The sequence below is a fragment of the Lycium ferocissimum genome, chromosome 9, assembly GCF_029784015.1.
Source record: "Lycium ferocissimum isolate CSIRO_LF1 chromosome 9, AGI_CSIRO_Lferr_CH_V1, whole genome shotgun sequence".
Classification (NCBI taxonomy): domain Eukaryota; kingdom Viridiplantae; phylum Streptophyta; class Magnoliopsida; order Solanales; family Solanaceae; genus Lycium; species Lycium ferocissimum.
This window is the reverse complement of record NC_081350.1, coordinates 37761368-37833456: the sequence shown is the minus strand read 5'-3', so window position 1 is coordinate 37833456 and position 72089 is coordinate 37761368. Positions and strand designations below refer to the sequence as shown.

The window sequence follows — 72089 nt, the reverse complement described above, 5'->3', positions numbered from 1 at the left end:
CAAATTGTGACATCTTAAATATGGATAGTAAGTAATTACTCAAGAGCATTTAGTTGGAGTTTTGATCAATAAATCACTTTAGAGACTGTACTCCCTCGGCCTCAATTTATGTAGTACATTTTTTTTAGTTTGTTCCAAAAGAATACTTGGCCCTTTTAAGTGGTGTGGTAAAGATGTCATGCAAAAACCATACGAAATAAAGGTACTCCAGAATAGTACATAATTTATCATAAATAGTGACTGTGGGTTTCATTCACGAGCATACCCCACAATATTGTCAGCACTAATGCGACAAAAGTTCCTCAGTTTCAACTTTATGGGATCAAACTTCCCAAACTTGAGAGCTAAATATCAGCAAAATTTGTAACTGAAGGTCAAAAACTTTATCTGCAAGTGAGTAACTTACTCGTCATGTTGGAAATGCCAGTGGTAAAAATGTGTACCAAATGAAATAATGAAAGTGAGTTACTAGTAAAACAGTAGGAAAAGGCCCCCCAGCTGGTAATGCCGTGCATGTCTGCCATGTGACTTTTCTTACCCAAAATTATGCCAAGAAAAGAACAGTCTACGGACGTTGCAGTAAGTCCCCTAGCCCACCCCATTATCATTCACCGTGGCAGCCCTAGCTATATTGTGTTCCCTTCACTCTCATTTACCTATTCCCTTTGCATACCTACACTAGCATACAACAACAGCAATAAATTCAGTAAAATATTATAGGTGAAGTTTGGGGAGTGCAGAGTTTACAAAAACTTTATTCATATCTTTGAAAAGGGGATCCCTTTGAAAAAGTAGGAAATCATTTTCGAAAGACCTTTGACTCAAAAATGATGAAAAAGAGGTAGTAGGAACAAGCGGAAATTATAACAAGTAATAAGATAATCGAGAATAAAAAAATAACAGATAGTAATAGAAATCTTAAATTAAGGAAAACAAGATTAATACTGACACTCTGAGAAATTTAAGGAAACGAAATATGTCCGACTATCTACTAATTACTCTCTAACTAAATTCTCTACCTCCATACTCTCCTATTAATGGTCACTAGCATAGATGAATTAAAAGGGCATACATCTCACCACGAGGCTTTTATATGAAAATCAAGCGTGTTTTGTTCAAAACAGATAACATTACACCATGTTAAGAATATCATTGAGTTGTAACTTTGCAACTAATATTAAAGCCAATGAATTCACCAAGACGAGTATAAGGATGATGGAGGGATGTAGTAACGTATGACTTAGTACCTTTGCCGGATGAAGTAACGTATGACTTAGTACCTTTGCCTATCTATGAGACGATTTACTACATTTACTTGTAGCTATGGTTAAGCGCGTCACCGAGGTTCACGGTTAATAGGTTCAAACCCCAGAACTTCGGATCGGTAAAATCGGAATCGGAACGAGAACCGGTGGGCCGGTTTACGGTTCGATCAACCGTTTAATATATCCGGTCCGGTTTCGATTTTTTTGGGATCGAACAGGACCGGATTAAACCGAAATTAAATTTTTTTTTAAAAAAAATGTAGCCGTTGACGTGGGTGGACCTGGCCAACGGTCCATTTGCAAAATGGCCATTGCCAAACGGTTCCAAACCCCCATTTTGGCCCCCAACCCCCCAAACTTTTTTTTTAACACTTTAACCATCCCCCACCCCTATATAAACCCCTCTCCATTTCCATTTTAATCCACACCAATTCACTCTTCTCTTTCTCCCAATCTCTCAATTATAGTTACTTTGCAACAATTAGCCACTTTAAATTTCTCTCAATTAAATATTATAAAGTCTTATTATAGTTTCAATTATTAATTTTGCAATTATAATATTGTTGGTGGAGTTGGTGATTTTGCAACAATCTAAGTAGCTTTGGTGGATTTGCAATTCTAGCCGCCTTCACTTTGTTGGAAATTAGTCGGCAATTTGGTACCTTCGTTCCAACTCTATCTTTATTTTTCGCAATTTAATTCTAGCAATTTAATTTGTTGCAATTTATTTTCTTGTGATTTATTTGAGTGTGATTTAAATTAATTCTATTTAATAATAATAGAGAGATTTAGACGTGGTGCGGTAGTAGTGGTATTGTTAGGGTGGGTTTAATGAGGAAACATTTGTGGAAGAAACACCTAATTTAGGTATTGATGTTGGTGGAAATAATTCACTTTTAGATCATGAGGGAATGCAACATTATTATACCGACACTTTTAATGAAATTGATGATGATGATGATGAAACACAAGCCCCCGAAAATCCCATAGGAGATACAAGTCGTGCACAATCACATACACAAGACAAACCGCCTAGAACTCGTAAGCCAACCGCTAAAATTTAGAAATTTATGACTAAGGATAAGGAAAATCAAACAGCTAAATGTAACATATGCGGACAAGTATTTGCTTTTAGGCAAGGAAATAGTAAGGATGGTGGAACGGGTACACTAAATGGTCATATGAGAAAGAAACATATGGATGTTTGGGGAGAGCAAACGGGTTTAAATGTGGGGGGCATTCAAATGACGATAGACTCACGAACCGGTAAAATTTTTAAGTATGACAGGAAAAAAGAGCGTGTAGAAATAGCTAAAATGGTAGCTTATAATTGTTTACCATTTTCCTTTCCTTCGAGTTTGGGGTTTGTTACTTACATTCAACGTTGTTATAATCCGTTATTTGAGGGTATTCCTAGAAGTACTTGTAGAGCGGATGTTATAGATTTGTATAAAAAATATAGATTTTATTTGCACCATGTATTTAATTCTTTAAATTGTAATGTTTCTCTTACCGCTAATTTGGGTCTTAGTCTTAACAAGTTAGATTTTTTTGCTATTAGGGAAAAGTGTTCAAAACACACTTAAACTATGGCCAAAGTTGCCATAACACACCTAAACTTTGTGGGGGTCCTATGACCCCCCCTGGACTTATTTTTTGTGTATTATCTATGCTTTCAAATGGACAAAGTCACCCAAACTCATTTGAGTGTATGCACGCGCTCCACTACAGGAAATTTGATATTTAGCGACCACTTTTTAACGAAGGGAGATAAATCCGGTCGTTATAAGTGCACTTATAGTGACCAATTTTTTTTTCAAGTTATTAGAGCTAATTTTTCTTTCAATTATCGTGCCTTTTGCTTCGTGCCTTTTGTGTTGAGTTTGTGGTGTTCAAGAAGTTGTGCCTTTTTGCTTTCCTTTGTGTTGAGTTTAAAAGATTTAATTATTCTTCAATTGGGTATTTTTTCCAAAATTTCAAACCCAAAAAAACTCCATTGTAACGACCAAATCAAACGGGTCTTTTTCGATATTATATAGGATTTGTGACATTGTCGACATTGAAAACATGATTAATCATAGTGGATTAAGATAGTAGAACCGATAAACAAAAACTCCATTAGGGACGTCGAGTTTCGACTTGAAGCTTTCGGATACGGGTCTTCAAATTTGATTTGATGAATAAAATTCTTGGTTTGATTGTTTGAATTCGAACTCGAAGCTTAGAAGACGTGCGGAACGTGAAGAAGGCGAACGACTCCATGACTGCCATGAACAAAGCTTGAAGCTTCGAACTCAAATTTTCGGGTTGCCGCAAATGAGCTTCATTTCGAGTGGGTGATATATCAAAAGAACCGAAACGTCGAGAGGAATTCGAATCTGAAATTTGGTGATGTTTGGTTGAGATTTAAAGTGCATTAGGATCAAATTTCAGTTCAGTTCTCTATGAAGAAGATGAATAGTAATTTCTTTGACCAGATTTTGCCAAAGTTTCCATAACACACCTGAACTTTGCGGGGGTCCTATGACCCCCCTGGACTTATTTTTTTATGTATTATTTACACTTTTTTATGGAATCTTACGCGCTCAAAGAGAGTAGATACAATCGCTTGTACACGTCACCATATAAAAGCGTACAAAATACACAAAAAATAAGTAAAATATAGACCTCCGCAAAGTTCAGGTGTGTTATGGCAACTTTGGCCATAGTTTGAGTGTGTTTTGAACCCTTTTCCCTTGCTATTACATGTCATTGGGTTGATGATAATTGGGTTATGCAAAAAAGAATTATAGCTTTTTTATATGATGAAGGGAAAGGTCGTCACGATGGAAATTTTTTAGCGGATTCAATGTCTACTATTATGAGATTTTTTAACATTTATAGAAAAACACTTTGTATTGCTTTAGATAATGCTTCTAATAATACAAAGGCGGTTGGTCTTTTAAAAAGGGAATTAAACCCTCAGCTAAAAAATATTTTTCATGTGAGATGTAATTGTCACATTTTAAATTTAATTGTTAAATATAGTCTTGTGTGTTTTGAAGATTCTATTCAAAAAGTTAGAAATGCGGTTGCGTTTCTTTTTTGTAATGCTAATAGGGGAGGACTGAGAGATTTTAAGAATTCTTGTGTGGAAAATAGCCTTAGACCTAGGAAAATTCAAGTAGAAATTGAGACTAGGTGGAACTATACTTACATTATGCTACAACAAGCATATGAGTATAGGATTCCCATACAACAAGTTCACAACAAATATAGTATTAATAAAGATGATTGGTTAAATATTACGGATTGGGAAGATGTTAAGGAATGTGTTGAACTCTTACAAAATTTTTATAATGCAACTCTTGCTTTTTTTAGACAATTATATCCCACGATAATCGAAATTTTAGCCTACTTAGCGGAAATAGCTAGAGTTTTACAAGAGTATAAAAATAAATCCGGTTATCAAGCGGCTATTTTTAATATGAAAATAAAATTTAAGAAGTATTTTTTTTCCATCCCAACTTTATTTATATTGGGTTCTCTTTTAAATCCTTGTTTGAAAATGTCTTATATTAGAGCAGTGGTTGGTCAAATTTATACCTTTATAGAAATTGAAGAGGAAGTTGAACCATCTTTAGCTGACACCGAGCTCGCGATTGATGCCGAGTTTGAAAAAGTTTTTAGTCATTATTCTAATTTGGAAGAAAATGCTACACCTGTTGCTCCACGCCCTACTACTTCTCAAAGTAGCAAAAAGGGCTTGTCGGGTTTGTCGCATTTAAAAGTTTTACATTCACATCCAACTCCTTCTCATAATGCAAAGTTTGATGAATATCGCTTTTATTTGATGCAACCAAATGTGGATATCAAGGAACTAGATGATTTGGATGTCTTAGCATGGTGGAAGAAATACAAGGTAAGTTATCCGATACTTTCAAGAATGGCTCGAGATATCCTTACGGTTCAAATATCAACCGTGGCTTTAGAGAGTGCATTTAGCCAAGGAAGACAACAAATTGGAGACCAAAGACACTCATTATCTGGAATTAGCTTGCAAGTACTAGTGTGCATTCGCGATTGGATTAGATCGGAGCGACGCAACCAAAACTTACAAGCGGTGGAAGGCGAAGAGGAAGAGATTGAAGATTTGATAGCAAGTGGAGCGGACCAAATGGAAGACTTTGAAGATATCTCCATGACCGAATATGATATGGGGGAAATTAACCAAATGATTGACAATTAGTGATTTTATTATTCTACTATTTCTTTGCAACTCTTATATTATTTGCAAGTTAAAAAATATATATAAGTTATAAGTACATATAGTATACATATAACTTATATATATACCTAAAATATACTAAGAATATACTTATATATATCAATATACTTAGGTTATATATATATACATATGTATATATATATATATACACACGTATATGATGTATTGCTGTTAGTCAGTAAATATATAAACTTTACTTATAAACTTATATAACATATGTAAATATACCTACAATATACTAATAAATATTATAATATATATATATATACTATACAAAAAAAAAGAAAAAGGTTTTGGACAGTTTCGAACGGGACCAGTCCGGTTTCCATTTTAAAACCGGTAAATCGGAACCGGTGGCCGGTTCCGATTTTTAAATCAAAAATCGGCCGGTTTATTAATCGATTACCGGTCCAGTCCGGTTCAAACCGATTGACGGTCTTAGCTATGGTGACATATACACATAAAGAAGTTAGCGATCCGCTTTGGTTGTCAAAAATACTCGAATGATATAGGGGCACACAATTAATCTCCAGACATAATCATATGAAGTGATAAATGATGTGGAATTTAATTCGACGGAAGATAGTTGTACGAACAAGTCTCACATGAATAGCTTGAAAGAGAAGAAAACTACATAGCAAAGTGTAGGAATAAATTAATGGCTTGAAGCCTTTTGAACAAAATCGTGCATATTAGACCAAAACGAAAAACATCACAATCTGCTAAAAAAATATCTTTAGATCGTTTTAGCCCAACAATAATAAATACATAATAATAATAACAATATAGCCAGTGAAATCCCACAAATGTGGGTACGGGAAGGAGTAAAATGTACTGAGACACCTTACCCCCATCTCGGAAGATAAGATACTGCATTTCGGAAGACCCTCGGCTCGAAGAGAAAATATAATGAGAAAAGGTCGGATAAGCGAGAAATAGTTCAAAGCAACGCGAAAATGAAACTAACGAAAGCGAAAAAGCCATGATAAAGCGAGTATGAGAAAAAAACGTAGCTACCACGGATAAATACGATAATTGTGGTACAAGAACCAACATAGAGTTGCACGAATCAAAGGGCAAGAAAATGAAGATCAAAACTGCGACTACTAGTACGACAGGATATGTGGGACTACCTACTAGCCTTCTACTCTAATCCGAGTCCTCCATAGCCTCCTATCTAGGGTCATGTCCTTGATAAGCTGGAATCGCGCTACGTCCTGTCGCAAGACTCTCCCCAATACTTCTTCGGCCTACAATAATGAATACATATGTTACGTAAGTACATATGTTTCTTAATTTTAAAATTCTTTGTGGCTTATAATTAGCATCTGTCAATGTACATCTACACAGAAAGAATTTAGATAAAGTCTGTACGTGTGAAATTTTTAGTAATGTTCCGAAAAAGTTTATAGAAAGCATGTTTGTTTGATGCAATGGGGCTGACACAAAGAATGGGACTCCTTCACACGACTATTCTGCAACCACAAATATATAATATAGTAAAAGCCTAATACCAAGGACACAACTATAGACTATAAAGTAGCGTATTTTTCTTGGTTTCACCTTGTTCCCCTCTTTGTTTAATATTGCAAAGAATATTTATATTGTCAAATTATCTATATATAATATAAAACTAGGTATAAACAAAGTAATGTGGCACCTCTCTATGACCATCACCACCACCAACAACATACTCAGTGAAATCCCACAATGTAGGATCTGAGAAGGATGAAATGTACGCAGACCTTACCTTTATCTCAAAAGATACGAAGACTGTTTCCGAAAGACCCTCGGCTCTCTATGACCACTATTTTTATTTATCTTTTTTCTCCATTTTTTGCCATTTTATCGTAACAAAATACACTAATAAATTAGATTAATACAACCTCATAAAGTAAATGGTCAAGTGAATATTGTGTAGCAAGAAACAGCCCACGTAAACTTTGCAATAAAGCTAAATTAACTCTCTCATTTAACCCATTTAAAAGCAACAGGTTAGTCATACATTGAATCTGTTTTCGTTGAAGTCTAAAACTGTTTTAATTTTGTTTCTATAATAATTATATCTAATTATACTTGTAACTGTTTTCCACCTCTTCCTCCATGATTAGTTATCAATCTATATATATAATAAATGTAGGTATAGACAAGGTGATGTGACACCTCTCTATGGCCAAAAATCCTATTTATCTTTTTCCTCCTTTTTTTGACTTTTCCCTGCATTTTCTTCATTTAATTTTTTTAACAATTGGAAATTAATTGTTTTTATCATATTTAATATATCTCATTATTATATCTTAATGAGTATTTAGTTATATCATCAGTTATAGAAAACCTCTCATCAATTGGTGTCCCCCACTAAAATAAACGTTTCCTTTGCTCTCCTATGCTTAAATTCCCACAGATTCATCATTCCTATTTAACATTTTTGCAATGGTGCGGTTGTGGCCAAGACTATGAGGAAAAGGAACATGTAGGTGGCAATAGCTTTGGGCAAATATATCGTTGTGGTCAAATGCCTTTTGAAGCTGCCAAAATATGACACTATAGTTTTTTGCTACAACTTGAAAAGTATTTGCTTCAACCAAATTGTGAGCTTGATCTGTCTCAATTCAAAAATTCAGATTTGAATCGATGTCTTTTCATTAGTTCCTTTTAAATTGCATTGATTCATCCTAAAATTGTCATTGTAATTGAAATTTGGTTATTCACCACGTGCGAGAATTTTAGTAGTATTTATTTTGTCTTTTTGACACTTAAATGGCTGAATGTCACAGGTACAAAGAAGTTTTGTCATGACCTGTTATGTTTCGATAAGAGCTTTTTTCTGCGGGAAATTTTTATTAGAACGCATTAATAACGGAGTGGAATTAATTGGTTACAAATTTACAATATCTGAACATCAATGAAAAGGTTCACAATATACTCTATGGCTGAAAAAGTATTATTTTTGTGTATATTGATATGATACTACATATGTTTTTGGTATGTATACAAGTATACAACCAAGACCACCTGCGATTGAGTTTCACAATTTTAGGTCCCCTATTTGAGATATTAGAGCAGCCTGCGGGTAGTTGGGCGGGTATATTTACTAAAGCAATAGACGTTACAGCACTATAGCAGTCTCATAAGGCCATTGCATCTTTAAGAATTTAAGGACAAAAACTTGGCATCACTATATTTGTCTTTTTCAAGTTCAAAACGCTGCATTTTGCCCATATTATAATGCGTTGATTTCTATGAATACCTCAATTGAGGAAGGGAAAAATTCTTTTAGAAAAGGAAAAAAATTGAGTTTCGATCAGTATTATGAAAGTTTTGTGGTGGTTCTAATAAAAATGTATGAATAGCTTGGCTCAATTGTGGTCCGGGGTTCGAGGAAGTTGTTCTTGCAACAACATATTTCTCTTTTAACAAGACTTTTACAATTAATTTCTAATTTTAAGATGACTAATTTATTGAATGAGATATTTTACCTATAAGGAGCATGAAATAAAATGATGTTTCTATTCCTAATTTTTTGTCAATGGCTCAAAGCTTGATAGAAGAATATCACATGAATTCATATTTTTTCTATAGAAAATATAAATAAACACTACTTATTCTCCCCTAAAAAACTAATCAATAATTTATTTCTAAGTCTATAAGCCAGTTTAACCAAAATGTACCAATGATGATAGTGAAATAATGCTTCTCTAACACACAAGATATTTAGACAATTTTGATTTAGGTCTTATTGTTGTCTCATTATAGCTATTTATTTTTATTTTAACTTCTTTGTTTAATATAAAATGCAGGTGAAGTTTTGTTAATTTTTTTCTTTTTTCTTTTGCAAAATAAGTATGGATTGAAATTACAAACTTTATGTTTAAGCTAACCTTTTGAAAGAACAATTAAAGAAAACTTTAGTTTATGAAAACAATAATTTTGATTATTTTTTAATATTTAAATATTAGATTAAATTATATATTTAATAATGTAATTTACGACCGTGCGAAGCGCCACAGATAATAAATCCTCACTCTCTGGATTAAACATGAATATATTATTGTTGGAACAGATAATAAATAATGAACTACAGCTAGTTAAACAGTCTAAAAACTCTCGCATGGTAACTTTTCTACTTTCAAATACTTGAGCTCTTTTCTTATTTCACTGACGGTTTTTTTAATATAAAAAAAATTTGAAAAAGAGTAATTAAAAAAAAAAAAAAAAAAAGAGAGTAATTTGACTTTTGATAAGCAGCATGCAATAACTTTTTAAAAATCGAAAGAATAAAAATAACGTTTTAGAAAGGGAAGAGAAAGGAGTACAGTTTTCAATTTTCAAACATTTTAGGTAAAACATTAAATTTTCAAAACCTTGGGGAGGAAGAGGTTGCCTCTGCAACTGCAAACAATTGGACCCATTTTCAATCTTAGGCCCCTAACAACCAACTCTTTCCCATCACTAATAACTCTTTGTGACACATTTCCATTCTTTTGACAAAAGTATAGCCATGTCATATCTCAGGGGGTCAAATGGGCAAACTTGACTAATTTGAGCGGGTTAAAATATATTAAATTAATAATAAGCGGATCATTTTTTGGTTAATATGTAAAAAAATTCATTTAACCAAGTGAGATATATAAAACTGCCAGTTCTGCTTGGACTCTAGAACTGGACTTTAATTTTTTTTTTTTTTTTTAAAACAAGTAACTTCTACCTATCTATCTATCATCATTTACAAACAAGAAACTAGACAGGATATGACTTTGCATAACATATTAAATAGTTTTATTAAAAAATTATTTTGACAAGATTTCTCATATATTAATTGGGCTACATATTAACTCAGGTTTTAGTTATATTGAATGGGACAAATCAAATCAACTGAATTAATAAATGAGCGTTGATTGACCCATCCAAATTTAAGCAGATTAAGCAAGTCATTTTTCATTGACTAATTTTGTCACCCGTAATCCCATTGTTATCTTGCTTTTGCAGTTGACCTTTTAATATGTTGGAAATGAGAATTTGGTTCGCTATTAATGTTAATCCTTCACAAAAAGTAAAAAAACCATTCGATCTTCACATCCTTGGCACTTGGAGAAAATTCGCGCTCAAATTAGATGAGTCAAGATTACAGAGATTTTAGTCTTGACTAATTCTATTCAGAATTATAAATAGATCAAAATATATTGAGTCAAATTAAGAGTTCATAGAACCATATTAATAATTATGTTACAATCTCAAATAAATCATGGTTACATAAAATATGTAACACTCCGTATCTCATACTGTCTAAGAGTAATCAAAAGAGTCTATGAAGGTACTTTTATCTCAATTTTCCACATTTTAACGTTTGGTATGTTTGACCAACAAAATTGGAAATTGGCTATATAGTAAACGGAACCATTTCTTCACGGCAATGGGCGGCAATGGTATTGTGAGAATGACACGCACGTCAAGTGATGCACAATGATGTAAATGTTAGATTTAAGAATTTAACTATATCTATTGAGAAAAATTTGAATGCACCAAGATTTTGATATTCATCAAAATAAGATTAATTTTGAGTTATATAATAATATTGGGGCGGTAAAATTATTTATATGACAGGTTTAACCCATTTGATTATTAAATTAATCCATATATAGATTGGCTTAATTTGAGCTAAATATATTGTCCAAACTAACCTAAGAAAAATCTTATTAAAATACTCCGTATTAAAATAATTAGTAATTTCATTTCTATATAGTTGAAGTTACACATTAACGATTAAGATTATAACATATATATAGTGTAAATGACTTAATTATTTAAGAGTTTATCTTATATGCACCTAAACTTTTGAATTTTTTTAGGGAATGTTTACCTGTTGTAGGAAAAAAACATGTCTTATTTTTTAAAATTTGAAATATAGTTTGCATAAGCAGATATGTTTTGAGTTAACTTATAGTTTAGTTTTTTTTCTATTGTCATATACATGATTTAAACTCATTATTTAAATGCACGTAATATAAGAAGCATAAGTTTTATTAAAATAAGAAAGAGAATAAAATTATACCATTCTTTTTACAGTGTCAATACAGGTAAGTTAAATCATATTATAAGTAAGTGGTACTGTTAAGATAAGGTATAGTCAAAGAGTGTTGGGAAAAGATAAGAAGATAGTGAAATGTAAAAAGTAAACCAAAAAAAAAAAAAGGAAACTGTATATGAAATACTCCTTTCGTCTCATATTCCTTAATCATTTTTTTTTCACCCCTCTTAACAAATTTTATTATCTTACCTCTATTTTTCTTTAATAAATACATTTTAATTAATATTAATTATTTTTAAAAATATTTAATAATAAAAATAGCAGAAAAAAATTTAATTAATTTACCTTAATTTTATAAATAAATAAATAATTTGAGATATATATTTTTAATAATGTAATTAAATAATATGGGAGGTAAAAAAGAAAAAGAACTTTTACCTAACCAAGTTTTGCTGCTGTTCTTCCTCTGCCACCTTTCAGTACTGCAGACTACAGTAATTAGCTAAGCTTCTCCATTATACTCACTCCACAACACAACAAATACAAGTACTGTCTATCAGTCTATCTTCTTCCCTCATAAACACACTCACCTTTCTCCATTTCTCTCCACTTTATTTATATTACCTCCTTTTTCCCTTTTCTAATCTAGTAAAAATAATATTAAAACCTGTTGTTTGTTTACTATACTGGCTTTACCAACAATGGAAGCTTTCAGTTTACTCAAATACTGGCGAGGTGGTGGTGGTGGCCCCACCGGAGTTTTATCCCCCGACGCCGCCGCCGTTACTAATCCACGCGCCGCCGTCCTCACCGCCGTTAACTCGTCGGACTCTGACGATGACGATAACGGAGACGATGGACCCTTTTTTGACTTGGAGTTCACCGCACTTCCTCAAGACATAGAAGAAGAAGAAGTGAATGTTGAAGCAAACCAAAGGTGTAAAATTAGTTCTAAGAAGGTGAAGTAAAAAAATATTTTATTCATAAATGCTCTCTGCAATCTCTATTCTGTGAAAATATCCAGCAGAATAGAAGCTTTGGTTTATTCATAAGTGCTTCCGTTTGGCCAATATTTTGAAGTTAGAAGCTTGAAAATTTGAGTTTTTTGAAGTTGTGTTTGAACTTACATTTTACTTTATGAAAATTTTGTGAGTGGAACTGTGGAAGTGAAATTTTTTTCCTCAAAAACTAGTTTTGAAGATATATTTTCAAAATCAGATCAAATTTCATGGCCATATTTATTTTCAAAATTTAATCTAAAATTTATGGCCAAGCGCTAGCTAAGAAATATATAGTATTTAACTCAAAACATGAAAATCTACTCGTATATAATTTTTTACTCCTATGTATCTTAGTATTTAGATAAATATCAAATTGTAACAAATTTGATTTTCTATTTTTGTTTCAACAGAAGGAAGAAGAAAAGGAGGAAGAAGGAGATGAAAGTGAGTTGGATGAGTTTGAGAATGAAGGAGAGCTTAAATTCACGCTTTCGTCATCGGGTTCTAGCATTGACGGTACGGATCTACCAGACGTATCAATCTCACCGTCCGATGATTTATTCTTCAAAGGCAGTTTGGTTCCAATCGAGCCTTCATCGCTTTTGCTATCGGAAGCAAATTCAAAGTTTTCTAACTCACTGTTGAAATCCGCTACTAAGTTTAGAGTGTTAATGCTCAAACTTAAGAAGCCTAAATCAAACGCAACAACAAAAATTGAAAAAACTCACGGTGACGGTGATGGCGATGCTACTCCTAAGCCACAACGGAACAAGGTAACGGAGAATGCAAAAGAGGAGACTCAAAATAGGACGCAGAGTAAGTTTTTAATTAAAAAAAAAATTGAAATTAGCTACAAATTTCGTTGTTATATTGCTCGTAGCTAAAAGATTTTTTTGATAATTTATCGGTAATCCGTGCTAAATAGAATTGCAGACAGATTTTGTTATTTTGCTACGTAATTTATGTTTTTTTAAGGTGGAAGAAGTTCCTATTAACTCCTTGTTTACTAGAGATAACAGCTTTAATTGCTGGTAACAGATTTAATTTTTGATAATTTGTTGCTAATCGGTCCCTAAATGTAATTAGCAACGGATTTTGTCGCTAATTTCTGTTTTTTCTCAGCAGTGACAGTGAAGTTTAAGGTTGAAGAAGTTCCTATTAAGTCATTGTTTACCAGAGATAACAGCTCTAAAGCCAACAACAACAACAACACTAAAACACAGAAGCGGAATCCTGAGGAAGCATGTTCAACAAATGCAGTTTCCGATGAGAAGAAATTTTCTAAAGATGTAATGCAAAAGTACTTAAAAAAGGTGAAACCTCTATACATTCGCGTCTCAAAACGTTACGGCGAGAAGCTTAAGTTGTCAGGACAGTTAAGTTTAACAGGAAAAACGGGTCCTTCACCACCTCCGTCTTCTAAGACGGAAGTGGTGACGGACACTTCACAGAAGCAAGGGAATATTCCAACCGGGCTTCGAATAGTTCGTAAACATTTGGGGAAAAGCAGATCGGCTTCATCATCGGCTGTTGTTGCAGCGGCGCCTGTTGCATCATCTAACCGTCGAGACGATTCATTGTTACAGCAACAAGATGCAATTCAAGGCGCTATATTACATTGCAAGAGATCTTTCAATTCATCTAGAGGTAAATTCAATTTACATTCCTAATAATTAGTAGGGATAATAGCATTTTTGGTCCCTAAATTATAGTTATGATGTTATTTTAGTCCTTGTGAAACGCATTTAACCTTCGATGTAAAAAAAACATTTGTTTTTAGTCCTTTTGTGTAGGAAGCATGTTGTTTTTGAACTACTTTTAGAACTATAGTACCGTCATATATGGAGTCAGGGGCGGAGCCACATTGGCTAACTATTTTCAAAGTTAAAATTATTTTATTATGTATATATAGTAGAACTTCTTCGCGTATTTACTTTTAGAATTTTTGAAAATAAGAAAAATTTCAAACATGTGAATGTTTCTATACATGGTTAACATAAAAAATAAATTTGTGAATGTTTCACAAGCAAAGTGATCAAAAATGCACATTTTTATTAATTGAAAGTTAAATGTGCAGAGTTAAATATGATAAGAATCAAAATTAGAATTTATATAATTGAGGGACCAAAAGTGCTATTAACCCAAAAATTTAAACCATATTTTCTTACACATTTCTATTTTTGTTTTTCCCCGTTTTAAATTTAATTTTAGATTCAGAGTCCTCCATTTTATCACGTTCAGCAAGTGATGCATCACATGAAAAATCAACGAGCTTGACGACAGATTCATCTACATTAGAGGAGGCCACAGCGGTGAGAAATTAGGAATTCATTAAAATTAAGATTTTCTGCTTAGACTCGTTAATTACTATTAGTAGTAAGTGTAGGTTATGGCTTTTTTACTCTTAGGTTTTTCCTCGATTATAGAGATTTCAACGGTCATGGCAAAGTAATGACTGAGAAATGAGTGGTCAGTTATCCAATTTCTCTCGTGCTTTGCTCTTTGTAAATTATTAATTAGCACTTTAATATATTATAGAATTATACTACTAGTTGTACTTATTGCTGTATAGCTTTATCCTATTCACTTATTTTAATTTGCTAGTATCTTCTGCTTGCATTAGGTGCATTTGTTGTTTAGGACTTGTTTCCCTTATTATAGGTGTTGTGAAAAATACTTCTACTTCATGTACTCTGTTTCAGCTATTGCTTTTCGTGTATTTTCTACTCATTTCGCCAGTACTATGAAGACTTTTTGGTTTGAAGTACAAAGAGAAAGTATACAAAATATATAGCATGATGAACATTATAAGGTTATTATTTAGCGGTCAATGTGGGTGAATTTTTTTAGTTATCATGATTTTTTATAGTGGGGACAAAAAATTTGGATTATTTGTTCACATAGCCTAAGTTACTGTAGAAAGTAGTTGGTGTCTGGTGAAATAGTCTAGGTGCCCTAAGTTGACATGGACACCACCCTTATGAATAAATACTATATGAACCATTGTTTTTACAATTCAAAGTATTTAAATGTATTTGGAACAATTGTAGTGTGACTGGTTAGTTTATAGTATAGTGTAATTTGTAAGGGATGGAGGAAGAAATAGGCTCTCAAAGTTTAATGGATATTTGACTAAATTTGGTGGATAAAGTTATCCGATATTTGTATTGGTGGGATTCAGTGAGAGATAGTAGGCGTCCACAAAATTAATCAAACTGACCCGAATAATGAGATTGTTTGAAAAAAAATATGGAGGAAATTAATTATTTACATTAGAGTTGGATAAGATTTAGCTACTTCTCAAGGCAGTATGTATGTACCAATAAGTGGTGTTGGATAAAACTTTTCAGTAGCTGGGGAAGTCACAAAAATGTAGTATTACATGTAGGGAGTTTGCCAATAATTTCGATTCGAGTGGCAACTTTTGAACTTATAAAGTCTCTTTAGCGGTCAACAAAATGGGTAAAGTGGAGGCAATGATATCCTAGAAAATTTTCTTTTCTATTCTTTTCATCTCTCCTTGCCCTTTTTCTTTTTCTTTTTTGCCCTTTTTTGGGGGTTCTCTTTTAATAAGTATCAATCTTCAAAGTTAAAAAAATAGAAGAGAAGACAGGCGGGTCATTCTGCTTCTTTCTTAACAAGCATAGGATTATATCCATTAATAGGTGGTAAGTGACTTGTGTGGGGTCTATTCATATGTCAATATCGATAGTCGTGAAGTTTCATCTACGTTGATTTTGATGCTTACTAAATTGATAGGATACTTGTGTGATTCAATTTGTCTCCTATTGGCAAACTTTGGGCTACTAAAGTGCTGCCACAATGCCACGCTCTTTTATTTTCTCGCACTAAGGAAAGCTTTTTTGTTTGACCCCTTCTGTTTGGTTCTTTTTCTAAGCACTACTTAGACCCACAAATTTATATGGAATTTAATTCCTCGTATAAATTTTTAATCTGAGAAACTTATCCTTTCTTGGGTAGGGTGCTTAACAAGTTAATAGTAACAGATTAGAAAAGGAAACGCATATGTTTGTTCATGGTTAATAAACAGTGTGTTGACATATACATCATTTCGTACCTACATCCAAGTCCGCCAGTTTACATGATTTACTGATAATCCATCATTATATATGTTTAGTGACAGATCTTTTTCTGCTTAGTGATAAAAGTTAGGTTGTCCATAGCTAATTTATGCTTTTATAATTATTTCTCTACTTTGACTATTAGTTAAATGTATAATTACCTTTAGTTTTAGTAACTTGAGTGTAAAATTTCTTTATGATTAAAGATTAAATTAGAAACCGTCCCTAGAACTTTAGTCTAGTGGGAAGAGTGACAAGTGATTTGTGAGTTAGATTCACAATTTCACATCACCGAGCCGAGTTAAAATTCCGATAGAGTTATTATTTAAATAGAGAAAGATAGAGAGACGAACCCAACAATTAAAATAAGGGACTGAAAGAGTATTTTTGAATGGAAATCTATATTATATGTAACATGTGGAAGCTTAATGTTTAATTATTTAGTATCTTTCTTATAAATAAAATCTGATGCATGCCGTTGGTAGGGAGAAAGTGGTGTACATAATGTAGTTGCCCTTGATATTGAAGTTTCAACTTCACCTTACACTCAAAATCAGCCACGTCAAATATCATCATAAAAAATACTTCCTCTTACTTAACTTTCTATTTTATTGATAAAATTCCCTTTTTTTTTTTGGATCCTGATTACACAAATCACTGGATTTCCAATAGTAATCACAAAATGAAATCACAGTCTCGAATATTTTGACAGACAGAACATGCAATGAAGAAAGACGAAGTACCAGGTGTCCAGGTCTGGAGTGGTCTTTCAGGTGTCCAGGTCTGGAGTGGTCTTTCAGGTGTCCAGGTCTGGAGTGGTCTTTCAAAGAGTTAAATAATAGAAAGTGACATAAGTCACAAAGTTTTAGGTAGTGGTGAAGCAAGTTGTTACAGTGAATTTGGAGAATATATCCAAAAGATGGTGGGTCATGGTTATCACAAACTAAATCTGATTTCTGTTTTTTCTTGAAATCGTTAATTGTCTATTTGTCTTTGTTAAATGAAAATATGAACAAAACAAGCACAAGCATCCATATGCATAGTAGCCGCAGCACATTACTGGGACAATGTTGCATCTTTTGAAGGTTCATGTACAGTAAAAAAGTGAATAGATTTACCAATATTGAAGATCCTGATTGGAGAATCCAAAGTATTACTATAAGTCATGCATGACATGTCTGCTTCATAAGTAGTTACTTTTTTTCTTGTAATATGTCCTCCTCTTCGTCTTTCTTTTTTCATTTTATGTGGTGAACTCATCGCTGTCATAAATAGCGAGAGAGGAAAGATAAAAACAAGGAGAGTGTACGTATGATTATGATCCATCTTTTTGGTGACTGATAGTGTGAAAATTATCTTATATTCTCAATATAGAAATTAAACTACCATATAAAACTAATTATTAATATAATTGGTCAAATACGTTAATCAAGGGTATTCCACACGTTGTTTTTAGCTTACAAGTCAATGTTCCATACTGCAAAGTCGTTCAACTTTGAGTATGAACTTAATTTGGAATTCCCCATAGAGTTCGAAACAAAGAACTTGACTTGGTCACTATTTGTATAGAGTTGCATGTGGCCAAAATGTCAACTAGTGTGTTAATGTTTGCATGTGAATGTGATATGATTCCAATTTCCAACTCTGCATAAGCAATATTTTGACCTGAGATTAGCATGTAGGGATATTAATTATTATTTATTGAGGTTTTCCTAAGCATAGTTTCATTTTTAATTGTTTTCTAAAACATTTTTTTCCCCCCTGAAAGTGCACATTGTGTTAAGTGTTATGAGACGACGTAAGAATACATTGTGTTAAGTACAAACTATCCTCCCTAAACCCGCTTGTGAGTTTACACTGGGTATGTTGTTGTTGTGTATAATAACAACTTTTTCACACATAATTTTATATTTCGCATCATGATAACCTACAAATTATGCCTCGCGCCCTTAAAGAATTTCTGCCCCGCTTGTAAATAATATTATAAAAAATATTTGATATATTTCTCAAATTAATAATATTTTAACTGAATTAATTATAAAAATTAAAAGCATACATTTTGTAAGAATATCACGGACGACGTGTTTAAGAACAAAATTAATATTTATAAATATAATGTCAAACGTTATTCAAATATTTGACAAAAATATAATTTATCAATTCTTGTTGAAAAAAGAACAACATGCAATGTGAGATAACAAGTCAATACTACTAAAGCAAATAAATTGGAACAAAAAAATATAACATAAATCCATAATTCATTTTTTAACATAATACTCTTAGGTCAAATTCCCTACATAACATAAAATAAGTTGCAACATAACTTAAGTAAATCTTCATAAGAAAAGGAAAACATAAGTCTATAACCTCATTTCAACAACGAAATTCTACTTTAATGTCATCACTCTTATATGCCAAGTTTTTTCATGACTCATTTTTTCTAATATTAGGAGGTGTAATTTTAAAAAACTAGAACAATAACGTTGTTGCGCTAAATGAAGAGAATAAAGAAAAACAAATAAGAAATAAAAAACATGAGCAATCATGGAATCACTAGAAATAATTAAAGGTTGGAAAATGAGAAGAAGAAAATGAAAGATAAATAATGCAAAAATATTTTTTTTAAAATAAAAACAATTTAAAAAGTAATAATAAATATAAAAAACAAATTAAATTAATAGAAATAAAAAACAAATTAAAAATAAAAGAAATTAAAATAAAAACCAAAAAAGAAAAAAGATTAAGAAGCAACCTTTTCATCCAATTCTCAATTCCTCCTTGAGAATTGAAGAGTGTAATTACTACCTCCCAATTACATCCAATTACATACTGATCATGTAATTACTTGGCCTGACAAACATACCAAATTGTGCAATTACACCCAATTTCAATTACATGGGGTGGCTTTCCAAACAGGCCCTTAGTTACTAATACTAGTGTCCTATTGTTTGGGCTAGAACAGCACTGCTCTACTTTGAAAGTGGGCTAATAAAAGATTGGAAGGCCTATAGTTTCAGCTTTACTTTAGCCCCATTGGTAAATCACAAGCAAGACAAGAAAGGAGTTCAGTGAAAATCAAATCTTATACTTTATAATACAAAATGTAGAATGACATATATATACACATAAGAATAGGGTATATTTACAAAATATGACGATACTTTTCAGTTTACAAAACATAACAATAGATTTCTTATAAAACATATACGAAAAATTTCGCTCAAATTTTAAGTATGAAAATTGTATGAAATTCGTATATCTTGCTCAAGACTTAAAATTTTCGCTTAAAATTTTGTGTATGAAAACTATATGAAATTGATTTGAAATATGTATATCTCTCTCAAGGCTTAGATTTTGCTTATATTTTCGTGTACAAAGTTCATATTAAGTTTCTGGAAATTTAATATTACAACAACATTGTATACAACTTTTATACAATATTCATACAAATTTAATATAATTACAGCAACAATGAAAACTTAAAATAAAATTTTCTACAACATAAGTCACATTCTACCATCATTCATACAATTTGATGCTTTACATAAGTCACGATTCTACCATTATTCATACATTTCATTAGCCAATCTCCTAATTCAACACCTAGAGATTTAAAGTTCATTACACATTGAAGGCTACCTCTTCAATTTACAAGGTCCACAATCTATTGAAGGTGAGGCTTGAGATCTGAGGTTAGCACAAAATCTTCTCCCTGTTCTCTGTTTACATTGGTAATATGAGGAATATTAAAACGAGTCGTATATTCTCTCTGATACTTTAACTTCCAATCAGGATCACTAAAATCAACGTCGGCCGTTCGTAGAACTTTGGAAACTCCGTTTCCGGCTTGCACTCAAATTCTCAATTTTCGGCAAGCTCTGTTCAATTTCGTATTGTTCTCAACAGAGAACGGGGAGAAAGGGAAAGGAAAATCAATGTTGGCGCCGGCGGCATGACTTTTGGATACTCCGTTTCGAGCTTGCACTCGAATTCTCAATTTCTGGCAAGCTCTGTTCAAATTCCGTACAATTCTCAACAGAGAACGGGGAGAAAAGGGGAGGGGAAGGGTGGACATTTAATTTTTTCAGATATTATATGTTTCGTAATTAAGTTGGTATGTTATGTAAATAAGGAAAAGCATCCTCATGTTTTGTTAAGTAGAATCTTAAGTAGCGTTATTAGTTCATTTCCCTTCTAAAAATAAAAATACCATTCATTTATCATTGAGTAACAAATAGCACCAAATAAATATCGACATGGAACCTATATATATATATGCATGCTAACATCAGAAAAAGCTCTTACCTTTTTTCCACAATATGAGCCTAATAATCAATCTTTATACACATCCAAAACACAAAAAACTTTAAATAGTATAACCTAGAGAGACACTTTCTTCTTACAATCAATGCCTCGAACATCCTGGCTTCTCAAATCAACCATCATAATACAATTCATTTTAATTTCAGCATTCTTCTTAATAATATTCAAAATATTAATCCTTCCATTAATTCTCGTATATGTACTAACCAGCAATTCACCCGACCTCAAGTCATTCACTAGCCGTGGAATACCCAACATTTTCTCCACCATAATTTCCACCGTTACATTCATCTGTAACGTTCGTCGTGCCTTGGCAGTACCCGGTGGCGTTAGGGCTTCTCCGATGACCACGTCATCATAAAACAAACTAGTCGTTGCTTCATTAAACTTGAATGAGGCTGAATTTCGATTTTTAACAGACACATCAGCAGAGACCGTTAAGTTAACGTTTGGTTGGGGAGTAATGGAACTACTTGTCATAAGATAACTTAATCCGTCAATCTTGATGGAGTTCATCCTTATAGATGGTTTGTGGACATGGAAAAGTGTGAATCCAAGAACCAACATGATCACGACGAGAACTAACATGGTGGCTGTACAACAACCACAACATTTGATACATATTCTACGACGTTGTTTTTTCTTGTGTAGCTCCATGGTAATATTAATATCGTCATTATTCATGTAAATTCGATGAGACCCTTGTGTCAAAAATCGATCTTGATCGTTTGTAGAAGCCATGGATGAATTTGGAGATTGTGGTGGGGACATTTTGGGGAACTATGAAAGATTTAATCTTTTTGGACGTTAATAAAGCTTAGTGCAACAAGTGCCTATATATAACCAAAAATAAACATATATATATATATATATATATATATATATATATATATATATATATATATATATATATATATATATTAACTTATGGGAGATATACTTGATTTAATATTTGATATGTTCGATGTACTAACTGGTTTTTCACGGCTTTGAACGTTGACTTGGCGAGGACTAGTGTTTTGTTTGATAAAGCGGTCATTGATAGGTGTTTAAATTCTCGAATCTTGGAAGGTTATGTTCATTAACGACGATAAAACGAATTATATTTTGTAACATGACAAGAACAAACCCAAAAGTGGTGGTAACTTCATATATGTCGTGTAGATTTTGTTTACCCCGAATTTCGGTAACAATTAAATTTGTAAGTGAGGTATAGGATATATGGATGAACTTTAATCTATTTGGTTAGTGTGAAGTGTCAATGATTTATTTGTAGATATATCTATATGTATAGGTGCTCGCGTTATATGTATGTGTACGATAATTGATTATTTATGCCAAAGATAATAAGTAATATTGAAAGGATAAGCAAGCTAAGGAAGAACACCACAAAATCTGGACCAATATCTTTGAGAGAGAGCTTTTATATGTTTGATGATTACAATGTTGAGATATGAAAAAGAAGTTAACCTAAAAAAGGGGAGGAATGTCCTCTATTTATAGGTATGTTTTTTGGGCCCTCCATACAATACAAAAGCCTTTATGAATAAAAAACCCTAAAAAAGATAAGGAATTACCGTACGGTCTGACACCCGTACGGTCGTCAGTGCAAATAGCAGAACGGTTTCATGACGCGTGGCAACCTCACGACCGTTATGGGACCAACGGACACGTTGATTTAGGCTCGGTCTATCTCGAACCAACGGACACGTTTATCTTGTCTCGGGTCAATTACATCCCAGACGACACCTTGTGTGTGAAGAAAGATCGAACATGCTCGTGCTCATTTAGACTTATCCTCGGCGTCTCGGTCTCACGGTCACACACTGCCCCGATTTTTAACTGTATACAGATTTAAGTCATATTGACACTGTCATGAAGTATTAAGTTTTATCGGTGAAATTCCAGAAAATTGTCATTAAGTTTCACCCATACGTAAAATTTGAAACTTCATAACAATGCTTATTTTTCAAAAACAGGGCAGATCGCTATTTCTACATTTCTTAGTCAGATGCAGCGATTTTGGCCCAAAGACATGATCCACGGAGTATCCAAGCCTTTAAAAGGGAAGTTACGCATTAGGCCCCGCGGTAATAATATTTACAGGTTTAGATATATTATACACTAATTATATATGCATTACATTTTTGTCAGCTATTTTTTAAGTGGGCGACTATTTAAATTAATTTAGGTCGTAACTTTTCTTTCGCCCAATATGACAATAAGACAATGAGAAACATCATGCCACTAACAAGTACAGGTATTTTTGTTTCCTTATTGCTTAGTTTTGGGTGCTAAATCTACCATCTAATTGGGCCACAGGCTAGACTTTGTACATGTGGGATTAATGGACAAGCCCAAAGAGAAGGACTAAGCTAAGCTGGATTTGCAGGTGAGATTATGTAGTTTTCTTATGTAGCTTACTTTACTTGAACAATCTCTTTATAGATTTACATGCATTAATATAGTATGATATTTAGGGCTAGATAGCTTTTATTCTTCTTTTGAAAAATGGAACTAAAGGGAAATTGTGAGAAAAGCTCTGTATGATAAAACACAATATAACAAGCTTGATGAAAAAAATTTCCTAACAATAAGTTGTTAGTTACGTTTTCATAGGACCACTAAAATTCGTTCAGTTTTTTTCTTATACCATTTTTAAATAAAAAAAAGTCTATTCACGCTGAGTGCGAAAAATATTATTGACGAGTGATGACACCTCCTTCCACTGAAAAAGATTGAATAAAGGTACCTCCTCCTATGCAAACGCAAAAGAAAAAAAAGGAGGAGGAAAAAGACACTCATATTTGATTAATTAGGTTTCGCACTAAAGACGGATTTAAAATTTGAAGTTTATGAGTTCTTGTAACAACTTTGAGTTATAATATACAATAAACACCGAATTCACAATTAAAAATTTATAGATATTTAATAGATTTCTTGATACAAGTACCAAATTTGATTAAAAGTTACTACGTTCACGTGAATCTATTGTTTTAGTGCAAGATGAAATATGAAGTAGAGAAAAAATATGTTAAAAGAATAACAGTGATTTTTTTTTTTTATGAAAAAGCCCAGTTTGCTCTCTATATTATAAACATGAGATTCTGGATGTAATTAAAGAGTAAAAAAAAAAAATTAAAAAATAAAAATAATATATATATATATATATATATATATATATATATATATATATATATATATATATATATATATATATATCAAGCTGAGATATACACAAAAGAAAGCAAATAAATCAACTGCAGAGAAGATCTTGGATTGCTTGGCTTGTCAATTTAGATTCATGGTACAATTCATCACTGAAGTTTTATGCCTACTAATAATCTTCATAGCCGTAACTTTTCCCCTAAACTCGCCAAAACTTGTCAATTTCACCATTCTTGAATTTATATCACTGCTTAAATTCCCATTACTATGATTCAATTGATCATTAGCTCTGACTTGTAATGAAATTCCAATTCTCTTGGACTTTCTAGATTCCACACATTATTATCGTATAGAAAAACACTCATGCTACTATCTTGAAAATTAATTCGACCAAAGTTATCGTTGTCTACGATGATTTCAGCTCCCATGGTCATGCTAAACGAAGACGAGTTAGTAGAATTTGTAAACACACTTTATCGTTATCGTGTAGAAAAACACTCATGGTCATTATTTCCCTGGATTCAATAGTATAAGACGTAGTATATGATTCGATCAGTTTTCTCTCTCATATATATACCATTTTTTACATAAATGAAAAAAGACTATCCACGTCGAGTGCGAGAAATATCATTGATGACTCCTCCTTCCACTGCAAAAGATTGAATAAAGGTACCCATTCCTATGCAAACTCAAAAGGCAAAAAAGAAAAAAAGAAGTAAAAAGACACTCATGTTTGATTACTTAGGTTTAGCACTAAAGACAAATCTAGAATTTGAAATTTATGGGTTACGCATAATAACTTTGAGTTAATATACAATATGCACCGAGTTCATAATTAAAAATTTATAGATTTGTTAATACAAGTACAAAATTTGACTAAAAGTTACTAGGTTCACGTGAATCTATTGTTTTAGTGCAGGATGGAATATGAAGTTGAGGAAAAATTATTAAAAGAATTTCAATGAAAATAATTATGAAAAAGCCTTCAGTGTGCTCTCTATATTATAAACATGAAATCTTGTAATTAAAGAGTCAGAAAAAGAAAATATAAATCAAGCTGAAATATACACAAAAGAAAGCAAATAAATCAACTGCAGAGGAGATCTTGGATTGCTTGGCTTGTCAAATTTAGATTCATGGTACAATTCATCAATGAAATTTTATGCCTACTAATAATCTTCATAGCCTTCACTTTTCCCCTAAACTCACCAAAACTTGTCAATTTCACCATTCTTGAATTTATATCAGTGCTCAAATTCCAATTACTATGATTCAATTGATCATTAGCTCTCACTTGGAATGATATTCCCATTCTCTTGGACTTCCTAGCATCGACCCGACCAACGTTAATGTTCGCAAAACCAATCGTAATATTATCGTACAAAAAAACACTCAAGCTACTATCTTGAAAATTAATTCGACCAAGGTTTTCATTGTCTACGATGATTTCAGCTCCCATGATCATGCTAAACGAAGACGAATTGGTAGAATTTGTAAATCGAAGATTTTGCACGTTGATGAGGTCGAGCTCGAAAGATGGAGATTTGAAACGCAAAAATATCATCGAGAAAATTAGCATGACTATGCTTATTAAGACGATAGTAGATAGGAAGTGCACGAAACACTTGCTGCTTCTTTGATTCTTGTTGTTGTTGTAAAAATTGATAGGTTTACTGAGATTCATCTCTTGATCACTGTTGAGATATTTTCTTGGTGGTGCAAGAGGGATGATTTTGCTATTTTGCGCCATGAATTGGCTTTGAAAAAGGCTAAGAAGAACCAAATTTAATTGTGTTTCTTTTGCTCTTGTTTAATGTGTTATGGACATATATATATAAGGGAGTCTAGAGATGGAAGGTGAACAGGCGGCTGCGGCCTTTGGACAATTGGATTATTTTGGATACGGGACATGAAATTATATTTAGTGCTAAAAGCCTTTAAAAATTAAATCCATCAATTTTAAATCTTAGAATCTTCTTTAATTTATTTATGGGTTAATAGTATTTTTGGTCCCTCAATTATTGGTAAATTTTAATTTTAGTTCTTGTGATATTTGACTGAGCACGTTTAATCTTTAATTACTTAAACTTTCAACTTTTGATCCCTTCACTTGTGAATATTCATAATTTTCTATAATTATTAATCGTTCCACTATTTAATTACTCATGTGTAGTGTTATACTTGGACTACTACTACTCCATATATTTGAGGGTAATAAACTACTAAAAATAATCCGAATATAATATTTTCTATTTAAAGGGAAAACAATTACATATTTTAATTAAGTGGATGTTAAATGTGTTGAGTCATATATTATAAGGATCAAAAATTATAATTTATCAATAATTGAAATCCAAAAAACTATACTCTATTATATATCAGGAGAAATGAAGATACATAAAGGCAGTTAAAAGGTAGTTAGTGGATGACTTAGCCAAGTCAGTCAAGTTGGGGTGTCTTTATATGCATTAAAAATTTGCAACTTCCAATTGCATCAATTTGAAACCGCCATGAATATTATTCTACTCCGTATCAATTTGGAGCATAAGAACCATCGTTTCATTGACAACAACCCTTTCTTGGACCCAAAATGTTAAGAAGAAACAAAAATAATATCGTAGCTCTTACGATTGAATTTGTCAAAACTTTTTAGAGAAAATTAACCATTTGGTTTCTTCTCTTTTCTTGGTGGACATATTCTTTATTAATGAATCGATGTGAGGCCATTTTTGACCAAAAAACACGTAATTGAGGAAATTGGGTTCAACTGAACGCTGTGTTCTGAGTGCCACTAAATTGTGACTTATTCTACTACTATTTGGCTGTTTCTTAAGGACATCAAGATTTAGAGGTGACAAATGACTTTTTTTTTTGCGCGGATGGTCCTTCTTTTGGGTTGGTCTTTAATTTTTCGCTTTCTTCGCCTACCCCCGATTTACGGGCTCGAACCCCAGCTCAACAAAAGAAAAAAAAAAAAAGGAATTTCGCAAGGCAGAGGTTTGAATTCGCAAGGCCAAATTTTTCCTTCAAAACTCTACCTTAAGGTAGAGTTTGCTAAGGCATAGTTCGCCTGCAAAATTCTACCTTAAGGCATAGTTTGCAGGCAAACTCTGCCCCATCAGGCATAATTTGCTGCAAACTCTGTCGTAAGGTAGAGTTTTGCAGGCAAACTATGCCCAATGGGACAGAGTTTGTAGGAAACATCTGCCTAGCGATTTTTTTTTTAAATTTTCACCTGAGCAGAGATTTTAGGCGAAGTGCAAAAGTTAAATACTTTCATTTTGATGGGCAAAAATTAAAAACCAACCCAGAATAAGGGTATTACTGCGAATTGCCCGACAAATGACCCGCCTAATTCGTCTATGGGCGAGTTAACAATCTTTCATTTATAAATTCAGTCCATTTTAACTTAGTTAATTCAGTCAATTAAACGTTTAGCTAATATGGTCTAAATATGTAGTCCAAATACCCATCAATTTTTTATTTTTTTTTTTTTTTTTTTTTTAAAGAAACAATATTATAGTACATTACATGTCATCGCGCTAGCTAATTTTTATATCACGCTTGGTATAAGGGATAAAATAATGGCCAGAATAAAGAAACAATATTATAGTATAAAATAACATTACACGGATTATAACGTCGACCAGCAACCAAACGACCACTAACGTAATACCGAAGGACCTTCATGCATATGTCATGTTCTCTTAACGTAATACTGAAGGACCTTCATGCATATGTCTATGTTCTCTTACTTTAATCTTCTGTCCATTGGTGCAATAGGATCCACGATATTCATAATCTGTTTGGTCAAGCTCCTAAAAATAGTTTATTTTAAAAAATATTTTTTTCAAAAAAGTATTTTTAGCTAAAAGAATTGTGTTTATTAATTAATTTAAAAAAGTACTTTTGCATTAGTGTTTGGTGCCTTTTAAAAAATCTTACGTGTATTTTTTCAAAAGATTTTGGTATTTTTCAAAAAGTGCTTTTGAGCAAAAGCTTTTTTTTTTTTTTTTTTTTTTAACTTCAAAAATCAATTTACTGTATCCTCAAAAGACTTATTTTCTCTCAAAAGCTTGGCTAAACACCTCACTTTTTAAAAAAATAAGTACTTTTTGAGGGAAAAATAAGCTTGGCCAGGGAAATTAATAGGGACGCCCAATCCGTTATAAATTTATATTTGATGACACAAATCATAACGATTTAATGCTGTTAGCCATGTTTTCATTGGCTCAAAGAAAGGATATATTCGAAAAAGCCAAAAAGATAAAAATATCCAATGCTTCTTTCAAATCGATGACATCATCTATTTGTACAGTAGCAATCACACATTAGAAAGAACTTTAAAAGAAATATTGTTATGAACTTTCCAAGATTTTATTAGCAACCCATTTGGATGGACTTATGACTTTTGATGTGTAAGCTAAAAGTCAGAAGTTAGGAATTCTGGTTTATGACTTTTGGGTTATAATTATTATTTTGGCTCAGAAACAGGTGCTTAAAAGTATTTTTTTAAATTTTACTCAAACAATATAAAAGTACTTAAAAACTATTTTGGCTTAAAAACACTTAAAATAAGTCAATCCAAACAGGCTCTAGGAAACAACACGAGTTTGATTTGTAGAGAACTTTTTGTGACTATTAACCACTTTAACCTTGAAATTTCTCTTTATTTATAGTAGCCGTTTTAGTTGTATCGGTAGTCATTTGTTCACTGAAAAACAGATTCTCCTCACGTTATTAGTTAGGCTAAGAAGTGTCAAATTAACCCAATGTAAGTGCTAAACACGACAACCTGCCCAGTTAGAGCAAGTTTGGGCTGGGAATAAACTTTGATGGGCCAACTGGACAGAATCCAAATTGGGAAAACTATATATATATATATATATTTTTAATATATATATTAATATATATATATATATATATATATATTAAGGAGAAATATTTACGAAACGTGACGATACTTTTCCTTATTTACAAAACATAATGATATATTACGAAACATGACGGATTTTCATATATTTTTCGTTTTTTTATTTTTTTTCTAGAATATATATATATATATATTTTTTTTTTTTTTAAAAAAAAAAATTAAAAAAATTAATTTTTTTAAAAAATATATTTTATTTTTAAAAAAAAAAATTATATATTTTTTAATTTTTTTTTTTTTTTTTGCTCAAAGGCTTAAAAAATTACCACAATTTTTTGTGTATGAAACATGTATGAAATGTGTATATGTGAGCGAAATTTTTAATATAATTTTCATACACAAAATTGTGAGCGAAAACTTTAAGCCTTGAATATTGTATGAAAGTTGTTACAATGTTGTTGTAGTTGTATTAATTTTTCAGAAACCTTATATGAACTTTGTATACGAAAAATGTGAATGAAATTCTAAGTCTTGAGTGAGATATACACATTTCATACCATTCTCATGCATAAAATTTTGAGCGTAATGTTTAAGCCTTGATCGAGATATACACATTTCATACGTTCTTCATACATAAAATTTGAGCGAACTTTTTAAGCCTCGAGCAAGATATACACATTTCATACACAAAAATTTGAGCGATTATTTTAAGTCTTGAATATTGTATCAAAGTTGTATATAATGTTGTTGTAGTTGTATTAATTTTACAGAAATCTAACATGAACTTTACGAAAATATGGGCGAAATTTTAAGACTTGAGCGAGATACAAATTTCATACTGTTTTCATACGCATAATTTTGAGCGAATTTTTTAAGCCTTGAACGAGATATACACATTTCATACATTTTTCATACCGTTTTCATACACTAAATTTTGAGCGATTTTTTTAAGCCTTGAGCGAGATATACACATTTCATATATAAATTTTTGAGCGAAAAAAATTATTTCAAAAAATTTAAAAAATAATTTTTTTAAAAAATAAAAAAATAATTTTTTAAAAAAAATAAATTTAAAAAGCATGTTTTGTATAGGGTTTATAATGTTATGTTTTGTAAATATAAAACTATCATTACGTTTCGTAAATATTTCTCCTTAAGATGTATATATACATAGTTGACCCATCCAAATTAACTCATTCAAATTTCAACTCGAGCTTATGTGCTTCATGTAGCATTTAGACCGAATGACTATATGCAATTACATCGATACTTTCATATATTATAGATATCGTCGGAGACATCTCTTCATTCCATGACTTAATGTAACTAGGGCTGGGCACAAAACACCAAAATCAAATTACCGAACCGAATTGGGGATTTCGATTTTCGGGAATAAAATTAAAAAAATAAGGTTGTATACGGTGGAAACCGAGGTAAATGTCGCGGCCATCCGATACGAGGTCGAAGTAGAACGAGATCATTAGCCTTTGATAAGATCAAAGGGGTTGAGAACCGAGGAGTTGTGACCTTCTCCAAGTAAACGTTAGAAACCAAGGGAATGCTAACGAGCGGAAAGACTCCAAGCCCGAGGGAAAAATACTCGACATAGGTTCGAAGGATCTGTTACAAGCCAGGACACGCCCTGTCACTCGCGCCAAATCTCTGACGTTCGTACGGAGCGCCGTTTTGTGGATTTCTAGGGTTTTCTTAAAGGGCCTTTGTAGATTTGTACAAAGGCCAATCTACTGTTTACTATAAATAAGGGTGAACCTCCACATTTGAGGGCTAGTCTTTCATACACACTCATACTTGTAACCTGAAAATTATATATTGAAGCTTTATATTGGTTTAGCTTGGGACAGAGGCTTTTCTTTCAAAACCAAACCAAATTCACAGAGACGAATATCTTGATTTCTAAGGCTACTTTCTTCCTTATTCACTAGTATATTGCTTATTACCGCATATTGTTTTACATAAATTACTAATCAAACCATACATCTTATAAACCACGTATAAATTTAATTATTACCATTTTATTGGAAAACAACGGTATTCGGTTTGAGATAAAAATATATACCGTTCTCTGTATTTTCTAAATATACGTCAGATTATAAGAAAAGATTTCTACTGCTAAGTTAATACTATTACAGAGAGAGATGAAGGTGCAGATATATCTTCTAGTTATGCTGCATCCATAAACAAATGTTACGGAAATCATTGTTCTGAGTGCAAAAATCTACACTACATATTGAGCCTAATTTGATAAACTGTCCATCTTGTAAAAGATTGGTGGCTGCTGGCAATTTTCTTTGTTTTCAAAACCACATGATTCCTCTGCCCACATCCCATATACGAAAGAGGCTACAGAAAATGTCTTCACTAGAGTTTTGCCTAGAGGATTTGATGGAGGACTCGTTATTTAAATTGAGCGACAATGCGACATGGAAAGCAAGGATTCATATAATCGATTGCTCAAACTTGCTTAGAATTAAGACATAGTTATTTCCCACAACTGGTAGTGTTAAGCAAGGACACTCTCAGCTGTCATCCCTAAATTGAACACCCGTGTTTTAGTTGATTTAATGTGATCATTGCAAACTGGATGTTGGTTTTAATTTCAAATCTTTTACCTTTGCACTTGGAGTGTTAGATATATATATAAGAAGAGGTCGGGATTGTTTCTTACGTGATTATGTTATTGGAAACATTTATCCTATCAAGCTCACTAACGGAAACGTTATGTATCTGGGCGAATGAGCTTGGCCAGTGATGATCTTTGACTTCAATATGATATTACCAAATACCGTACCGAATCGAAGTTTGATTTACCTATTACCAAATTACCGAACCGAAGTTTCAAAGTTCGCTATTTGGTATCTACTTTCAAGTACTGATTACCGAATTACCGAACCGAACTTTGAAAACACCAAACCGAATACGGAATGCCCACCCCTAAATGAAATATCTTAAATTTTATATTGAATTGCTAGAAGTATGTTCTGGTGGGATCAATTCATAAAAAATAAAAGGGATTCTCTGCCCCTACGATGATGGAGCGACATAAGTTTTTTGAGTCCGGTGCCAAAATGGCTTCTTTTTGGAGCTAATAGACAAAAATAGGATGCCTTTTTTTTTTATATCAAAATGGGTATTTCGTGGGTTATCCAACGAAATACCCAAAAAAAATACTGTTCCGGTCGAAAAAATAAAATTAACAGATCGTTGCATTTCGCCACAAGTGGAGCGAAATGCCAACAAAATTTTTGGAGCGAAATGTAACAAATTTTTTTTTTCGTTTATATACCAACGAAATGGGACAAAATTTATTTTGTCCCATTTCGCTGGAATATGACGAAAACCCTATTATTATTTTTTTCTTTTACCGTTTTTCTGCTCTCCATTTTTACCTAAATTATTTTACCTTATCACAGCCGCACCTCTTCATTCTCCATTCTTCCTCTGCCTCCATTCTTCCTCTTCTTCCGTTCTCCATGCTTTTTCTTTTTCTACTAATCCTATCACAAGGATTCCTCAACTTTTGCTCCATAATCTTCTTCAAATTGAGGTAATTTATTAATTTTATAACTTTTTACATATATTTTTTTATTTAGTCATTATAAATTAGTTCATATTTATTTTTTTGATTTATTTATATCTTGTACTTAGTGTAGTAGATTATAATAAAGAAAACAAAAGTTACAAGTTTAATTAATCAATAGTTGGTAATTTCAAATTTGTTGCTTCGATTAAAAAAAAGCTTTAAAAAATATTAGTAGAGTTTATTGGTCAACAAACTGCAATTAAAATACTAAAAAGATCATTGAAGCTACTGTTTAAAAAGGTATAAATTAATATTATAAAATGTTCTTTTAGTTAATTATTTTCATAGAACATCAGTTAAAAAAAAAAGATGAAGAAATTGTGAGAAAAGTAAGATTGTTAAATATAACATAAAGATATTTGTATCATTTGCTAGGTCATTTTCTATGTTCAAATTGTGACTAGTCGTTAGAGATTATTTTTACGTTGATAAGCATGAAGAATTTTACTTTTCAAATTAAAAGTATAAGATCAAGAAACTGTGAGGAACTTGGACTTGTTTTTGAAGCTAATAGACAAAAATAGCATTTTTTTTTTATACCAAAATGGGTACTTCGTTGGATAACCAACGAAATACATCCAACGAAATACCCAAAAAGTTACTGTGTCGGTCCGGTAAAAAAATATTAACTGTCCTTGCATCCCCTCTCCAATCATATGGTTTGTTTTAAATAGAAATGAAGTAGTTATATATAAGGTGAATACTATTATGGCAATTAATTATGAGCTTAACCAAAAGTTTAATTACATTTCGTTGACCACATAGCGAACTGCAATTAGTTTTTGACAGTTGTACTCTTATTAATTTTTTTTCTTTTCTCACCTTATAATATATCTTATAGTTTGACCTTTGTTGACTTTCCTATTGAATATATAGTAAAAAATTGTGTAATTTGTTGTCAATTATTCTATGGCTTGGTGTTGCAATGTTATAGGTATGGATCGCCCCAAAGTCACTGTACATCCAGGTCCAGAAAACTATGATTTATTAATACTCCAGCAACAACATCGATCCCGCAGCTGTGTGGGATGGAAACTTGACTGGACAGAACGCGTGTTTAACTATACGTTGTGCGAATCATGAATTCTGGAATCACGTGAGGCAACACCCTTTAGATAATCGCATCCTTAATTACTTTGAGATGTGTGGATTTGAGGAGTTTTAGCAGTAGGTGATGAGTAGTATGATGAAGGAATCATCACTGCACTTATTGAGAGATGGCGTCCAGAGACGCATACATTTCATATGCGGACTGGCGAATGTGCCATCACATTACAGGATGTCGAGGTCTTATATGGCATTCCCGTGGATGGCCACCCATTGGTGCAGAGAAATGTTAGAAAAATAACTAAATCAAGGTGGCGGGAATTGATGTACGATCTTATTGGTTGGTTGCCTGGAGAAGCAGCAATTAAAGGTAGTAGCTTATTGGTAATAACACAATTATCTAATTATTTAGAAACCTTAATTGCCACGAATGATATTATTGATGAACACACTGATGAGTCTGAGGTGTAAAAGAGGGTCAGGTTGTACCTGCTTTGGTTGATTGGTGGCACGATATTCCCTGATAATACTGGTTCATTGCTTAGTTTACACTTTTTGCTTGACATAATAAACCTTGATGCAATGGGTGGGAAAGCTTGGGGCGCAGCAGCATTATCATACTTGTACAATTGTCTATGTCGTGCTTCGATGGGTAATAGCCATGATGTTTGTGGATTTATTGCTTTGTTACAGGTACGTGAATTTCAATAATATATTGCTCTACTTCAGTAGAAATAAGAGAAGCAAGATTCTTATAACCACCATTACCCAAATTTTGAAAAATGAAAATAGGAAGCGAAAGTTGAGCTTTATTATAAACACTAAATGTACCACCATATGTAATGCAATCTGGATTATTAATATTTGTGTATATATCTAAATGTCAGCTAACCATATTTCCTTGAGTTATTACGCTAACAATTTAAAAGTATTGCTTGATACACGTTTAAATAGTCAACTTCTCTGTTGTCTTTTAAATAATATTTTAGATTTCCTAGTGTTATAATTTGTATTATAAATCATTAAAAATTATAATATTATCGCATGGCTTGCACGACAATATTAGCGCATTATCGGGACCCAGCCATAACAACACAATATTCATGTGTATTTTCGGGTTATTTTATTTAATTCAAAAAATATTTATATATTTAAATTTACTTATACAAGTTTGGGCTTAGGAGCGAATAATCCCGATGCAGCCATTATTTCGTCCTCTAAGAGTAAACGAACGAGATATTGTATTTGCGCAGAAGTGGACTCGTCGTGGAGTTCGTGAAAGCAAGGCACGAGCTGTGCTAGTAGTTTGTAGGGATGTTTCAGACAACCTAACTGATGATCAGGTATTTTTCCTTTTAAATTTTTTTGATAAAAAATGTGAAAAATATAACAACAATAGAGTTTTTGTAGATTTGTTCATTTTTTGCTAACTCGTACTGTGATAATGGGTTGATTTTGTTTTAATTTGTTATAGTTAATTTGCTACAACTTACTACTGGTTGTGATATTTTTTTTGAGCTTTTCTTCTTTTAGCACAATTAGTATTTTGTCTAGGTTTGTTTTAATGGCTAGAAGGTTACTAAACTATTTTATTTTGTTTTTATTTCCATCAAAATCCATTATGGAATTTTCAAGTTAGCTTGTTCTTGTTATGCTTTGGAACTGAACAAAAAAGAAGTGCTCCTAGCAAGGATTTGGTCATGATACGCTTTCTACTATTGAGTATTTTTTATTCTTCATTTGCACTGTTTGGAAATGATGAAATTGTGTAATTTGAAGGAAGGAAATTGCTTGAATATTCTAATCTTTACTTAACTACCCCTATTTTGTGAAAATGTATAATGGATGTTTGTTGTAATGAGAAAATGTATAATTTGTATTATAAATTATGAATGACTGTATAAGCTTCTGACAAGATTCTTAACAAAAAAATGGATTTGACTTGTCCCTGTAAAAAAAATAAAAAATGGAATCCGTTTCCTAGTAAAAAAAAAAATAAAAGCTACTGACAAGATTCATAAAAAATAAATTGGATTTGACTTGTCCATGTAAAAAGAAAAGGAATCTATTTCCAAGTCAAAAAAAAAAAAATTGAAAGCTATTGTCAAACTTCTGACAATTTTTTAGCTTTGCATTTTGCAAGGTCAGCAACAAAATATAAAAGCTTAGATTTGACAAGTCCATGACGAAAAGCTATTTATAAACTTGGATTACTCCAATTTTTTATTTTACATTTCGGTGCATATGCAACGAAATGCAACAAAATTTACATTATAAAGAATTCTAACCGGTCATTGTTATCTTAGAGTGAGCGTTTACAAGCAAGAGCCAATTTTTTTTTGTTTTGCATTTCACAAATTATCCAAAAGCTTCGGCTGAGCATTTACAATCCATTTACTATCCAAAAAATGTCGAAGAATAAAGAGAACACTCTTGGAAGCTCTTCCTCACCCTTTGCTTGGGCATTCCCGGAAAACATAAATGATAGCTCAAGTTCAGAGTCACCAACAGTGACTGGGGAACATGGGATCCATATGATTTTGAGATGGACATGTACAACCCGCACATGCTTGACGAACGAGAAGATGATTTTCGGATGTTGAAAAAATCAGATCTATGTGAGTACTACTGCAGATTACGCCGTGAATGGGAGCATAGGTACCATGAGTCAAATAGGCTCATGAATGAGCTTGAGCAACTGTGGCACCCAAGCCACGTCGATTCTCTGTGTGGATGGAGCGTAGGGATATAGTAGAATATGAGGTAGCTGTGAAAAAAATTCGAAAGGAGAATAATAGGATGTTGGTGAGACGTTGTAGGTACTATATCCTTAAGCTCGCTGAAGAACAAGCTGCAGCAACAAATCGCACGCCAATAGAACATAAAAGAGCAAGTGTTTTAGCACACGAACTTTACAAATCGGATGATGACATGCCTAACGAACGCCCTTAGACCAACTATGTGTTATGTGTTTTAATTTTTAATTATAATGTAATTTTATATTCATTCAATAAAGTGTTGTGTAAGTTTTATCAAACAATAACTGTTAAATTGAAGACAAAATTAAACTCCACAATACGAACCGTTTATATTTTAAAATAAGGACGACAACATATTATTGAAGATTACATAAGATAACAAAGATTACATAAGATAACAACAACATAGAACTCATGAAAAAACTTAACAGCAAACAAGCAACAACAACTACTGAGTACGATTGGGGCAATGATTCTTGTTATGACCGGTTTGCCTGCAAGTTCTGCACCTCCTAGCCATGCGAGCAGGAGCAATATCCATTTCATTCCTCCTTCTAGTTGTTCTCTGGGTCCAGAAGTTCGCTCGTATGCAGTGTTTGTAATTAAACGGAAGGGACTTGCGTTGTGCCAATATGCCTTATCACCCAAGGGAGAAAATTTTCCACTGTATGTTTGCTTGTAATACCTACAACTGTAGTACTTGCTAACATAATCCTCAGGCTGAATTTTACGGATCCGACAAAATTTAATTACATGGGAACATGGCATGTGATAGTTTTTTCACTTCCCACACGAACACTTTTTTCCATTGTCAAAGACTTTATGGACATTTCCGCCCTTACCTTCGCGTGCAAATGTCAGAATCTCGAAGACCTACCACAATGTTGTAGTTCATCACATCAGTGTGCATGGTAGCCCTATCCCAATATTCATGGAACTTCTCATCAACACCGGGCGGTCAAGTTTTCTTATTTACCATTAGCAAAGTAGCAAGGGCGCTTCTTTTAACAAAATGATCAACAAGATTTTTAAAGGTCAAGCGAACCATGGCAGTAACAGGCAATCCACGGGCTTTCTTCAATAAACCGTTGTAAGATTCAGAGACATTTGTCGTCATAGCCCCCCCCCCCCCTCCCACACACACACCTATAACCACCGTCCTTATACAATGTCCATTTTTCCTTCGGAAGCTCACTTAACCACATATGCGCTACAAGTGACAAAGTTTTGATTTGTTGCATCCTCATTTGGTATTTCTTCTTCTGGTGCTCTGTAGCAGCCAACCACATTAGCTTCTCAAGATCGTAGTTAAGAAACTTTTTATTAAAGTTGCTTTTTAAATGTCGAACACAAAATCTATATGCCGGTGGTGGATGGTCGTAACCATTCATGTGTCATTACACATTGCAAGATCCCTTGATGACGGTCATAAATTAGTCCAATTCATTTTCTATCACAAACAACATGTCTCTATAATAAACAGAGAAACCAAGTCCATGACTCATAGCTCTCACGTGCAACTATAGCATATGCAAGTGGAAAAATATTTCCATTTGCATCAATGCCAACAACAATCAACAATTTCATCTCATACTTACCATAGACATGGGTGCCATCTATTGAGACGACCGGGCCCGCAACTTTTGAATCCATCGATACTTGGTTTAAAGGCCCAGAAAAGATACTTGAAAATGTGTTCGCCTTGCATTGTAGTTGACTCGTGTGTCCACTCAACAATAGTACCCGAATTGAAATGTTTTAGGGTAGCCATGTATCGAGGCCATGCCCTAAAAGAACTTTCGAAATCACCATACACCATCTCAAAAGCTTTCTTACGCCCTTTTTGCGCTTTTCTATAACTAGGAGTATAGTGATGGATCCCTTTTATAGTTTCCTGAACAAACTTAATACTGATTTGTGCATTGATCATAACAGATGGTATCAACGAAGTAGCAATCATGTTGCTATTCAAACTGAAATGATCCTCTGTATAATCATCTGTGTCACAATTGTGTAGCTCAATCACTTTTCCTGCTTTCCATATACTACTACCGATCAACGAAAAACGGATCATCCAACTACAACCTTCCTCATGCCGCTTGCAAATAACCTTCCAAAATGTACCTTTGGCTTGATCCATTTTAAATTCTTTTTTGTGGGCTATATTATGAGTCTCAAAGGCACCTTTCATTTGCTTGCCGTGAAATAACATACCTATTGCATGTACAAGAAAAAATATCAACTCTTAATTACACCAATTAAAATCACAAAATTCAAAAATAACGTATTATTAATAAAATTAGTCGCACCAAACTAACCTGATTTGATAACTTTAGGATTACTGAAATTCCAAAGTGTTCCCAATGCACCCGTTATCTCTCATGTATGCAAAATCTTCCGGTTCTACTTCTTCTGTATTATCCAAATATGGGATCACATTTGAATGATAATTAACACTAAGATCACCGGGGGCCGCAACATCTTCATCAGAATCGTCATCGTCGGCAGACGATTGATCATCGTCCGTCCCTTCATGATCTAATGGACTATCGCTATCCGACTCATTTATTATATCATTAGCTAAATCGTTATTGCTCACAATTTGTGTGAGCTGAGTCAATGTGGGGTTATCTTCAAAATCGTTATGCTTATAAATAAGAAAAATTCATAGAATTTACAAGTCAAACACAATTATACGATCCATGAATAAAATATGATTATATTTACCTATCACTGCCCAATTCACTTGGACCTGGATGTGAAGGCTGTCGTACATTACAATTCAAATTATGCAACTGCGTAGTAGCATTACTTGGTCCACCCGTCTCACGATTCTGCCCACTCAATCAAAGTTATGATAGTACGTTGAAGCCACACCATCATACTGTGTACCATAATTAGTTGTATCATTTGACTGACTACCATGTTGACACCTAATTTTGTCCCGCCTTCCCTAAATATTTATTTACATTTATAGTAATTTTGGCAATTTAAGAAATGATTATTTATGTCTTTATTATAATTATTGACTTTTACTAATACCGGCATTTTATTATCTTGTTGTAGTCACTACATCGTTATTATCTGCTATTTTATTACCGTTACTACTACCACTATTATCACTATTATTATTATTATTATTATTTTTATTATTATTATTATTTTATTATTATTATTATTACTATTATTTTGTTATTATTATTACTACCAGTATTATTATTATTCGCATTTTATCATTTCAGCATTTTTACCATCTTATGCACACGCATCGCAATTATCTTCGCATAATTAAATAATAGCGTTTATTTACTGTTGACTTTAAAAATATTATTACACGGCTATTACGAGGTTATATAATTTTATCTGAGCACTAATAAATACATGCTTTTGTATTTCGGCACACAGAGGTTATTTGTGCAAATTTAGAAGCCCAAAATAGCACAAGAAGAAAATTTAATTTAGACCCAAATCCGAGCCCAATTAGCCAAATATTTCGGACTAACCCACATTTAATCTACCCAGCCCATATCTTATTCAGCTTCTCTCTCTACCTCGGCCAGAAATGGGTCCAGTCCTTGCATGGTTGATTTGGGAAAAAGGAATTAATGCTCTGTCATGAATTTAACGTTGAAGAGGCGTGCATCTCCTACTTTGTTTTGAAGCTTTAATGAGCTTTTGTCCGCTTGTAAGCTCGTTTCTTAATGAAGATCTTAATGAATTTTGTCCATTTCTTTTCTTTATTTGGTTAGGATACATAAAATCTAGCGTTTTGAACCTCAAAATCCCGCCCTTTCATTCTCTGAGAGTTCTGCTCATCAAAATTTAAACGCCTCAAATCCCTGAGAACAAAAGGCTTTTCAGCCGCCTCAAATTTCCCTAGAAATATCAGTTTAATATTGTTTTGATATCCATTCGAAATAGAAATCATTTTTTGTTTTTATTCTCTTTTAATTCCTGCTGTTGTTTCGAATCTAAGCGAATCCGAATCAGTTTGTAGTGTTTCGAGGTATATCGGAGATTCGACGCCTCACTTCGCTACACCCGAAGAAGGTAATTCTCCATTCCCTTTTTTTCTGTTGCATTTCTCTGTGTCATTTTAGTTCATCGTTCCATGATTCAAGTATGTTAGTTTTTAGTTAAGTTGTTTTAATTCGATAGATAAGTCGATTTCTGTGTGGGTCTGTTTGTGTGTTTAAGCATGTTCGTGTTTGATAATTTAATGTAGGTTAGTTAAGTATGTAAACAATCCTCCTTTTAGTTAATTTAATTTCAGTGTCAGTAGTTACTAGTACTTATGTGTTCGTGTCTGTTTCGTCGATTTAGTTTCAATTCAATAGATCAGTAACATTCTCTCCTTTGCTGTTCTTTGATTTTTGTTGTCTTTAGTATTCTTAGATTATTTGTTTTCGTCCTGTTTAATTCTTATTTGTCTAAATGTTTAAGTTCTGTAAGTGTTAGTTTTTCCCTTCATAAAGATTCCCCTTTCTTTAAGCACGGATGTATACGAGTCCAGCCTGACTGCCCCCGTTTAAGTTTTCCTTCTTTCCTTAATGTTTAGTTCTATTAATCTTGGTGTGTTTATGATTTTCCAATTCTGTTTTCTGATTACTTAGATTTCAGTACATTAGTTTAGAAGCTATATAGTTAATGGTTGTGTTGGGTTAAATTTAAGGCTCCACTGTTTTATAGGTTTAATCCTAAGCGTAGTGCGGTCAAACTATTGAAGAGGCTTTAGTTTCAATCCTTGACTAGCGCGAACCAATGCTACTATAAGAATTCATCTTACAAACCGATTAGTTTGTTGCTGTTAGGATGATTCATTCAGATTTGTATTGACCTTAATTACTATAATTAGTTCAAATGTTCAGTATCCTAAAAGATTCTCACTAAGTTATAGTATGCCATCCTAACTTGAAATACATGATTGATTAAGTATTTTTCCCAAAGCAGCAAACAGAATCCTCGAATCTCTTATCTTGTCTCTGAGACTATTTCAAGTGATACCCAAGATTGGCTTCATTTATAGTTTTAACTAAAGTATGTTCGGGAGTTTAAGTTGAAGGGTTCAAGTCAGGTGTGGAATATGTAACTGTGAGTCCATATGATATGAACAACATGTTAGATTAAGACTAAACAGTTGAAGAATCATATATGTTAGATTTGCTCATTTATTAACTTGTTCTATGTGTTAGTATAGTCTTGAATCTAATTAGCAATTGTTAAACTTGCGTTTGGCATGTCGTAAATTTGCCATGTTTAAGACTCAGAATAATGCGGTGTGTTGCCAGTGCCCTGTCTTTCCAGCCCGTGCACGCCGTTTGCAAAATGTCTCGTTTAGATTCTTCGAATAGTTTGAATATTGTGGATATACTTGAATATACAGTATATATACGTGACCTATTGAATTGTCTTAAGTTTACATTTTATATATTTAACTTTTCATCGACTGGATACTAATCCTTTTCCCTCTCATTTTATGCATGACCAACGCATACGAGTCCGAGGGACTTTTTCTTCTTCCGCATTCGGTGTTGGGCCAAAGCCCAACATGACTCCCCTCGTGTCCAGCCTTGTCCGCACAGCAAAAAAAAAATGGAAAGTAAAATATTGGGCCGTGGCCCATCAACACCAGCAATTTGTGACAGTGGCCTTAGAAATGGGCCAAATCATTTTTTTTTTCTTTCCTTTTTCTTTCTCTTTCTCTACCTTATTTCATTGTTGTGTATTTTGGTTTGCCTTGTTTGACTAACACTTCATCTTATTTTTATTTTTTACCTAGCTTGGATGAATTATAGGAGAAATAGTTTGGATAATTTTAGAAATAATGGGTAGTTAATTCAAAAAGGGAAAATTAATAATTAATTCCATAAGCTTCATTCTTTTCATTTATGTCAAGACTAGTTATGGTGTTTAATATGTATTTTTTTCATTTAGGATAATTAATTTGCAAATAGTGTAATTATATACTTATGAGTTAATGGAATCATTTTTTTTAATACTTTAAGATTTCAAATGCTATTAAATATACAAATATATATTCGAGAACTTTACAAATAATTTCTTCAAGATTTATCAAACTATACGCATTTAGCCGAATACAACTAAATAAAGTTTGAAGAAGGAAACTCATTACCCCTTTTGGCATTTTATTTAATAAGTCTAGATTTTCCACATTACTATATTCATATAACATAATTTTATTTCAATTTTTAAAACTCGCTAAGCTTTCCTTTAAAAGGTTTCTATTTATACGCAAGCCATTGTATTTTTGTAAATTTTAGTTTAAGTGGCATTATTATTCAAAACTTTAGCAATATTTATAAGTTTTATCTTAAATGGCATTTGAAATTTCCTTTTATGCAAGATTATTATATTTGATATAAGCTTTACTTTAAATAGCATTTTTTAAAGCCTTGGCAACATTTATGAAATATTATAGCATCATTATATTTTTTTCTTTAAAATCTTAAAAACCTTTATAAGTCTCATTACCCTTTAAAGTTCTTTTCATATATTATAATTTTCTTCAAGTTTTATTTTGGCTAATATTATTTCCCTTTGAATTTTAGTAATATTTGTAAGTTATTTTCTTAAAATTTAAGCATTATATTTAATCTAAATTAATTAACCTAAGTTTGGCCGGTAAACCGTAGTTAACGGATCCTAGAGGATGCCTAACCCCTTCCCTTTAGGATAATTAGAACCCTTACCTAGAATTGGAATTAAACAGACCATTAACAGAGGTTTAGTTAAGCTTTACCGTAGTTAATAATTAGGTGCCTTAATTCACCTTAAAATCAATTAGGTGGCGACTCCAAAAATAAAACAATATAGGAATCACCAATATGTTGTACCTAGTTTAACCCGTTTAAATGGGGTATAACATCCCAAATCCTACAATTGTTTGTTGTTGAACTACACCCCTTGGAAAATCAATATTCAAACTTGGGAGATAGGTAGTACCTCCAAAATCGAACTCATTGTCGATCAGTACTTCAACCTGCGTAGAGCGTTGAACTGTAGCATACATGTCAAGCGCCGCTATGCATATGTGATTTTTTAAAATTCTCAGGACAATGAAGAAATGACGATAAAGATTCATCGTCCGTAATTGACATCTCACCATAAATTGGTGAACCATCAGCTGTAAATGAACTTGGACATCGTCCGGTTATAACCATCGAAAGTTCAGGATCATTTACGAACATTTTACTCCTTAAGACGCGTTGCAGACGATCATATTTTTGGGAAATTGGAAACCTTTGCTCTATTTTAGGACCACGGCTGTATCTAACCGAACCTGCTTCATACACAACTTCACCACCCCAAAATAAATACACTTTAACATGAGTTTCCGTCATCTTTTATGAAATATATGAGAGAAAAAATAAAAGTTGAAGGATATGAAACAGATAAGAGAAAAACAATATATGAAAGACATGAGATGGATTAAAGAAAATTGAAAGACGAAGGATATACCATAGGTAAAGATAGGACAATATTTATAAATAGAGAAAAGTAAAAAATTTCGCAAATTAAGTCACGAAATGTAAAAGATATTATTTTGACGACTATTCAATGCTCGTCTGAAACTGATTGAACCAACAGAAATGTACAAAAAAGTAAAATTAAAACCACAGCGATGTGGAGAGCAGAAAACGGTAAAAAAAAAAACAAAAACAAAAAGGAAGGGGTTTTTCGTTCATATTCTAAATAAATTTTGTCCCATTTCGTTGGTATATGAACGAAATACAAAAAAAAAAAAAAAAATAATAAAAAAGAAAATTATTTGTTACATTTCGTTAAAAGTGTAGCGAAATGCAACGATCAGTTAATTTTATTTTCCGCACCGGAACAGTATTTTTTTTTTGGGTATTTCGTTGGATAACCCATGAAATACCCATTTTGGTATTTAAAAAAGAAAAGCATCCTATTTTTGTCTATTACCCCATTTTAACACGTGACTGTTTTTTTTGATAAAAATGGCATGAAAGCTGGTCCCATTTAGAAAATGAAAGCTATATTTTTTAATTAAGTAGTATTTTTAGGATCTTTGAGAATTAAGATCTCCACATATGACTTTGTAAAGTTTTTTTTGATAATCCAAGAGGTCACGAAACATGGCATGACTCAAGCTGGTCCAAGTTTGCTGTAGAAGAACCTTGACCCAATCACCTTTTTTTTTTTTTTTTTTTTTTTTAATTGTTTTCTTAAAAATTAGAAAATGAAAGCTATATTTTCTTAATTAAGTAGTATTTTAGGATCTTTGAGAATTAAGTTCCAAATCTCCACATATGACTTTGTAATTAGTTTGAGTTTAATTAGCTTTTATTTGACCCTTATGCTCTAATGGTTTTGATGGATCATTCTGGGTTTAATTCGTCCAGTCAAGTCAACAAGTGAATTATCATCCAATTCATTTAAATTTTGATGGATTGAGCGAATTAATAAAAAATAGGTTGATTTAGTCACCTCTAAATTTAGCTGCTGGCAAGTCCTCCAACTTTTAAGTTTTAACTGATTAAGAAGATATAGAAGAACATGCAAAAAAACATGTTTTTATAATCTTCAAAAAGATCATATCTTTACAATGGGGTGGTCAGATGATCGAGAATAAGTTTAAAGAATGTACTATAAAACAAAACCTTCAAAGAAAATTACAACCTTACTATAAATTAACAAAAGAAAATTAAAGATGCATAACTGACAGAGGGCGGAGATAGTGTTTTAGTCATATATACGGATTCATCTGAACTCAGTAAGTTTAGCTCAAACACCATATATATGTTAAAAGATTAACTAAATAAGTACGAATAACAGAATTCAAACCCAATAAATCGAATAAACTGTAGAAGAATTCTGAACTTGAATTCATAATATTCAACTCATGAATGTGCTTCCGATAACTGGAGCTTTTTCAAAACAAAAATCCCATCAAATATTGTCACTAGCAATCAAGATCCTGAATTGCACTTATAGGCAAATTTAGAGACATGGTACAACTCAAATCTGCAGATTTCTTCCTTTTAAACACCCTAAACACTTTCACTTTCCCTCTTATTTTAGCCCGGCTAGTCACTGGTAAAATCCCAGTAGTATTAAGTCTTGAAGGCAATATAATATCAGCCATAACATAAAGTTTTTTCGTCGAACGACGTCGTGCTTCTCCTTCTGGAATAACAAATTGCCCAATAGTCTCACCCCCAGCAGAATTAATAGTACCTATAGTACTATCAAAATCGTAACGCCAAAAATTCCTATTTCTCATAAAAAGTTGCGCGGAAAAAATAATTCTGCCATCACCATCGTTCGATATTCTGATGTTTTCGAGCCTTAATTTAGGCGTTTTAAATCGAACAAATATGAAAGAAAATACAAGAATAATCCCAGTGAGGAAAATTGTGAAGAGAACAATACTTCTGATTCTGTTCTTCCTTCTGAGATTATTTGAATATTGGAAATTATTGGTAGCTGATTCTGCATCACTTCTTGGCATAATACTTGATGGTGCTAGCGGATATGATTGTGGGTATTTTTCATCTGTTGCCATTGTTACAAATTACAATAGAGAAATTTTGGTCAGAAATTTTGTGTGTTGTGAACTGAAGTTATAAGGGATTATATATTCATTTGGAGTATATGTTTGGATTGAGACACTTTCGTGGAAAATGCTAACAGCCACATATATACGTTTGAGTCTTTGTTTATAAGTTTTCTTAATTTTCTATGGCTTGACGTGTTGATTTGGAAAAATAGACTTCTAGAGAGCCTCTTAGACTTCAACGATGTTGTAATTTTCATTTGACATGGATAATTGATCAGCATAGATAAATATTTTTGACTTATCCACTCGTTTGATAAATACTCAAAGTACTCAAAATTAATTAAATTTATGACTTTTCAGCTTATAGACTACTTTTGAGTTTGAGCACAAATATTGTTAGTTTATCCTTGATATGTTCTACTCTAGTGAGAACCATCTTGAGATACGCCGAAGTTCCTTCTATTACTCCTATACCCGTTTCCCGGGCCCCAAATTGATCACTCTTCACTTCTCCATTGTTGATGTCATCTACTCTTTTAAAACAAGTTTTTTCTCATTGTGACACAGAATACCACAATAGAAACACATATATGGTAAATTCTCATACTTGAATTCAACCCAACGATTCTCATTCCCCAAGGTAATCGTTCTACCTCTAGGAAAAGGCTTTGTGATGTTTAGCACAACACGAACCCGTATGTATCTCCCTTCTCGACCTCCATTTGTCGGTATTACAACCTCAATAGTCCCGCCTATAGCATTTCCAATCTTCTTCCCTACATCCTCAAAAGCCAAAGGGCATTTTGGTCATTTGGAGTTAAAAAGGAATAATATGACTGGCTGGGAAAGAATTCCACTGTAGCATATGACTAAGATTGTGAGCTCTTTCACGAAATTGCCCTTTGGCTTGTGTTTCATTCAAAAGCCACGACAGCATATGTCATGCGACGTGACGTGGCGTGAAATCGGGAGGCATTGTGCTCTGCTATTTTCCTCTCCGCTGTTACTATCACTAACAAGCAATTATTTTACTTTTCCCTCTCTTTGATAATAACACAGACACTGTTTTCAATGGAGCTATTGAAACATGTGTTTTCACTGTTTTTGTTCTTTGCTTCTCCTTTTTTTTTGTTTTTTTTTTAAAAAAAACAACACTGTAAGACTTAACATTTTTACGTTTAAAATTAACAAGAAACTAGTATATAAAATAGAAGAACAGAACATAATCCACAAAAGATATGTTATTATTAACATAAAAATGTGACATTTAGATAAAAAGCATTGAAGATTAAGTTAGGAAAACGTATTTGAAAATTAAAATTGTGTTCATGCATATGTTTTGAGTGGAAAGCAAAATTCACTAGAAAATATTTCAAAAGACAAATCAAATAACATTTAAATTATTATTTTTCAATGGACAACGGCTCCCTATGTGATATATTTGGTATAATTAGTTGGGATTACTATTTTTTGGTATGAAAAATCACATAGGATAGTACCCATAAATGCATAATGTTTTTTTTGAGCCCAAAGTAATAATATTACAAATGCATGATTCACAATATTATCTCATTGCACGAAGAAAGTATCACATTGAAAATATATAACAACGATTAGATAGTTTAATTCTTGTCCTGTGTTACTTTTATTCTTTTAAAAACGAAGAAAATAAGTATTGGATCTTAATCACATTTTGCTGCATATTTCTTTTTCAGTAAAAAATTTATTAGCATCGACTGTTTAGACCACACTAATAAATGCATGATATTTGTCTTCTTGCAATCTATCTTAGAATTTTTTAGTAATTTATTAAGAGGAATGGTAAATATTATAGTATAAGATACTACTAAATTTAAAATTGCAGAAATTTATATTGCAGTTCAGGAAATGTTTTATCAATTTGGAAACATTTAATCAATCTAAGTTAATAATTTAGGAAATGTATCAATATATATGTATAAGATGAAATTTAACCTTATGTTACGTAAAAGAAACAAAAAAAAAAAAACTTAATCACAAATAGAAAACAATACAGACAAGAAAATTTTGAAGTAGTTGAAATTGTGCCGTGCTCAGCACGGGCGGCACCTTACTAGTTTTATATAGTTCTCAATTTTATATTTTGGATAAAACAAAATAGAAAAGTTGCACATATGTTCTACTTGTCACAAAGCATAGACCAGTATTTAATTAAAGCTAATTAACAAAGTTGAAAGCTCCTCATAACTGAATTTTGACATTTATATATGTTGGACAGTACGTAGTAGACTATTGGAAGTTTTCACACGTAATGTTTAATTTCTCTTTTTCTTGATTAAAATTTACTTCGACCTTCATCTCGGAAGAGAGTATATAAATATGAGTTTCATGATGAAACCGTGGACTTGACTTCCACCTTTATTTTTCCACTTCCTATATTTCTTGCACAAAAATCTTAATATCATTTGCTTCAAAACCTTCAATTTTCTCCCTAATTAGTTGTGTTGATTGTTTAAAAGAAACTAAGCAGGCCTAACTAGCTAGAGAGGCAATATAAAGCTGATGAGTTTGTTATCATTGACATCCGATTATAGTCCTAGTTGGAGTTTCACTCAAAATAGTGTCACCCAACTAAAGAGTTATTTATTTTTTTGGGTATAAATTTCTATTATATTGGTGGGAGAGGGGAGGATGAGAAATGAACAGAGACGACTTATTGTGTGGATTATAATTCTCAAATGGTATCACTAGACTAAACCTCGATAATAACTGAAGAGATTTAGGTGTGCTTAGTGGATGTTAGGGTTTGAAAAGTATAAATAGTACGGAACTAATTCCAAAACAGTATTAGAGAAACATGGTAGACCTAATTGCATTGTTTGGTACTCCCTAGTCCCTCCATTCACTTTTACTTGTCACTTTTCGCTTTTAAAATGTACTTTTTCATCATAATATGAGAAGAATTGAAAAAAAAAATATGAAAAGAATTTTAACTTATAGTATTTTTTGTATAGATTCTAAAATTTAATTTTAAAACATTAAGTTAATTAAATTAATTTAATATAATTTAACTTCGAGGGTTAGTCAATTCACTTTAAAAAGCGAAACGTGAAAAATAAAAATGAACAGAGGGAGTAATTATCTTAGGGCAATTTACACGATTGCCCTTTAAAGGCGCTAGGTCTTTAATTTTTGCCCTTCGCCTAAAAAGGAGGTCGAAAATATCCTGAGGTTCTGGGTTCAAACTCATGCTCAGTCAAAAAAAAAAAAATATCGCAAGGCATAAGTTCATATGAAACTATGCTTATTCGCTGTGTAGTGACATAGAAACTATGCCGGACACGGCAAAGGTTTATATGAAACTACATAGAACCTATGCCTATGGGCATAGTTGCGAAATTAAGGCAGAAATTCATTTTCACGAACCTTTGCCGGACAAGGTATAGGTAGAGGCGGCTCAAGAGAGCCGGTGGCTTAAGGCCAGAATTTAAAAGGAGGCCTCATATTTAATTAGTAAAATTTTAATATATTTTATTTGTTATTTATTCTTATAGCTTTTTTAAAGTGTATTTTTTTTTTCATTTGACGATATAGTCAATTCGTGTAATTTTTCATGAGACATTAACTGAATCACGAGTCTTATATCCTATGTTACAATCATTTCATCGATTTAGTTTTTTTTTTTTTTTTCAGTTCAAGCGATTGTAACCAAAAAAAAAATTCAAAATTATTTTATAAGCAATGAAAACATTTAAAAATAGAAGTAAGACTTCAGGCCAATAAGAGTATCATCTTCTACATATAAATATTTTTGTATCACTTTAACTATAAAAATAGATTAAAACCGTCAGTGACTATTATGCCTTAAAAAATATTTAAGGGCTTAATAATGTCTTTTCTATTCTAATTGTTTAATAATCTACTTAGCTTGAGCTTAAAAAATCTAAAAAGGCACTCATAGAGTTATAGAAGATCTTACAAAGTCAAAATTATAAACTAGATTGATTTAAGTTGAAGTGAATTAAACCATATTACAAAGTAGGAAGTAATTATAAATTTAATTGACTACAACTTCTAACTGCAATTACATCAATCATAGTTCTAAAAAGTATCATAAACTTTGAAAATATATATGTAATAATTGATAAATAATTGACGGTGAAATGATCCAAAATTATTTATCACTAATAATAAATATATATATATATATATATATATATATATATATATATATATTTTAAATCATATATATAATACAAATTATTTTGGGGCCCTAATATATTTGGGGCCTAAAGCCACTGCTTTGGTGGCTTTAGGCTTCAGCCGGCCCTGGGTATAGGTTCTATGTAACTTCGCTTGAATAGGCATATCTATGCCTTGTGAAATTATTATTATTTTCGACTCTGCTGGGGATCGAATGTCACGACCCAACCCTGTAGGCCGTGACTAGTGCCCGAGCTGGACACTCGCACATATCCAATAACCAGAATCAGCATACAAATAGCTTATACATATACAAAGGCCATACGTCGTTCCAAACTGTTATATCGAACCCAGAATTTCTGATGCGAAAAGGGTACTTTAGTTCACAAATTTTCATTAAATAAAAAGTAGGGACAAAATTAAAGACCAGTCCGTATGAAGGACAATCCACGCAATTTTTTGATTATCTTCGTTGAACTTGGTAATACAAATTTATGAGAGAGAGGAAGAAAGACCATTTTTTTGCGCGGATTGCCCTTCTTTTGGGGTGGTCTTTAAATTTTGCCCCTCAAATTTGTGGTCTTTAAATTTTGCCTCTCATATTTGTGGTCTTTAAGTTGTGCCCTTCGCTTGGAAAGGTGGGCGAATACATGAAGTTCTGGGTTCGAACCCCCGCTCAAGTATAAAATAAAAAAATAATTTCGCAAGGCAGGACTGGGGGAGTGTATGCCGGATGCGGCATACAATCTTTAAGGAAAAGCTAAAGTTATGCGGATCCGCATAACAAAAGTCCGCCCCTATAAGGCAGAATTTTTCCTAAGACATAGTTTAGTTATGCCTTATGGGGCGTAATTTTAGTTAAGGCATAACAAAATTATGTCCCATAAGGCAAGAACTTTTCCTTAAGGCATAGACTTTGCCTTATAAGGCAAAGTTTAAGTTATGCCTTCAGGAAAAGTTCTGCCTTATGGGCATACTTTTAGTTATGTCTTTGGGGCATACTTTTTAGTTAAAGTATAACTAAAAGTTTACCTAGAAAAGTAAAAAAAAAAAATATATATATATATATATATATATATATATATAAGTCCGTTTCTTCCGGCAGACTTTTAGTTAAACATACCTAAAAGTCTTTCTCCGCCGTACTTTTAGTTAAACATAACTAAAAGTCTCAATACGGGGGCATAGCAAAATTTAAACTTTGCTTTATAAGGCAAACTTTTAGTTATGCCTTAAGGAAAACTTACGCCTTATGGGGCATACTTTTAGTTATGTTTTACGCAAGGGCACACTTTTAGTTAAGGCATAACTAAAAGTTTACCTTGAAAAGTTATATATATATATATATATATATATATATGCTTCAAGGCAAAGTCTCCATGGGAGGGGGCATAGCGAAATTTAAATTCTGCTTTGCAATTTTTTTAAAAATTTTTGACTGAGCGGGGTTCGAACCGGAACCTATGGGTTTTAGCCGAAGGGCAAAATTTAAAGACCACAAATATGAGGGGCAAAATTTAAATACCACCCCAAAAGAAGGGCAATTCGCAGAATTGCCCTTTAAAAATCAACCAGTCCAGCCCACGTAGCCCCTCCAATCATTTTTTTGCACGGATTGCCCTTCTTTTGGGGTGGTCTTTAAATTTTGCCCCTCATATTTGTGTTCTTTAAGTTTTGCCCTTTGCTTGGATACCTGAGGTTCTGGGTTCGAATCCCCGTTCAGGCATAAAATAAAAAAAATAATTTCGCAATGCAGGCCTGGGGGGAGTGTATGCCGGATCCGGCATACAATCCTTAAGGAAAAACTAAAGTTATGCCGGAAGGGATAGACTTTGCCTTGAGACATATATTTATTTTTTTTACTCTTGAAGACAAACTTTTAGTTATATCTTAAGGAACTTATGTGGCATACTTTTAGTTATGCCTTAACTAAAAGTGTGCCCCATAAGATATAACTAAAAGTATGCCCCATAAGGCGGAACTTTTCCTTAAGGCATAACTAAAAGTTTGCCTTATAAGGAAAAGTCTACGCCTTAAGAAAAAGTTCTGCTTTATGGGGCATACTTTTGGTTATGCTTTAATTAAAAGTCTGCCTCATAAGGCATAGTTCCTTAAGAAAAAGTTTTGCCCCATAAGGCATAACTAAACTATGCCTTGAAGAAAAGTTATGCCCCCTCCGGCATAACTTTAGTTTTTCCTTAAGGACTTTATGCCGGATCAGGCATACACTCCCCTTAGCCCTGCCTTGCGAAATTATTTTTTTATTTTATGCCTGAGTGGGGGTTCGAACCCAGAACCTCAGGTATTCAAGCGAAGGGCAAAACTTAAAGACCACAAATATGAGGGGAAAAATTTAAAGACCACAAATATGAGGGGAAAATTTTTAAGACCACAAATATGAGGGGCAAATTTTAAAGATCACCCCAAAAGAAGGGCGATTCTGCGAATTGCCCAAGAAAGACAAACATAACTTGAAGGCGAACATTTTGATAAGAGGCCCAACAAGACGAACACTGGATAATTACAGAAGATGTCCGGGTCATTCGCACAATGTTCATTTCAGGGGTGGTCTTTGGCCCCTCAAATAGCTGGTCTTTAATTTTGCCTTTCGGCACTTTAAGTAATAAGAAAGTGATCGAAAATATTCCTGACATTCACCCAGCAGAGTAAGAAAAAAAAAATTACAAGACAAATTTTTTATAAAAACTATGCACATTCGGGCAAAATTATGCCTTAAGGCATAGTTCAGTGGTATGCCTTTTCCGGCATATTTTTGTAGTATAACTTAATTTCTACAAAACTATGCCGGATAAAGCATAGTTTCTATGAAAACCTAACCTTGCGTTTTTTTTTTTTTTTTTAAACTCTGTTAAGGTTCGAACTTAAAATCTCTGATTCCATAGACCAGCGGATAAGAGTAATTTGACCCATAAATTTTCATTAAATAAGACGTAGGGCCAAAAATTAAAGACTAGCGATTTGAGGGACCAAATTAAAGACCAGTCTATGTGAAGGAAATCCGCGCAATTTTTTGAAGATGCCCACCTAACGCCCAAACCCAACGAAATCTAAATGGGCTTCAAATTTCTCTGCCTGGAATATTGGGCTTATATATATTCTGCGACTCATGCAAAGTCCTTTCATCTGAAGCCCATAGACTAACATGAGGAAGCCTGGCTCCAAAGTGGGCTGAAAGATTTCTTTATGACAAATGTACTCTTCTACTAAACCTTATGACAAAAGTTATTTGCTTTATCATTTGAGCTATTAATTCTAGGGAAAATGATCTAATAATTTTAAGACTCTATATTACAAAACATAAGGATACTTTTTCTTATTTACAAAATATACCAATAAAATTATAAACTATATCAGATTTGGGGTTTAATGGGATACCCACAATTTTAGACTTTTTTTAAGGAAGAAAATCTGATTTTAAATGTGGACTTAATTTTAGGATAGTTACCATTCAATTTCTTATTCTTTTTAAAAATATTTCTCTCTCTCTCTCCCTCCCTCTATGATAGACACCATTTTCATACCTAAAGTCTATCTTCTCTCCTAGTATAAATTTCAAACCAATATTACAAAGTATTTTTGATTACTAACTTGTGTATTAATTGTATATAAAAATTGATTTGTATCGTTTTGAGATATATATGATCATTGTGTGTTTTGAAAATCTGTATAAATTATATAAACTGTAGTTTTAAAAGATGTTGAAAACTAATATATGTATGAAATATGTATGGAGTCTGCTATACGTCATTTTTTTTAGGTATATGCGGCACAATGTGTATGAAATGTAAACAAATTCGATATCAATTAGTCTTAAAAATGTTGAAAACTGATATGTGTATGAAATGTGGATGGAATTTGGTTTGTATCAATCAAAAAACTTATTATACATATGTACTTTCTCATAATCTATACATACTTTGATCAGATTTTATACAATTTATATGCACTTTATTATAATCACAATATACATACAACTTTTATACATGTTTCATACGTAGAAATTATAACGAATTTATACATTTATATATATTGCATACAAAAATTAATATATATTTATTTTTTGGAGTATGAACTTTGTATGAAATCTAGTTTGCATCAATTACAAGTTTATTATACAAATTTTTTTCAAAATTTATACATACTTTGATTAGATTTTATACAATTTATATGTACTTTACAATAATCAAAATACTCATATAATTTTTATACATATTTCTTATATAAAAATTATAACAATCTATACAGTTATAAATATTTAATACGAAAATTATCCATATTTGTTTTTTGGTGTATGGACTTTGTACATAAAAATTACCTATTATAATGACTTTTTGAGTAAAAGTTGGAGAAAAATAGGCAACAATATCTCTTAATTTTGAATGGGGAGAGAATAGTGGATGAAATAAGGAAGCAAAAGTTGGAGAAAATCAGGGAACTATATCTCTAAATTTTGAATGGAGAGAAAAAAGTGGATAAAATAAGTAAAACGATTCCTTTACCTTATTTAATATGTTTTATTTGCTTCTTTTTAATTTACTTAATTCGTATAGATTTTGTAACACGTCTATTGATATATTTTGTAAACTGAAAAATATCATCATGTTCTGTAAATATATGTCTTACCCTGTACATATATGTTTTTTGCCCTTTATTCCATTTATTATGAGTATAGTTATCTTTAACTATCCTCAAACTCACCTGATGGCTGATGGTGTAAATATTTGGCATTATCGTTGTTAGAAGTTAAACCAAAAAAAAGTAAGAAGTCGTGCACTAAGAGCTTATAAGATATTTGCTTAACCATGTCACATGGTATGATAAACAATAATAGGTAACTTAATAAACTAACTTGCTATACAGTACCATGATGGCTAATTATTTTTTTTTTTTTTTTTAAATAAAACTTGCCATACAGTAACATAACAACTGCGTCTCAACCATACATAAGTTGGAATCAACAGGAGTCGACCATATGTTGCTCCATTAAACCTGCTATACATTAATCTTGTCGAAAACTTTCATTGTTGATGTATGTAACTTAAATTCTTATGCAAATAGGAATATCAAACAAGACATTCCTTTCTGTTTTCATGATCAGTCCAAGAACACTAAGAGAAATCACCCATCTCTCCTTTTCGTTTCTTGTACATGATACTTTCTGTCAATCCAAAATCCGTTTACTTTTGAGAGGACATCAAGAAAAAATTAAAAGAAATCCAATGAGATTGATTCAATTTTCCCAATGATAGTGCCTTTTATCCAGATTGAAGAGCTATGACAGAAAAACTTTACTAACAAGAATTGCATATACAGGTATCTTCTATAAGTAGTATATTGAAATACCCCAATAAATACCCAAAAAGCAAAAGAAAAAGAAGAAGAACCAGAAAAAGCAGTAGTACATGGACATCTTCTGGAAGGATTCCCTTGGCCCACCTCAAAATTATAAGTTCCACCAACAAAGCTATCAGTCCCCCACTATACTCCTACTACTATTATCTTCTTCTTTCAAAATTGTATCCCTATCCAAGCCATATTTGTCTATCCTTTCATGCTTGCCATTTTCAGTGTTTCTTTATCAAGCAGGTCAACTTCTTATTAGCTGTTTCCCAATATTCTCATTCTTTCATGTGTTGACCATTCACTTGTCATCCTTTTTTTCCTTTTTCTTTTTCTCCCACAGTGTTTTCACATTTTCAGTCATCTGACCAAACAGATTCTCCCTTTTGGAGTTCTGATTATTGGTATATGTAACAGATGACTGAATAAAACCTATACACATATCATATTAGTATGTATTTTCTCTTGAAATACTCTTCCTCCTATTATGTACAATTTGTCTCTGACTTATTGCTTAGTAATGTTATGTCTTCAGTAGAATCAGCAGATCATGTACCGAAGATGGATGTAGTAAATACTGGTTTACCAATGTGGTTGCAGCTGATTCAAAAATTGTTCTTCTCCATGGCCCCCTTCTAAAAATGTTCTTTGTGAAACTCGAACTTCGTTGTACCCTTTTGATTATACTCATTGCAGAGTTTGTTGAGTTCCTTCGCTAATATGGGTGCACCACAGTAGAAAACCCCTACTCCAGAATAAAAAAATTGCAGTTAACTCTCAGTAAAATAAAAGACAATATTTCATGTTTGATAGATCAAACGATAACCATACCTATTCTTGCATTTGCATGCTTGGTTAAGGTCTTGGAAAATACTTTCTTCCAATTTGGCCTAGCAAAATGTGTCCTAACCTGTTGATACGAATAAATCAGTGTGCAATTCAACTAGCTGAAGCGACCATTAGGCAATGATTAGTTGTTCCATCTCTAATTATATCCTAATTTGGTGCTATTGGGTAAGGTCTAATGGAAAGATCTTATTGCCTTAAAACTGAAGTGGTTGAATGACCAGATATAATTCCAAGAAAAGAAGAGGCTTACCCTGGTGCCCGATACTATATCAACTCCATTCTTAGCATGGTTAAGCGCCTGGACCATGGTAATGAGAGCTGAGCGTGCATCCCCTTCCTCATAAACACTCGTCAAGTAGTTATGCATCTCGATGACCCCCTGAAATATCATGGGGAATATCGATAAGTATTGAGATAGGCAGAAAATAAGTTGGAATTCTGGACATTTTGCATTACCCTTTGATCAAGTTCAGCCACTTCGTTCATAACACCTTTGAACCAATCAAATGATCCTTGTTCCCGGGTCACCCAATAAAAATATGCATTTGTGGTCCTTAGAGTACTCTTTCTCTTTTTTGGAGAAATCTTGTTGAGAGCTGGTTGTTCACTTGTTGCAGTGCTCATTTCGGAGTTCCCACTAAAATCTGATATTAAATCCTGAGAGCAGAAAAATGAACATTAGACCTCCTGTTCATCACGCTAACCCGAGAAGACAGCAAAAAGAAGAATAAGACTGAAAATGCAATGCGACATGATAAATGAAAATTGCACTACTTGAGCAGCATTATATTAAATGTAACACCAAGAAATTTTAGATACTCACTGCTTGCTCCTCCATTTGGATGATGTTTTTGAGCAAGTCTTTAAGGATGCTTATAAATGGTGTTGCTCCAATGCCAAGTCCAACAAGCAGTAAGACATCATACTTCCTGTAATCTTGTGCTGGAGCTCCATAAGGTCCATCTATTAATAGCTTTGGCAAACTGAGATTTAGAAGCAACTTTGCGCATCAATAATAATAATACCTCCAAGAATACTCATATACTTACCGCAAAGCTTTTCTTTCTTAAATATACCTAAAAACTAATATCCATTTAAGTTTGAGTCCTTGTAGAATTATACCTTGTTTTGGTGTTTTCATCAGCTCTGAGCAGGCCACTCTTTCCCGCCTCTGCCGGCTCGCAAGCCTCAGAAAACACCCGCTTGAGTTCTTGAGTCCAGTCACCAAGTTGTCGGATGTGAATGCTTAAGTAATCATCCCCAGGAGCTGAAGTAATGGAAAATGGGTGCCTGGATATTCAGCATGTAGAATCTCAGCAGATAAGCATACTAAGTGTCATCAATTGTTTAAGACAAGATTGAAGATGATTTAGATTTGCATCCCCCTTCCCCTCCCTCCCTTTCTGAACAGTTCACATAGTTATCACCATCCTACGCTTTCATCAAAGTGCTAGTTTCACTACTCAAGAGAGACAACAAAGTAAACTAACAACTCTGAATTGGTGCAAATGAGAAACTCTGGTTGTCATGTAATCTAGTAAAACTGTAACTTTGTTCTGCAGGGTAATGAATCTCATTAAAATCAAAAATGCTTCGAGTCGCTTACCACTCAAATGGAGAAACAGCTGGACACTGGACAAACATATATTGTCCACTCTTGTATCGAAATTGCGGAGGCTTAGACATTTGCAGAGTAAGGACATTTCCAGGATATATTGCTACCTGAAAGAAATTGTTAAAGTTTAAACATAAGAGAATAGTATGGGAGAACAAAATGTTTGATTCAGCATTTGCATTAAGGGGAATTCTATTCGTGAAATTTCGCGAAAATAGCATCAGTCTACTAGCTATGACTTGTAGTATGTTGAATTTAGCTACTAAATGTTTTCTAGTTTACACTTTCTTATTTATAACTCTGGTTGTGTCACGTGTGAGCTCGCGCATGTGGCCGGTTTCGTGTCCAGATAAAGGAGTAGAGGTGCAGTAAGATGACATTCAGCATGATATTAGTCAGAGTAATTCATGATGAATCTGCATCCTCCAAACTAGCTCAGGTTTGAGGTGTAGTTGTTATTGTTGTTTATTTTTTTTTTCCATTTTTGAATGTGTAATTGATTTTCACCATGTGGATTGACTAATGATGTCCAGCATTGAAAACTGACCATCCTGATTCCTGCAACCTAGTGCAAGTTATACAAAATGCCAATTTCAGAAGCTTACTTTTAGAAGCCGGACAGGGTACAAGCCTGACCGGAGGAATCTAAGAGTTCTTTCCCCTGCATAGAGAAGTACAGGAACTGCTAGATACATCCATGTCTGGAAACAAATACCATGTTAATAGCATGAAAACAATAGAATGAGAGCCATTTTATTGAAAAAAAGAGCGAAAGAAATCAGAAACCATACCGTCTTAGCGTACCATTTATGCACAAGGAAGAGGAATGTGCCATGGATGATCAGTAGAATATAGACAATGACAAGAAGGTGGTGCGAATACCAGAATGCATTGAAGCCAGTGAGTCTATCAAAAGGTTTGGGTAACTTAATCAGGCTCCGCCTAAACCATCGCGTTGCAAGAGTGAAAGCAATGGCCATGAGGATTACCATTATTATGCCGGTAACACCCTCAACTCCTTTAACAAGATCTATGTACCCAGGCTTTCTTGGGCCAAAATCATTCACCAAATAGCTCTGATAATCTGTACTATTTGTATGTATAAGCCTTGGGAAATCGCATGCAAGGTGGTTACCGCCATGGAGTATCACACCAATAACAATGGCTGCAGCGACAGTCTGCACACACCAAGTTAGAATATTAGAGTAAATATAAACTTCACCTTTTGCAACTTAAAGATAAATTAACCCTTCATTAAAACATTTTACTATTGTGCCATATTTGCATTAACTATAAGGGAAGTCAAGCACTACTGCTATACTTTGTCCTAGTAGTCCAAACTCTCTCATTCTTTCTGGAAAAAATGTAGGGACTATCACTTATGCGCGCGGTACACATATTTTGTGATTATTATCATTCTTACATGTATAATTAGGCAAATTCTAAGAGAGTAACATAGATATGTTCCATTTTTAGTACTGTCAAAGTATAGAGTTACTTCTGCTCTTCTGCACAGGACCAACCACTTACTAGATAGACACAGTGAAGGCTGTGAGATGATAATGGTGAATGTACCAACAATTTGTCACATTCTTTTGTTAGTTTATTGTTTATCCAGTGAAGCAGTAATGCAGTGCAAGAAATTTTTGATGAACTGTGTTTAGTCCCTACAACATTAAGTTATATTTATATCAGACTTCAATCCTTGCCAAGAAAAGAAAAGCAAACTTTGAGAGAAAGAAGTCAATCTTTGCTGCTTCAACAGCAGATCAACCTCAATATTTCAGTTTATATTTTCCTGCTTAGGATCCGCAGGACACGCGGTCGTTACCATTCCGCGTATATTGGCTTACTGAAAAATTTGTAACATATTTAATTTGGTTTTAAAAAATGTTGAGATTGATCAACTTATGACACAATAATCTTCCTAACGCCATTTACATGGTTCTGGTTAGATGCAAATTCAGCATATATGTGGATTGGTGCACATGCATTTATATATACGATTTATAAAAAAATATCAGTAATACATATGTATATTAGAAGGTACACCGACTCACTGATGAGTTGATTTTGTAGTATATTACATATGCTATTTAGTTATATGACCCGTTTCACAGTAACATAACACAGGTACATAACAGAGGAGACCTTTATAGGGTCATTTCTCTTATTTAGACGGTAAGTGGACGTCAAATTTTAAGTGAACATAAGAGATCATTTCCTTGCATTTTTTTCCCCCTTTTCTAACATATGGAAACAAGAAAATGACAAGGGGCACCATACCTTGTGAAAGTTGATATTGTCATCAAAGGGTACAAAAGAGCTCAACTTGGTGGACCTGAGGCATGTAATGGTGTTTCTGCATACTGGTAATAATATAAGAGCCATGTTGAACTTAAGAGTCTCAGCAGCACCTTTAGCTGTGAGAAGGCAATAACCCATGACATGGAATGCACTCTTGTTTTTGTACTGATAGAACTTCCAAAGAAAAAGCCCAATCATTATCAAAATCCACAAGACCAGAACCCAAATTCTCTTCCAGTTTTCTTGCAATGAATATATAAGTTTACTGCTCATTCTCCTTATTGGGCTTTTATTCCTTAACCCATGCAGATTTTGGCTCAAAGCTTGGCTTGTGTAACTTAGTGCTTGACTGTAGTTGAGGTAAGTGTCCTTTTGGAGGAGAAGTGTTTCCAGCTGCCATAGCTGCATTATCATCATGATAAAACAGAACATGCAAGGAACATGATCAGCAAGTTATGTCATGGCATCATGCTCAATAACTTAGGGAAAATGTTACAAAATGCTTATTCATCCATAAAAGAGTTTGAATTAAAAAAAATTACACTATTATTGTAATTTATCTTATTACAAGTTATCTAACTTATTTTATAATTATTATCTCTTCCACTAATTACAACAACATACCCAGTGAAATCACACAAAGTGGGGTCTGATAGTGTCCGAACCAACTTGTTCAGACCTCAAACATTTGTTGCTACCTTACACGAGCATAATAATTGGGTAGCTATGCGGGGCAATTTGCAGGGTTGCTCTTATTCGGGGGCGCGGGGGAGGGGGGTGGATTGGTCTTTAATTTTTGTCCTTCGCTTGATATCCCAAAGTTCTAGGTTCGATTCCCGGCTCAGTAAAAAAAATAAAAACTGCAAGACAGAATTTCGTAGCAAAATTAAGCCTATTCGAGCAAAAGTTAGTCCTTACAGCAAACTTTTGCCCAAAATTAAGCCTTAAAGCAAACCTCCGCCTTAAGACCTAACTTTGCCCAAAATTAGGCCTTAAGGCAAACCTATGTCATAAGGCCTAACTTTTACCCGAATAGGCATAATTTTGCGCAAATATTAGGCCTTAAGGTAGAGGTTTCACGAAAGCCTTGTCTTGCAATTTTTTTTTTTTTTTTTTTTACTGAGCGGGGTTCGAACCAGAACCTCGAGATATTTTTGGCCACTTTTTTAAACGAAGGGAAAAAATTAAATATCAGCGCCTTTGAAGGGAATCCATGCAAAAAAATGAGCTATGTATGTGCTAATACTTCGACATATTTTATTGTTTTAATCCACGGAGAATAGCATTACCTAATATTTTTTGTTCCACTTAATTACATAAGTGAACCAATAATATATTCCTACAATTATTTTGCTATATAAGTAGAAAAATTAAGCTCTTGTTACATTGCGTTGGCGAAATACATCTGCTTGTTGTACACGTGTTTGAGTGCTCAAAACGCGCATTAGATGACAAAGGGGAAGGTCCACATGGAATGTCAGGACCGCCAAAAATGGTTCTAATGATGGAACCAAAGACTTTCTAATGATAACCAGGAACTACTGCAACTACGTTCTTGGGACTTTTATATGGACTTAAAATTCAAGTTCATTGTAGATAATTTCCTCGTGTAAATACCAATTTAGTAGAAAATTTACTTTCAATTTAAATTTGAAAAAAGGAAACCTATCTAATAAAAAGAGAAAAAGTAGCTTCATTATTGAAAATACTACCTGTTCCAATTTAAGAGATGTTTATTCCAATTGGCCAATTTTGACTAATACTTCACTTGACATTTTCAAAGTTTTGACGATGTTAGTGGGCATGTTTAGGTTACTAAATCTATTTAAGAGATAGAAATTACAATTTAAAATGAATAGGTTAAGTTCTGCTTTCAATAAACTAAAGAGTCTACAACTAATTTGAAAATGATGATGAATTTCTTCCAAGAAAATTATAAATATTCAATGCGACAATCGTTTTGCGTAAACTTAATTAGTTACTAGTGACCTTTCACCTCAACTACTTTTTCATATTAAAAGTAATTTTAAAGATACATAAAACATAAAAGTTCTTGCACTATGTCTTAGTCTCGGTAAATCGCTGAATTTACAAGCTAAAGTGAGAAAAGTATATAAAAGAAGTGCACGCAATTCTCAGTAATTCCACTTTTTGATGAGTCTCACAAAGCAACCTTATTTAATTATTTATGTATTTTTTTTAATAATTGTAGTGTTCGAATCAGCTTATACATACTTTAACTAATTCTATCAGGCAAATGAAAAAAAAGTAGATAATATTTTTTTGCCTCCAATAAAAGTTGAATCTGAAATTATATAATTATCAATCCACTTCATTAACCACTAAGTTGATCCTTGGTTACAAATTAGAATATTATTCTTATTATGCAGATCCACCACTAAATTGACATGTTTGCTCGTGAATATTTAAATACATTTGATCTTCCAAGCCATGCTAATTGGTAGGGGTGTACAAAGTAAATCGACAAACCGCACCAAACCGATAAATCGAGTCAAACCGAGAAAAAAACCCGACTATATCATATTATTTGTAATGTAATTTATAAATATTTCTTAAATTTTTTCGTAGTTCTTTAACTATTATCATATTATTCAAGCTTGAACTTCGAATTTTGAATGTCAATAAGTTTTATATCCTATGGATGTTAGTAACTCAAATAAAGTCCAAACCAAAACTAACTCAACACTAATGCTAACAAAAGAAATTCAATTTACCACTAGGAATGACAATAATGTTGGATATCTATTCTTGCCTTTGCATAATTTATTTAGAGAGTGAAAAAACATAACTTAAGTTTTATTTCTTTGTCATGTAATTAATACTTATTAGCCATACTTATTTTAGCATGACTTAGTATTTTTAGATTATGGTCATTTTCTTTATGGCTTGTTAATTAGCAATATTTATTTTGATTAATTTATTAGCTTTTGTTGAATATTTTAATACAATGTCATCAATCTTCTCACATTTTGTGTTATTTTCTTAAGAAACACTTTAATTATATAATTGTATCTTACTAGAACTAAAGAAATATTTGAAGTAAAAGTTATATATTTTGTATCAAGACTATTCCGAAAAAAATCCAAAAAACTCGAGAAAACTGAACAACCCGAGGTTGAAAAACCCGAATTTTATTGGTTTGGTTTGATGTGTAAATTTAAAAACCCGACACAATTGGTTTGGTTTGGCGTTTAAAAAATCCGAACCAACCCGGTCCATGTACACCCCTACTAATTGGTCTGGTTTCTTCGTTACAAATGACGAGTGGTAAAAATTAAACTCAAAGTTTTTCACCAAGGATGTGACAGAATTTGTTTCAGTTCCTAAAATATTTTAAAACAATCTTAACTGCTTACGGTAAGCTCAACCAACCAAAATTAGGTAGCGTATTTCTTTGAAGTTTGAATAGATCACCTCCATATCACTTTAGTTACCTAATTCTTTTCATATTTCATTTACCTTCACTTGTTTTTTTTTTCTCTTCATTTTTTTCCTGACCTAGCAGAAAATAGGAAAGAGAAGAGGAGAGGAACTGTTGAACGACCACAATTTGACCATGCCCTAGAAAATTAAGTACCCGGTTAAAACCGCAGAATAAAATAGTACCTACTAGTATGGAAAAATAAAAATTGTTGAACAACACGGTATCACTCCTTTTGTCGTCTAACTACTTGGACTTTAAAAATCCTTTAAGTCTAATGCAATAAATTAGTTGCAACCATTTTGCATAAGTCAATAACCAATCAACTGATAGTAATTTACTTATATGAAGAGTTAGGCATAATAAGACGAATTATCGTGCAAGCAACAGAAATAAAATAATTTGTGTTAATTTTTTCAGTCCCTCAAGAGGGGGAGAAAATAGGGTACTACATACCTCAATGTAGCCGAGTCTTTCAGGATCTAATTCTTCCATGATCAAAGCTGCATACTCCTCTGCTTGTTCTTTTAATCTTGATAACTTGTTTGCAGAGGCACTTAGCATGATGATCTACATTGAAAAGGTCATATATTTTCTGTAATATATATATTTTCTGTAATTTGTCGTTTTCAATAGAAAAGTAAACTTTAATTTAGCCTTTTTGGTATCCGTAGCGTAAACATTCTATGAATTTGCATTCGAAATTCATTCATGACAATTTTTTCCAATAACTTACGCCAAGAATTATGGTAAAACATATCTAAGATTCTTTTAGTTTTATTTAGACATCTTGGGTTTGAGCCCTGAATCCCTTAACGAGTCTTACATGGCATGAATACAAATTAGTTGGGACGAGTACTAGACATCCGATGAAAAAAAAAAAAGGCGTTAATATCTAGGAGGCAAAATTGTGCTAGCTCCAATAGAGTTTTATCACCTCAAACTATGCCAATTGAAATTTAGATAGGAAGTTGACTTGGAAGGAAAAAAATAGATTGCCAAATAATATTGTAAGAATTTTTATCACAAAGCAATAATAATTTTAAGAAATTAGAGGGTTGTAGTAGGCATGTACAATTCTAACTTTGTCCAACACCACATAAATATCAAAATCTAATTTCATCAAATGTCTTTCCGTTAATTTTTCAGGAACCAAAAGAAATTTAAAAGGAAAAAAGGAAGAATAAATAATTTTAGAAACACAAGGTATTTAAATTAGAAAAAGCTTCGACAAGATACAAACAATATATGTGGACTTGACAAAAACGCCCCCACCAACTCCCATGAAAATGATGTTTTAAGTTAGTGAAAAGATAAAACAAATATGCTGGGACTATTTGCACATTGAGCTTACATACATTAAAGTTCCACTATTTGGGCCAGACAAAAAAGTTTCTACAGAACATGGGTAGCGTCAGAAAGCAAGACTACAGAGATTATGCAATGCATTATTTTTTTTTTTTTTAAATTATAAGTATTTTTGGAGTCGTTGATTCTTGAAATTTTCTTATCTGGCCACCTAATCATCACGCCGAACACATTATTTTATCCCATTAGAAGAAATAAAAACAAGAAAAAAGAAGGTCACAAAGCTTAATCCTAACCACTTCGTAGTATCGTTTTTAGAATGCATGTGTTTGTATATGCACAATGAATTGTTTGTCTAAGTCATTAAGCATTCTTTAAGGAAAAGTCAGCGAGACATTTTAATGAAACCACAACCTGACAGACTGTTCTCCTATGAAATTATTTTTAAAGGTTACATTAATTAAACTTTATTTTTTTGAAACTCTCTTTCTTAAAGAAAATAGTAACTATTTAATGAGTCATACAATTTCTTTAACCATTAAAAAAATTAACACTGAAATTTAGATAAATTGATTCTCGTAATCTGAACTCAATTATTCTTTTTGGCACAAAAGTAGTATAAAAAGTGTCTGTATTTAGCTTTTATACGTAATTCTGTAATAAAAAGTTAAGAAATTAATATGCATTCTTTTTAAAAATATTAGTATATTCCTCGAAGCTCATTATACTTTATTAGGATGGAGGGAATAGACGGAAAAATATGTATATATGCACTCTTCTCCTTCCATTTTACTTGACTCTTGTAAACATGGCACTCCCATTTAGAAATTATTCCATCCGTCCCAAAAATAGTCGTCACGTTCCCTTTCTAAGAGTCAATTTGATTACTTTTAGAAGTTAAAATAAATTAAATTAATTTAATATTTTAAAATTTAAATTTTTAAAAGTTATTTGAAGAATACTATAAGTTTTAATTCCTTCATATCAATATGGTAAAAAATAAACTTTAAAGTATTGATTAAAAGTCAAATAGTTTAACTCTCGGAAAGCGAAATATGACAATTATTTTGGGCCTGATGGAGTACTTATTAGGAGTTTGTTCTACTGCCTCCGTTCACTTTTACTTGTCCACTATGGACTTAGCATACCCCTAAGAAATAATAAATAAAGTGCATATTTTACCATGATACCCATATTAATTGGTGTATTATTGTATTGAATTTGAAAAATGATTTGAAATAGTAATTAATGCTAAGGGTAAAATAGAAAAAATAAATTATTTTTCTTTTAATATGCGAAAGTGGACAAGTAAAAGTGAAAATCTATTTTTGAAATAGTGGACAGATAAAAGTGAACTGAGGGAGTACTAAATTACCTTATTAATTACTATACTTTGTTTAAACAATCTAAGTTTGACTACTCTTGATTTACTAAAATAGACAAATAAGAAAGAAATCTATTTTTAATAGAAGGGTCAAAGTAAAATGGAACGAATGAAGTAATATGTTTACCTCTTTTACCTCCTCTTCAGTAATTCGACCATCTTCATTCTTGTCCACCCTGTGCAACAAATGAAAACCACAAAGATTGTTACGTGCTGTAAAATCAAAGTATTACTACTGGCACTTTGCAGAAGTTATGAGTATATTTTAATTATTCTGCAAGATAATGACGTGCCACTTAAATATTTCGAATATTTCTTTGTCAGTTGTCATGCAGTAGTGGAAGAGTGTTCCACATGGAAAGCAAACAGTAAATTTCTCTATCCACGATTATTTGTTTACTAAAAACTACTTATCTCTAATTTTACTTATGATGATTAATTCTTATTTTACTACTATTAAATAATCAAAGTTAATGGTGCGTACATGTCGAAGAAGATCTGAAGCCGTGAATCGAAACTCTGATCGGTGATTTGAGACCAGTATTCGTACAGTTCTTCCTTGCTAATTTTATCAACCTTCAATCTTCTTCTTCTACTCAAAGCATCAAACAATTCCAGTGCAAATTCCTTCGAATCCTTCATACCTTCAATCAAATAATTAACCAAAATTAGTGTATGTAATCAATAATTCAACAAGATAATGGTAAAAAACACATGAACTATCGCTTTTTCGCAAGTTTCGCATCACAACTATAAGTTGTTCCTGTCGTACCTGAACTATCTATGTATTAAAACACGCCTAATTGAGTAGATTCTGATAGGAAAAGAAACCGCTGATAGTCAGACATAATCAGCTTTAAAAGCGTTTTAATACATAAATGGTTATAGTTTTGGTGGGAAAAAAAACAATTGAAAGTCTCAGATATGTTTTTTATCATTAACTCTACTGACCTATGCATTGTGCGAAATCGGAGCGATAAAGATATCCGTCTTTAGCAAGCTTAGCGAAATTGTTCTCAACTTCACTCCATCCATTAGTTTTATTATTACTAATGAATTTGAGTCCACGAAGAGCTTTTTGGGCGCTAGAACGAGTACGATCAAGCTGAGCGCGCTGCCTGCGCAATGCTCGAGCCGCTAAAGCCGAATCCACACCGTTTCCGGCTCCAAAAAACGAGGTCGGCGAAAAAGCACGAGACGCATGTCCATGACTCCATGAAAATCTGCGCAGCTCCGCTTTTAACTCTTGCGAAAACTGCCTCGCTTTCGCTACAGCTTCAGCTTTCAATTCCTGTGAAAACTGACGGAATTTATACGATGTGCTCCGGCGCATCGTCGGCGATCGAGCTTCCGATGTCGTTGCCGCTGATGCAGCCGGAGTTTCAATTGATATTCCACCGGCAGTAGTAGTAGGATCAGGACTGTCAATGTTGATAACAGTAGCTGGTTCAACGCTTCGTAGAATAATTGTATCGTCATCTTGAAGATCAAGTATGACTTCAACAAACTCCTCACCGGAATTGTCCCCGGAATCTATTCCCGGTGATGATTCACCACTAAAATCCTTGCCGGAAGATACTGTGTCCGATGTCCACCGGCGTTCATGCCCAGGTAACCCCCTCATTTGACCCAAAATCACAATACTGAAACAAATAAATAAATATATGTAGAAAATATATTAAAAAAATGGAAAATGCTGTTTTGTGGGTGTGAGTGGTGAGAAAGATGATGAATATTATATAGCTAAGAAATGCAGAGAATAAAGCAGAAAGGAGAAAGAGACAATGAAGTTTCTGCAGAAGACTGAAAGTTTTGGCTATCTCCTTTTGGTTATTTTATATCCTCTCTGTATAGTCTATAGTTTTATTTTTGCTATACAAATAGAGAGAGAGAGATGGATTTGGCTTTGTTAGAAGGTTTTTTTAGAGCTTTCTTAAAAATGGTGAGGGTCCGTATTCTGAATTTTGATAGAATAGGTAGCGTTTATATGAATAAATAAATAAGTAGGAACCATGCATTTCAAATTATTTTTTTTCTATTGTGGGTTTGCTTGTTGCAGTGACGCGTATACAGTGAATAGATGTTTGTATAGTGTAATAAAAGTGGCATCCGTTAGGGTCCTCTAATTTACAGTCAAACTTATGTCATAAATCATACTAATACAGTGATTAATTGTTACAACTTTACAAGGTTAGTAGTAACAGATTCAATGGGATGAGTAATAAGATTATATTATTATAATACTACAAGAATAGTAGTAATAATTAAGTTTCAGTCTCAATCTAATCGTGGCCAGTTAAATGAATTATGAGAAACTATATTATTTTTCGGTCATATCTTTAAAAAATAGTTATTGTTCTGGAGTCTGAATGAAATTTTAGGACGTTATCTTAAATTTTATTTGTGAAATTTGAAATGTCTCCATAACAATAACTATTTTTCACTTACAAGAGCTGAAAAGTGCCTACTTATTAAACTTCCCAATCTATATTGCATAAGAGTAACTAGGAGATAAGTTGAGCGAGAAAATGACTATTTGATCTGTCCAAGTTTAATCAAGATATATTATACTTAACTCGTTTATTTATTTATTTATTTCTGAAAACGGGTTAAACTTAACTTGTATTTATTTACTTAACAACTTTCAAGTTAATTAAATACCCCATTATGCGGGTGACGTGGCGAAAAGTGTCGTCTCTTAAAAGCGCGTGGAAGGAAAAAAATTAAAAGTGGTTCATTGCCCCAATAGATATGTCATCTTCTAATTGGATGATATATTAAGATTTTTTTAATATTTTATTTTCCATTTTAAATTAACTTTTTCCTTTTCTTTCTTATTCTTTTCCCTTTCTCCTTCTTTAAATGTCTCCTTTTCCCGCCTCTGTCTCCTTCTTTCTTCTTCTTTTTTTCCCAGATGCCTTTTCCCCAAATTGCAATATTTCTTCTTATTCTTTTTCCATTTTCCTTGGTCGTTTTTTCTCCCTCTTTCATGTTTGTCTTCTCCCAGATGTCTTTTCCCCAGATTGCAATATTTCTTCTTATTCTTTTTACATTTTCCTTGGTCGTTTTTTTCTCCTCTTTCATGTTTGTCTTCTTCCCAGATGTCTTTTCTCCATTAAAACATAGCCTCTTTCAGGTATTAAATGACAAAAGAAAAAAATGCAAATGAGATTAAAGGTTGAGAAAAAAATTCTTGCGTGAAAGATTAATGGTCCTGGATTATTTTACTTGTTTTTCGTAATTAAGAATGTTATTGATAGTTTTGGAGTTCCATGGTTGTTGTTTTTTTCGATTTTTGAGTTCCATGGTTGTTGATTTTTTTGGATTTTGGAAGTGTTGTTGACCGATTTTTGGAATTTTATTATTATTGTTGGAATTTCTTTTTCCGGAAGAAGGTGGGTTTGGTTGTTTGGTTGGGGGTGGGGTTGGCCTGGTGGTGGCGGCGCGCGGTGGTGGTACATAGTGGTGGTAGCAGGTGGGGTCCATTTTTAATAAAATAATAAAATAGGGTTGAAGAAGAAAGAGAAAAATTAAATAAATAAAAATAATTTAAAAAAACATTTAATGACGTGGACTAAATGCGCGAAAGTGGTGAACAAAACTTGATCTAAAAATTGTCCAGTTTATGTGTATTTAAACTTAAAGTTGTTTAAATAAATACAAGTTTAAGTTAAATAAGTTTTTTAAGTTGAATAAATTTTTTCTTTAAATTTTTATATTTTATTTATTTGACCTAACGGGTTAAATTCAAAATGACTAATCAAATTATTAGGTTAAATGAGTCAATAGTAATAACCCAATGGGCCAAAAAGGCAGTCCAAACATACAAACACAAGATTGTTACATGGAAATGGTCCTAAGTCGACTACTAAATTTTGGTGGTCGATCGAAAGTGGACCGCTTTATTATTACTCCCGCTGTCCTAATTTACATAGCACAGTTAGAAATTTCAGATTCAAATTTCTGAATGTTAAACTTAAATTCGGCCATAGAACCTTTAAATTTTTTAAAATAAAATTTATATATTTGGAAACTCCGTAAAAAATATTATAAATCATAATAATTAACAATTTAGAATATTATATAAATACCGATATTATTATTGTGACGAAGGGAGTACTATTATTAGAACTTGACAGAAGACTTTCAAAGAAGTCTGAACCAAATCGAAACTACTAGCACAATAAAATGAAATTATCTCAAAGGTGGAAAGCTCTAATACTTGCCGGCCAACTTTTCTTGGACTGAAAGAAACTATATACGTCATGTTTACCTACCACTGCGAGGTGGATACAAGATTTTAATTCGTGGGTTCTAAATGGTAGGACAGTCATTTTAAGCACTAATAATAATTGAGTTCTTGTTTAATTTTTATATATATTTAATAAGTTTCTTAACACATATATAAGGTTATGGGCGCCACAAAACCTATTGGATTCTTTAAAACTATAAAGCGAAGCCAACATTCATTCCGGGTGTGGCTGGATGGTTGATATTCTTTGATTCTAAAACCGAAGGTCTTGAGTTCATATTATGAGAAGATTTAATGGTCAAAAACACACAACTATCACTTTTTTGCCAGTTTCACATTCCGACTATCAATTATTCTCTTTTACTACCTGAACTATCGCCTTCTATGTGTTAATACACACCTCAATCATCAATTGCTTCTCCCACCTGAACGCCTTGTTCTCTTAATGAGTTTTTTAGTCGTGAATCTGAATTTATTGGGTTTGTGGCTGGGCTCTGAATACCGGAGGATAATGGATGGTTAAATCGACATAATTAAATAGAAAAAAGATGAAGTGGTGAAAACACTCCTAAACTTGGCACGGATTCGTAGTTTAGTCCCTGAACTATTGCCACACTTAAAAACACCCCTAATCTTGGCTAACTAAATTTTAATTCACCCCCGAATTGACACATGGCACAACAAGTGTGCCCAAACTCCTACAAGTGCGTGACAAGCTTCCACATCAGTTTTTTTTTTTTTTTTTTAAGCAAGAAGAATCATTTTTTTTTTTTTTTTTTACATTTCCCTTTAATTTTTTTGCTATTCCAACATCTAAATCATCCCCTTCCTCCATTAAAAAGTGGATTTTTTTTAAAATCAGGAAAAACTATTTTTTTAAAATGTGAAAAACCCCTTTTTTTAAAATGCGCAAAACCCTTTTATTTAAAAAAAAATGGAAAATTGATTTTTTTTTAATTAAAAAACCTGGACTTTTTTAAAATCTGGAAAACTGAATAAAGCTGTTTTTCTAAAAAAAAAATCTAGAAAATTGAATTTTTAATTAAAAACCTGGAGTTTTTAAATATCTGGAACATTGATTTTTTTATTTATTTTTTAAGAATATAGTGGAAAACTGATAATTTTTTCTAGATTTAAAAAATAATCCAATTTACCGGGATTATTATTTTTTTTTAAAATGGGGTTTCCACATTTTTTAAAAAAAAATCAATTTTTCCATATGGGTATAAAACTTTAGTTTTATCCACTGTTTTCCAGTTCTTTTTTAAAGAAGTGTCCTAAAAGAATCATGAAAATCTGAATTTTTTAGGACACTTTTTAAAAAAATATCAAGGTTTCATTTTATTTTATTTTTTAGAAAAATCCATGTTTTAAGGATATTTTAATTAAAAATCTAGTTTTAAATTTTTCAGATTTAAAAAAAATCCATTGTTT

The 72089-nt window shown here is 32.5% G+C and overlaps 5 protein-coding genes across 5 annotated transcripts; 1 reads left to right on the top strand and 4 right to left on the bottom strand.

Moving 5' to 3' along the window:
• The first annotated feature begins 12021 nt into the window (after nt 1-12021).
• On the top strand, nt 12022-15120 carry LOC132031885 (probable membrane-associated kinase regulator 2). The gene is made up of 4 exons (XM_059421760.1): nt 12022-12519; nt 12972-13377; nt 13684-14208; nt 14773-15120. The coding sequence occupies exons 1-4, from the start codon at nt 12262-12264 to the stop codon at nt 14883-14885; spliced, it is 1302 nt and encodes a 433-aa protein (XP_059277743.1). The 5' UTR covers nt 12022-12261; the 3' UTR covers nt 14886-15120.
• A 5903-nt stretch (nt 15121-21023) lies between these two features.
• Nucleotides 21024-21737, bottom strand: LOC132031884 (uncharacterized). The gene has a single exon (XM_059421759.1). The coding sequence runs from the start codon at nt 21735-21737 to the stop codon at nt 21024-21026; it is 714 nt and encodes a 237-aa protein (XP_059277742.1).
• A 3368-nt stretch (nt 21738-25105) lies between these two features.
• On the bottom strand, nt 25106-25999 carry LOC132069481 (late embryogenesis abundant protein At1g64065). Its single transcript, XM_059462823.1, has one exon. It carries the CDS (start codon nt 25882-25884, stop codon nt 25222-25224), a length of 663 nt encoding a protein of 220 aa, XP_059318806.1. The 5' UTR covers nt 25885-25999; the 3' UTR covers nt 25106-25221.
• Nucleotides 26000-45227: 19228 nt separating this feature from the next.
• On the bottom strand, nt 45228-46007 carry LOC132069479 (uncharacterized). Its single transcript, XM_059462822.1, has one exon. The coding sequence runs from the start codon at nt 45959-45961 to the stop codon at nt 45359-45361; it is 603 nt and encodes a 200-aa protein (XP_059318805.1). The 5' UTR covers nt 45962-46007; the 3' UTR covers nt 45228-45358.
• Nucleotides 46008-55678: 9671 nt separating this feature from the next.
• Nucleotides 55679-68369, bottom strand: LOC132030600 (respiratory burst oxidase homolog protein A). Its single transcript, XM_059420299.1, has 14 exons — nt 67355-68369; nt 66888-67047; nt 66531-66579; nt 64168-64281; nt 60249-60671; nt 58754-59140; nt 58568-58663; nt 57954-58069; nt 57470-57637; nt 57171-57330; nt 56804-57004; nt 56598-56726; nt 56330-56408; nt 55679-56243 (listed from the first exon to the last, which is right to left on the bottom strand). The coding sequence occupies exons 1-14, from the start codon at nt 68025-68027 to the stop codon at nt 56134-56136; spliced, it is 2865 nt and encodes a 954-aa protein (XP_059276282.1). The 5' UTR covers nt 68028-68369; the 3' UTR covers nt 55679-56133.
• Between the last annotated feature and the right edge of the window lie 3720 nt (nt 68370-72089).

Bases quoted from the DNA above. Each gene is read 5' to 3' on its own strand.
- LOC132031885 (XM_059421760.1), top strand. From the start codon at position 12,262: ATGGAAGCTTTCAGTTTACTCAAATACTGGCGAGGTGGTGGTGGTGGC. The intron at 13,378-13,683 runs GTAAGTTTTTAA...GTTTTTTCTCAG, and splicing joins GACTCAAAATAGGACGCAGA to CAGTGACAGTGAAGTTTAAG. The intron at 14,209-14,772 runs GTAAATTCAATT...ATTTAATTTTAG, and splicing joins ATCTTTCAATTCATCTAGAG to ATTCAGAGTCCTCCATTTTA.
- LOC132031884 (XM_059421759.1), bottom strand. From the start codon at position 21,737: ATGTCCCCACCACAATCTCCAAATTCATCCATGGCTTCTACAAACGAT.
- LOC132069481 (XM_059462823.1), bottom strand. From the start codon at position 25,884: ATGGCGCAAAATAGCAAAATCATCCCTCTTGCACCACCAAGAAAATAT.
- LOC132069479 (XM_059462822.1), bottom strand. From the start codon at position 45,961: ATGGCAACAGATGAAAAATACCCACAATCATATCCGCTAGCACCATCA.
- LOC132030600 (XM_059420299.1), bottom strand. From the start codon at position 68,027: ATGAGGGGGTTACCTGGGCATGAACGCCGGTGGACATCGGACACAGTA. The intron at 60,672-64,167 runs GTATGTAGTACC...ATGATAATGCAG, and splicing joins AAAGACTCGGCTACATTGAG to CTATGGCAGCTGGAAACACT. The intron at 57,638-57,953 runs GTAAGCGACTCG...CTGAATATCCAG, and splicing joins GCTGTTTCTCCATTTGAGTG to GCACCCATTTTCCATTACTT.